Below are 72,089 nucleotides of genomic sequence, written 5' to 3' on the forward strand. Positions count from 1 at the left end.
CTGCCATTCCCAAGAAACTCCGTATGTCCGTTACGCTGGCTGGTGATTTCCAGTCAAGTACGGCCTTGACTTTCTCTGGGTCCACTGCGATACCGTCTTGGGTCAGTACGTGGCCTAGAAAGCCTACTTGTCTTAGCCAAAATTCGCACTTGCTGAACTTGGCATACAATTGGTGTTTTCTTAGCTCTCCTAGCACAATCCTGAGATGTTCTGCGTGCTCTTCTGGTGTCTTGGAGTATACCAGAATATCGTCGATGAATACCACGACGAACTTGTCCATAAACTTCATAAATACTTTGTTCATGAGGTGAACAAAATATGCTGGGGCGTTAGTTAATCCAAATGGCATCACTGTGAACTCGTACAGTCCATATCTGGAGGTGAAGGATGTTTTGGGGATATCTTCCGTTCGTACCTTCAATTGATGGTATCCTGACCTTAAGTCAATTTTTGAGAATACCTTGGCCTGAGCGAGCTGATCAAATAAATCATTTATTCTTGGCATCGGGTATTTGTTTTTGACTGTGACCATGTTAAGTGCTCGATAGTCAATACACAATCTTAGTGTTCCATCCTTCTTTTTGGCGAATAAAATTGGTGATCCCCAAGGTGAGGAGCTGGCTCGAATGTATCCTTTTTCCAGTAATTCCTTTATTTGCTTCTTCAACTCGACCAACTCGGATGGTGCCATTCTGTATGGTTTCTTGTATATGGGGGCGGTTCCTGGTGCTAGCTCAATGCGGAATTCTATTTCTCGGTCTGGTGGCATGCCTGGCAGCTCTTCAGGGAATACATCTGGAAATTCACACACTACTGGAACCTTGTTTAGCTCAGAAACGTCCACCTTATTTAATCTCGGTTGCCGGGGTCTTTTTCCTTCCTTGGCTGATACTCTTATTGTCTTCCCTTGGTGGTGTGTGAGAATCACGGTCCTGTTGAAACAGTCGATGAAACCTTTATTGGTGGTTAGCCAATCCATCCCTAGGATGACATCCAGTCCTTTATTTTCCAATACAATAAGATTTGCGTGAAACTCCAATCCTTCGAACTCAATGACCACATTCTGACAGTAATTCTGAGAAACTTGCTGAATCCCAGGGGACTTGATGATCATGGATTTCTCCAAAGGAAGCATCGAAAAATTATTTTGCAAAGCAAAACTTTTCGAAATGAAAGAGTGAGAAGCTCCAGAATCAAACAAAACCATTGCAGGTATTGTGTTGACAGGAAACGTACCGAGTACGATATCCGGAGCATTTTGTGCCTCCTCTTTGGTTACGTGGTTCAGATGACCCTTCCTGTGGTTATTGTTGGGATTGAAATTGTTTCGCTTGGGCGCTGAATTATTGCCGCCGTTGTTCGGCTTTGGGGTTGAACTCCTTGGCTTGGGGCACTGTTTGGCATAGTGCCCTTCTTCTCCACAAGCGTAACAAGTAACGCCGGGGCGATAGGTGAATTCCTTGTCCCTTGCATGAAAATTCTTGATTGGGCGTGAGACATTGGATGAGAATTTGTGTGTCCCACCCTTTTGAAAATCTGTCTTGCTTCGGTGATTGCGAGCGTGATTAGTCTGGTCCCTTTTTCGCTTGCGGATATCTTCCAGACTGTGTCTCTCATTTTCCAGAGTAATGGCTTTGTCCACCAGTGTTTTAAAATCAGGAAAAGTGTGCACGACCAGTTGGCATTTAAGCGCGGGCGCCAGACCGTCAAGGAATTTCTCCATCTTCTTGATTTCAGTCATACGCTCCTCATTGGCGTAGCGGGATAATAGGGTAAATTGACTGTTGTAATCTGACACTGTCATGTTCCTTTGTTTGAGGTCATCGAATTCTCTCTTCTTGATTTTCATAATACTCTTAGGAATATGTGCACCACGGAAACCTTCCTTGAAATCCTCCCAGGTTATGTCATTTTCGTTGGGATGCATGTGCAGAAAATTCTCCCACCACGATGCGGCTGCTCCTGTGAGATAGTGTGGAGCATATAGTACTTTCTCGAGATCTGAACACTTTGCAATAATTAATTTCCTCTCCATATCTCGAAGCCAGTCCTCGGCTTCAAGAGGCTTGTCAGTGTGAGAAAATGTTTGAGGACGTGTCTTCTGTAGCTCAGATAACTTGGAATGCTGCTGATACTGTCCATGATGATTCCCCATGTTGATGACTTGGTTCATCATCTCGCGATGTTGTTGCTGACTCTGCTCATAAAGGCGGCACATTTGTGAAAGTGCCGATTCACTGCCCTGTTGGCTTGACTGTCCCTGAGTGAACTCGTTGTTGGGTTGAGCATCATAAATTTCCTCTGGTGGAGTTGGCATGGAACGTGTCCAAGGACGAGACATTTTTCACTCTGGGGATATATTTTTTGTAAAACTCATAAGAAAAGCGGAAAGAGTCGCAAAACAAAACCATAAATGCATAAAGCTGGCAAATAGAATTAAATAACTCAGCTTACTTAAGAAAACAAATCGACGTGCGCACGAAGAAGGACTGCTCATTACATATCTTACACGCGGGCGGTAATTATACAATACATCACTCAGGATATGCGTACATAATCCTGACATGTTATTTAGGCTAGTGCACTTCTCCAGATCCTACATGATGCGCAAACAGGCTACTTCTCACAACCTATGTACATATCTTACAAAGCGGTACAATACACGGCAGCTAAGCGTACTCAGGCGGAGATGTTGACGACCTCCTTTGCCCTGCCGAGGGCGAGGCGTAGCGAGGTTGGGGACTCGACTTCCTCCTCGCTAATGGGCTCCATACGTGTAGTGTTGCGCAGAGCGGACGGAGCGGTTGCCAGGGGCGGAGCAACACGTACAGGAGTGGGCGCGAAGGTTGGTGCAGTGCGCGCTGGAGTGGGCGCAATGACTTGGTTGAATTCTTCGGTAGAAGGCAGGCGACGAGCAGGCGTAAAAGATGCTGATGACGAGACAAAAGTCAGTGGCGGTGCGATTGGTAGGAGCTCCCTCCTGTTGGCAGCACAGCCATGGACTGAGTCCATGCGGGTAGCTACGAAGTCGTCCACCAGGTTGTCGAAGGCTGCCTCCAAGGCCCGGAGATACTCAATGAGCATCTCAAAAGCCTCGTCTCGTTCTCCTCTGGGGCAGGAGTATGCGTAGTGACAGGTGTAAGGCACATGGCACGGAAGATAACGGTAACGACGAGTCTTCATCACGGGAAGGACATCCCTGAGACGAGCTATCGCCTCGCGGGCTGCCATCTGCATAGCATGCCTCTCCGTAGGCATTGCTCTTCCCACGAACCGGAAGCGGCGTAACTCACCACGCCCTCCCTTGAACTGCACCGCGGCCTGGTGCATGGTCAGACTGTCGTTGACTCGGTGCTGGCAGAGTGTGAAGACTGGGCGTACGGATGGCCCCATCGCGACCCGAACGATGAAAGAAAGAAGCTTGACGAACCCATCGGGCACGTTGGCGAAGGTCTGAGACTCGCAGCTGTTGTCGGCCATCTACAAAAGTAGGCAAAAATTCTGCATGGTCAGATCATAAATTTATGCTGACTGACAGAAAATGACTACAATTGCAAAAATATAAATTAGCTCTATCATGCTAATAACCAATTAGCGATCGCACCTAGTGGCTTCCTACAGTCAGCCTGGCTCTGGTACCAAGCTTGTCACGACCGGTTTTCCAATAAAAATATTTATTGAGAAACCAATCTTTTGAGTCCAGTATGAGAGAAATCCTCCTCACTGGTAGACAATTTCTTGATACAATAAGCCAGTAGCATAAAATATATTACAGGGTCGAACTGCGGTTGCTCAACCAAATTATTACAAGCACGCCAATAATTATACATAATGGCGGACATGACACAGTGGTGTGGAGACATACTACTGACTCGAGGATAGGGCGGTGGTGGAAAAACACAGCGGGGAGAGAAATACAAGACTCTAAGTCTATCATCTCATCGAGCGTCGAGGTGAGGCTCGATGAATTTATTTGGTAGCGGAAGCGGATATAAAACAGTGACCAAATCCAGGGTCGCACGAGACTGACTGGGACTCCTCTAAGTGTCGGACTCGCTATCGAACTCTTCATCCATGAAATCGCCTTCGTCAGCATCTGGCCAAATCAACAAGCCAGTGAGTACTTTGAAAGTACTCGCAAGACAGTTCGGACGTAAGATATAACAAATGCATGCATGGATGCGTCATGAATAAATTCACCAATGTACATTCAAATTATCATAACAAGGTAAGTAAAAGGGAAACGGCGGTAGTCCGCCTGAAATCCCAACAGAACATAAATAATTTCCGATCGGGTGTCTGAAGCGACGCCTCGAAAGGTGAAAAAATAAATATAAGAAAAAAGATGCCACAGTCGGGCGTCTTAGCGACACCACATAAAGGGCTTAAAAGGAATACCTCAGTCGGACGTCGGGGCGACGTCACAGAAAGGGCTTGAAAAGAAATGCCACAGTCGGACGTCGGGGCGACATCACAGAAAGGGCTTGAAAAGAAATGCCACAGTCGGACGTCGGGGCGACATCACAGAAAGGGCTTGAAAAGAAATGCCATAGTCGGACGTCGGGGCGACATCATAGAAAGGGCTTTTATGGACAGTTAAATAATAATCATAATAAACTTTTAATTCATAAGAATAAATGGGTTAGTCCATCCACAGGAATACCATCTAACCGGAATTAGCACTCATGCGAAACACCGGAGTCTCTGTCATGAACACCGTCATTGTTAGGACAAGATAATACGAAAATGGACATGGAATAGATGATTTGGAGGGATATATGACTCTGCAGAGTTTGTACAAAATTATTCCCACAGCCAACGGATTTCCGTAGTCACGAAGGACTAGTTCCGTTTACGGTATTTCGGAAGAAAACACAGCTAACCAGTACACACCCATCATACCTCTCGATGCTAGGAATCACCCTAGACATCGTCCAAGAAAAACTTTTGAGACGGGGAGATCACAATCTCGAATAGCATGGGATCAAATTTATATACGCGCGCTCTAAGGGGTGCCCCCCTCTCGGTCCCAACCGGAAACACCCATGCCCCCTGACCGGATGACTGGCTTTAATCCAGGGCCATGGAACCATCATCACGGCCTCTCCTTTTGGTGTGTACCAGAAAAGCGGTTTGCAACTTACTAAACCATATTCCTTGCGGAAAACATGTGGTAGTACAGGGAAAGGAAATGAAAGGAACTGGACTGATACGGTTTGACACTGAAGTCACATAGTCCGGCATGAGACTGGCATGCTACAACACTGCCATCTCACCCATCCTCATGCCAACACATGGCCATTCATACTCACATCCATCCACTTATGGATCATCGAACTCACTTACCTCATTATCGCATAAAATGACATTCATCGATATGCTTATCAACATGCCATGAAACTAACTAAATGCAAAACATGCCAAGACACTCATCATATCAAAAGTTCAAACATGCTTGCCTGGTTCAGAGTAGTCGGAGCCTAGCTCGGTGAAGTTCGCGGCTCCGTCACCTCCTTCGGTATCTACGGTATAAAGAAAATATATGCGCTATCGTAAATACCAAGGAGTGCACAGAAAGTATACCAAATATTTTCCAAATAAATCTGATAAAAAACTAGACAAAATTTTAAAGAGAACAGAAAAAGAATCAACCAAAAATACCTTTCTGTTTAAAAGTTATAAAGGTTTTTGTCCAGGGACTCATCTGTAATGAAACAGAAGTTTTCTAGGGGCTAGTTTATAAAAACAGAAAGCGCTTCGGTAGCGACTACGCCAGCCCAGAGGAAAGACGTATTTGCCCGAAGGCGCTTCCAGAAAACGGTTCGATAGAAAGGGCAGAGAGGCTGACGGTGGGGTCCCACTCGTCAGGTTCAAATGTTCAAACGGGGCGGCAGAGTTCGCCGGTGCCCGAGAGCCGCGGTGGTCGCCGGCGGCGATCCACGGCGAGGCAGAGAGATCGGAGGGTACCTCCGTGCTCAGGGCACCCTTCCGCGTCGGTTGATGGTGGTGGAGGCGGTCGGCGAGCACCACGTCGACGGCGAGCTTTGCTCCGGCGGACGGCGGCTCGGGTGGTCGAGGGGCTCGTCGGAGAGGGCTGCAAGGGTTAAATTGAAGAGGGGGTTATGCTCCTGGTAGCTAGAGAGGGTAACGAACGGGGTTTGGGCGCCGGAGATGGCCTCACCGGAGCGAATCGAGGTGGCGGCCGAGGCGGATCGGGGCGGCCGGAGTTGAGGGGGAAGACCTCCTCGGGGTCCCCTAGTGGCCTGGCGTGGCGTTGGTGAGGTGTGGGGATGCGGCGTGCACGAGGTGAGCTCGGGGGCCCTTTTTATAGGCAGCCCGAGGCGGTTGCCGTGAACGGGGTCTCCGGCGAGCGATTACGGCGGCGCAGTGCTCGGTCGGGGGTGATTAGGGAGTCGAGCGCCGTCGTGGGAGTCTACTGGGTCCGTTTTGGTGCTAATCGAGCTGGAGATTGGTGCTTAGGAGGGAGTTCGACAGAACGGGGCGGCGCGGGCCCGTCGGCGGCAGGGAGCGCGTCCTGTGCTTGCCGGTCGCGGTGGCGGTGCACGGGCGTGCGCTGGCGTGCATGAGGCCACGCGGAGAGCCAGGGAGCGATGGGCGGCGCGGAACGGCGTTGAGCCGCCGTTCTTGCCCCCTGACGGCTGTAACGGGGTCTCGGCCGCCGCAAGACACGCCGGCGCGGGCGGCCAGGGGCGCCACCGACGCCGGGAAGACGCCAAGCGCGCGTGCGGGGGGTGCTGGCCAGGGAGAAAGAGCCGCGTGCAACGCGCCAAGTGCACTGTGGCCGCGTGACTGAAACTCTGTCGAAGATCAACACTAAACTCTGAATGTTTCTGAATTTTGAACAGCAGCAGTGCTTGCAAGGTGTTCGACAGAATGAAATTGGCCTCTGGTGATTTTTCCTTGAGCTGATACTTGGTGGAGTGGCTTCTCATTGCTCAAATAGGTTGCCTGAATTTTGGTGGAATTTTTGGGGAGTGTAGATATGAATTTCATCAAATTTGGCAAATCTGGTCCAAACTTGCAGAGACTGAATTTTGAAAAATTTGAAAAGAGAAGGAGTGGATCAAGATGGTTCTGAGTTGTGGTTACAAAGGACTATCCAGGGGAGTTGGTGTGAGGTCAAAACTCAAATGAAAAAGAGTACTTGCTTTGAAAATCACTAAGGCTCCAAATAATTTTCAGAACTGATTTGAGAGGGGAAATAATTAGAATAAAATCCAAAACTTGTTTGGATTAGTTGGGACAGAGAACTTAGGTTGATCACAAGGTGTAGGGGAGGTTTTGGAGGGGTTTTATCACATGGGCAAGAATGCCAAGTCAAGGGTGGTTCCAAGATATGGAAATCCCAAATTTTCATAGAGCTTTATTTTAAAAGAAAAATAATTTAAACTCAAAAATTAAATTTGAGAGAACCAACAGAGAAGAAGTTTCAAAAGATCAAACACCAAGGTTTGAAAAAAAAATCCTTGCCAAGGCAAAGGAAGTTTTTAAGTGGAAGGTTTTTCTGAAAAAGAAAAAAAAATAGCCTCTCCTCAAAAACCACAAAGTTTTTGATAAAAACTAAATAAAAAATTTTAGAGTGTCACAGTAATTTAGTTAATTCTTTTTGAAGATGATTAATATATAAATTCCTCGCGTCCAGCAATTTATTTTAGAATTTTTGGGGTTCCAGATCTTGCGCTAGCTACAGATTACTACAGACTGTTCTGTTTTTGACAGATTCTGTTTTTCGTGTGTTGTTTGCTTATTTTGATGAATCTATGGCTAGTAAAATAGTTTATAATCCATTGAGAAGTTTGAATACATTAGGTTTAACACCAATATAAATAAAGAATGAGTTCATTACATTACCTTGAAGTGGTCTTTTGTTTTCTTTCGCTAACGGAGCTCACGAGTTTTCTATTTTGAGTTTTGTGTTGTGAAGTTTTCATGTTTTGGGTGAATTCTTTTGATGGATCATGGAACAAGGAGTGGCAAGAGCCTAAGCTTGGGTATGCCCGTGGCACCCCCAAGATAATCCAAGGACACCAAAAATTCAAAGCATGGGGGTGCCCCCGGAAGGCATCCCCTCTTTCGTCCACTTCCATCAGTAATTTACTTGGAGCTATATTTTTATTCACCAACATGATATGTGTTTTGCTTGGAGTGTCTTGTATTATTTGTGTATTTGTTTGTTAGTATGCCACAATCATCCTTGCTGTACACACCTTTTGAGAAATCCATACATGAATTAAAATTTGATAGAATACTGTATGTGCTTCAGTTATATCTTTTGAGCTAAGTAGTTTTGCTCTATGTGCTTCACTTATATCCTTTGAGCTAGATAATTTTGCTCTATGTACTTCACTGAGATCTTTTAGAGCACGGTGGTGGATATGTTTTAAAGAAACTATTGATCTCTCATGCTTCACTTAAATTAATTTGAGAGTCTCTTAATAGCATGGTAATTTGCCTAATAATAATATGCTTGGTATTCAAGATTTGTGAAACTCTCTTTTGAGTGTGTTGAATACTAAGAAAAGATTGAAGCATGATAATTGTTTTGAGTTATGGAGGTGATAATATTAAAGTCATGCTACTTGAGTAGTTGTGAATTTAAAGAATACTTGTGTTGAAGTTTGAGATTCCCGTAGCATGCACGTATGGTGAACCGTTATGTGATGAAGTCGGAGCATGATTTATTTATTGATTGTCTTCCTTATGTGTGGCGGTCGGGGACGAGCGATGGTCTTTTCCTACCAATCTATCCCCCTAGGAGCATGTGCGTAATACTTTTCCTTGATAACTTCTAAATTTTTGCAATAAGTATATGAGTTCTTTATGACTAATGTTGAGTCCATGGATTATACGCACTCTCACCCTTCCACCTTTGCTAGCCTCTCTAATACCGCACAACTTTCGCTGGTATCATACACCTACCATATACCTTCCTCAAAACATCCACCATACCTACCTATTATGGCATTTCCATAGCCATTCTGAGATATATTGCCATGCAACTTTCCACCATCTAGTTCATCATGACACACTTCATCATTGTCATATTGCATATCCCGGCACACCGCCGGATGCATTCACATAGAGTCATATTTTGTTCTAAGTATCGAGTTGTAATTGTTGAGTTATAAGAAAAATAAAAGTGTGATGATCATCATTATTAGAGCATTGTCCCAGTGAGGAAAGAATGATGGAGACTATGATTCCCCCATAAGTCGGGATGAGACTCCAGATGAAAAAAAAGAGGCCATAAAAAAAGAGAAAGGCCCAAACAAAAAAAATGATGAGAGAAAAGTAGAAAAGGGACGATGTTACTATCCTTTTACCACACTTGTGCTTCAAAGTAGCACCATGATCTTCATAGTAGAGAGTCTCTCATGTTATCACTTTCATATACTAGTGGGAATTTTTCATTATAGAACTTGGCTTGTATATTCCAATGATGTGCTTCCTCAAATTGCCCTAGGTCTTCATCAGCAAGCAAGCTGGATGCACACCCACTTAGTTTCTTTTTGAGCTTTCATATACTTATAGCTCTAGTGCATCTGTTGCGTGGCAATCCCTACTCACTCACATTGATATCTATTGATGGGCATCTCCATAGCCCGTTGATACGCCTAGTTGATGTGAGACTATCTTCTCCTTTTTGTCTTCTCCACAACCACCATTCTATTCCACCTATAGTGCTATATCCATGGCTCATGCTCATGTATTGCGTGAAGATTGAACAAGTTTTGAAAAAGTTAGAGTATGAAACAATTGCTTGGCTTGTCATCGGGGTTGTGCATGATTTAAATACTTTGTGTGGGGAAGATGGAGCATAGCCAGACTATATGATTTTGTAGGGATAACTTTCTTTGGCCATGTTATTTTGAGAAGACATAATTGCTTTGTTAGTTTGCTTGAAGTATTATTATTTTCTATGTCAATATAAACTTTTATCTTGAATCTTTCTAATCTGAATATTCATACCACAATTAAGAAGATTTTCATTGAAATTATGCCAAGTAGCACTCCGCATCAAAAATTCTCTTTTTATCATTTACCTACTCAAGGACGAGCAGGAATTAAGCTTGGGGATGCATGATATGTCTCCAACGTATCTATAATTTTTGATTGCTCCATGCTATATTATCTACTATTTTGGACTATATTGGGCTTTATTTTCCACTTTTATATTATTTTTGGGACTAACCTATTAACCTGAGGCCCAGCCCAGAATTGCTGTTTTTTTGCCTATTTCAGTGTTTCGGATAAACGGAGTCCAAACGGAATAAAATCTTCGGAAACGTGATTTTCTCACCGAACGTGATCCAGGAGACTTGGACCCTACTGCAAGGGATCAAAGAGGTGGTCACGAGGGTGGGGGGCGCCCCCCCTAGGGCGCGCCCCCCTGCCTCGTGGGCCCCTCGGTGCTCCAACGACGTACTCCTTCCTCCTATATATACACACATACCCCCAAACGATCAGAACAAGAGCCAAAAACCTAATTCCACCGCCGCAACTTTCTGTATCCACGAGATCCCATCTTGGGGCCTGTTCCGGAGCTCCCCCGGAAGAGGGCCGTCATCATGGAGGGCTTCTACATCATCCTAGCCCCTCTGATGAAGTGTGAGTAGTTTACCTCAGACCTTCGGGTCCATAGTTAGTAGCTAGATGGCTTCTTCTCTCTCTTTGAATCTCAATGCAAAGTTCTCCCCCTCTCTCGTGGAGATCTATTCGATGCAATCTTCTTTTTGTGGTGTGTTTGTTGAGACTGATGAATTGTGGGTTTATGATCAAGTCTATCTATGAATAATATTTGAATCTTCTCTGGATTCTTTTATGCATGATTGTTTATCTTTGCAAGTCTCTACGAATTATCCATTTGGTTTGGCCAACTAGGTTGGTAGTTCTTGCCATGGGAGAAGTGCTTAGCTTTGGGTTCGATCTTGCGGTGTCCTTACCCAGTGACAGAAGGGGCAGCAATGCACGTATTGTATCATTGCCATCGAGGATAACAAGATGGGGTTTATTTCATATTGCATGAATTTATCTCTCTACATCATGTCATCTTGTTTAAGGCGTTACTCTGTTTTTAACTTAATACTCTAGATGCATGCTGGATAGCGGTCGATGAGTGGAATAATAGTAGTAGATGCAGAATCGTTTCGATATACTTGTCACGGATGTGATGCCTATATACATGATCATGCCTAGATATTCTCATAATTATGCTCAATTCTATCAATTGCTCAACAGTAATTTGTTCACCCACCGTAGAATACTTATGCTCTTGAGAGAAGCCACTAGTGAAACCTATGGCCCCCGGGTCTATTCTCATCATATCAATCTCCATCACTTTTATATTGTTTTGCTATTTATTTTGCTTTTACTTTTTACTTTGCATCTTTATATCAAAAATACCAAAAAATATTCTATCTATCAGATCTCACTCTCGTAAGTGACCGTGAAGGGCTTGACAACCCCTAATCGCGTTGGTTGCAAGTAGCTATCGCTTTGTGTAGGTACGAGGGACTTGAGCGTGGGCTCCTACTGGATTGATACCTTGGTTCTCAAAAACTGAGGGAAATACTTACACTACTCTGCTGCATCATCCCTTCCTCTTCGGGGAAAACCAATGCAAGCTCAAGACGTAGCACCCCCTACCTCGTGGCCTCCTGTTACGTGCCTTGATGTAGGGTCCAAGTCTCCCGGGTCTTATCTGTTGAGAAAATCATGTTCCCGAAGGTTTCATTCCGTTTGGAGTCCGTTCGATATTCCTTTTCTTGGAAACCCTAAAACAGGCAAAAACATCAATTCTGGGCTGGACCTCCGGTTAATAGGTTAGTCTCAAAAATAATATAAAAGTGGATAATAAAGCCCAATAATGTCTAAAATAGTAGATAATATAGCATGGAGCAATCAAAAATTATAGATACGTTGGAGACGTATCACTCGCCGTACAACCCGGCACAGCGGCCAAAAGGTTACTTCAACCGGTTTACTAGACACCCCGGTTCGAAAGCGCCGATCTGAGGTCTCACCCACTTCTGACACTTCTTATCCCAAGGTAGGCTATTTCCGACAACCTCTTAATCCGTCCGATTCAAATTATCAGGTGACACCTCCTTCATCCTCTGGCGAGTCAACATCGACCCAACTTCCTCCTCTCAAAACTGTAGCTGGGTAAGTACTTCAACCCCTTCTTTTGATGTTTTCATACTTTATATGCTATGCTTAACTTTCACATCTTATTCTATTTTAGAGCCAAAGCCAGACCCAGCAAAAAGGCTTGGGTGAACAATCCGCCCGAAGACCAGGTGGTCATTGAACCGGAGCAAATGGTTGAACCGGAGCGAACGGTTGAACCGGAAGGTCCAAATCCTGAAGCTACCTTTAATGAACCACCCCCTCAAGATCACAATACTAATGAACAACCAGGAGTTGATACTGCTGTGCCCGATGATGAACCGGCAGATCCAATCCGGGCTGATGATAGATCTTCTAGTCCGGTGAGAGCTACTGACACCCCATCAACTCCAGAAAAGACCGCTGGAGACAAAGAAGGCGAAGTTATCATTACTAGTATTGGCCACACCTCCCCTGGCCATCCTGTAATTTTGGCCAAACATAGTGCCAAGGAAGAACGTGCTGCCATGGAAAAAGGCAAATGGAGCACCGACTTGTCAAGCTATGCCCATCTCAGCGCTCAAGAACTCCATTCTGGTTTTCTAAACCGCCTGCACTCAAACCGTGATTACGAAGCCGGTTTGGTGAACCTGATGAAGGAGCGCTATGAGGTATTTTTATCACTTCCCCTTTTCGTAAATCCAATTTGTAAATATCAACTCAAGTAGCCCCCAAGGGCCGGTTTATGATAACAATCATAAATCTGGACTTTGTAATATCTCAATCCTTGCATGCTAATCCTCCATATGTCAAATGATCTTTGGAAACAAACCGATACTTTATCATTGTATTCCTGTAGTTTTCATCGGTGCAGCCCCCAAGGGCCGGTTTATCTTTCCAAAGTAAACCGAGTCTTGAATCAATGCGTCAACTTTGAACAGATGTACATTAGCCCCCAAGTGTTAAGGATAATGCTTGCATTGTACTTGAGACTTGTGAAAAATATGTTGATGATAGAGAAAATAGGCATTAGCCCCCAAGTACAAAGTGCATAACTTGTTATACGCTTGGTACTTCATAACATGTTTTGATGATATATCTCACCTTTGTAGGCTGAGCTGAGTAAAAAGGATGCTCAAACCGTGGATCTTCAAGAGAATGTTAAATCTCAGCAAGCAGAGGCTTCCAAAGCCAAAGAAGAGCTGACCAATGCCTTAGCAGCTATGAAGAAACTGAAAGAAACCTTTAACAAAGAGCGTGCAGACTAGGAGACAGAAAAGGCCGGTTTAACAAAGAAGGCCGAGGACGCAGAGGCAGCCCTGAAGTTGGTGGTTGAAGAACTGGCCGGTTTGAAGCGGCAGATTAACGCCATGACTGCTGCTGTGTTTGGTAAGTACCCTCTCATGCAGTTTGTCTAATTTCATAATATCTTATCAATGACCGGTTTACTGATGTTTAACCATGACAGGGACCCGCATTGCTCATCTGGGCTCTGACATGCGGATGAAGCTGAAAGCGGCCTATACCTTGATAGAACAGCTGTTCTCTGGTTCCCAGCGAGCCATTTGTACTGCAGCTTATAACAAGCCTCCGCCATCGCTGATAAAGGAAACTATCGAAAAACTGGCCATGCTGCCTGCCTGGATCAACGAACTGAAGAGATCAGCCGCCAGGTCAGGTGCGCTGACCGCGCTAATCCGGGCCAAGGTATGGATTCCGGATCTTGAGCCGGCAGATATCATCAAAGGCTATCCTGGTGTGAAAGAAGACGGCTCAGACTTCAATAACGACGATCTCCGAAGGCTGACAAAGGAGATGCGGCCGATAGCAAGCAAACTGGCAGAGGATACAAATCTATCTCATTTTCAACCGGTTTATGATGTTGAGGGAAAAAGACAGGCCACACTGATTCATAATGTTGAATATCTTGTGCCGCCAATCCGTAAGCATACTTACGCTCCTGACATTGACCCCTCCAACCTTATTCATGAAGAGGCCGTTTTTCAAGCCTTAACCGAAATCGATTGGTCAATGGTTGATTTCCAGCATCTGGGGAGGGATGAAGAGAATGTGACCGCGCAAGATGACCCTCAATCGTCAAGCCGTCCTGATGAGGAATCCTAAACCGGTGGCTGGTTTATCAGCTGCAGTCTGCCACTCCCTTGAAAACACTTATTCAATTGGGGGTATTGAAAGCACCTTGTAATAGGATAGCATGAACACCTTATCTGCCGTGCCATCGAGCATGTTTGTTTTGCTTGATACTTGAAAATTTGTCCTGCCTTTGGGATCTATTTATGCATAGCCCATTATGATTTGTGTTCTTGTATGCAAGAATGTGAAAGTGCCCTAGTGGTTTACCTACCACTCCCTTGAAAACACTTATTCAATTGGGGGTATTGAAAGCACCTTGTAATAGGATAGCATGAACACCTTATCTGCTGTGCCATCGAGCATGTTTGTTTTGCTTGATACTTGAAAATTTGTCCTGCCTTTGGGATCTATTTATGCATAGCCCATTATGATTTGTGTTCTTGTATGCAAGAACGTGAAAGTGCCCTAGTGGTTTACCACTGGACGGGTCATGATGCCCAAAAAATATATACATAACTTGGATGGATAACCAAGATTTGTTTTAACCAGATAAAAATAGATGATACCTGTGACATACCTCGTTGGCTAACCAACTATTTGTAAGGGTGAAAAACACCAATCCGGACTATTGATGACTCCTTGCCCTCTTGCTGGTTCATATAAAAACCATACCGGGCTAAAATAGCCACTAATTTGTTCGTATAATGTTGGTGACATCTAGTCAAAACCAAATCGGAGCAACGTATTGCCGGTTTATGACTGGTCATGTATTGACAACTAAGCATTGAAAACCACGCCGGGCTGTAATAAACACTGGTTTATCAGAAAATATTCATAAACCCCTTATCAGAAGATTGTAAAACGGCAAAGGCAAAAGAAATATGCAAGGCTTTTCATGGGCTGCCAGGCCACTGAGTTAAACCATTTTGCAAAGCCTTTTAAGATGGACCTCAATCTTGAACCAATCATCGTTTTAACTTTGACAAGTTCAGGGTCTATGAGTTTGACTTGTCAAACGTTCGATGGGTGATACAAGGTTTACCTGGACGGAGTGACTTACTTAAAGAGGCAGGATAACCCAGGGTTTTAGGTGAATACACCTGGCTTCCAAGCCTGGCTTGATAGCCTACTACAAGGGTGCAAGCTCGTTTGTTCTTTGAGAAGCAAGGATCCCCCAAGTAATATTTGAGCAATGCTCAGTGGTGACCTATGTTTGAGTTGTGCTTTATGCAACAGACTCTCTTTGGCTCCACATAATTTCCTTGTGGCTTTTAATCCTATCAAAAGGTGTAGCTATGGTGTAAATATGACCAAGCCCCCTAGTGATTTCCCTTTTTGGTTTTAAATTGATCAAGAGGTGTAGCTATGGTTCGGATACGACCAAGCCCCCTAGTGATTTCCTTTATATCTGTGTGGCTTTATAAGCCGGGTTAATAGAACTCCACTTTGTAAGTAGAAGCCCCCATGGAACCACACATGATGTAAAAAAGAACAGAGACCCCGCTTTAACTGAGGCTCCGGTTTATTATATAATATATACATTGTCATAAGTATGTACATAAGAAGAGCCTATGGCTCAAGTATAGTAAGGCCGAAGAAGAGCTATATTCCATAGCTGCTGGGTCTCCTCCTCTGATTTGCGTGAGTCTTTGTGCTCTCGAACATCGATGAGGTAGTATGACCCGTTGTGCAGATTTTTGCTGACCACAAAAGGTCCTTCCCAAGGTGGGGATAACTTGTGCATATCAGTCTGATCCTGGATGAGCCGGAGCACCAGATCGCCTTCTTGAAAAGTTCTGGTCTTAACCCGGCGACTGTGATAACGTCGGAGATCTTGCTGATAAATCATCGAACGTGCTGCTGCTAAATCACGCTCCTCATCTAACAGGTCCAGTGAGTCCTGACGTGCTTTCTCATTCTCCGCTTCAATGTAAGCCGCCACCCGGGGTGAGTCATGATGGATGTCACTGGGAAGAACCGCCTCTACTCCATAAACCATGAAGAAAGGTTTGTAACCTGTCGATCCGTTTGGTGTGGTGTTGATACTCCATAACACAGAAGGTAACTCCTCTACCCAACAACCCGGCGTCCGCTTTAAAGGAACCATAAGCCGGGGTTTGATACCTCTCAAAATTTCTTGATTTGCCCTCTCTACTTGACCATTAGACTGGGGGTGAGCCACTGATGCTACATCAAGCCGGATGTGCTCACGTTGATAAAATTCCTCCATATCTCCTTTGGACAGATTAGTACCATTATCAGTTATAATGCTACGTGGAAAACCAAACCGGAATATCACCTTTTTAATGATTTGAACCACCGTGGCTGCATCACACTTACTGACTGGCTCCGCCTCTACCCACTTGGTGAACTTGTCAACCGCCACTAACAGGTGGGTCTTTTTGTCCTTGGATCTCTTAAAGGGTCCAACCATATCGAGCCCCCAAGTTGAAAACGGCCAAGTAATTGGAATCATTCTCAACTCCTGAGCCGGAACATGAGCGCGGCGTGCAAATTTCTGACACCTTTTGACTAAATCCCCAGCATCAGCATGAGCCGTCAACTAATAGAATCCGTGACGAAAAGCCTTAGCCACCAAGGATTTTGAACCGGCGTGGTGACCACAATCTCCTTCGTGGATTTCTCACAAAATCTCACAACCCTCTTGAGGAGACACACACCACTGAATTGCTCCCGTGACGCTGTAACGATGTAACTCCCCATTGATAATGGTCATTGACTTGGATCACCGGATTATCTGCCGGGCCAAGGTTCCATCTTCCGGTAACTCGCCCCGGTTCATGTAAGACAACTACGGGACTCTCCAATCCGGTATAACATGCAAAGCTGCCACCAATTGGGCCTCCGGGTCAGGAATAGCCAACTCCTCCTCTGTGGGTAGACTGACCGACGGATTATGCAGTATGTCGAGGAAGACATTAGGTGGCACCGGTTTACGCTGAGAGCCTAGATGACTTAAAGCGTCCGCCGTTTCATTCTTTCGCCGGTCTATATGGTCAACTTGATAGCCCTTGAAATGACCAGCCACTATGTCCACCTCTCGTTGATATGCAACTATGAGTGGGTCCTTAGAATCCCAAGTGCCAGATACCTGTTGAGCCACCAAGTCCGAGTCACCGAAGCACTTAACCCGACTTAAGTTCATCTCCTTAGCCATCCGAAGACCGTGGAGTAAGGCCTCGTACTCAGCTGCATTGTTAGTGCAAGGGAACATTAAGAGAAGAACATAAAAAAACTTGTCACCTCGTGGGGAAATTAATATGACTCCAGCCCCCGAGCCCTCCAATTGCCTGGACCCATCAAAGTGAATAGTCCAATAAGTATTGTGTGGTTTTTCCTCTGATGCCTGAACTCTGTCCAATCGTTGATGAAGTCCACGAGTGCTTGAGATTTAATCACTGTGCGAGGTGTATACTTGAGCCCATGAGGTCCAAGCTCAATAGCCCACTTGGCAATCCGGCTAGTCGCCTCTCTGTTTTGGATGATATCTCCCAAAGGGGCTGAACTAACCACTGTGATAGGATGACCCTGAAAATAGTGCTTGAGCTTCCGACTTCCCATAAAAACTCCATACACCAGCTTCTGCCAATGCGGATACCTCTGCTTTGATTCGATAAGCACCTCATTGATATAATAAACCGTCCGTTGAACCAGATACTCCTTTCCAGCCTCCTTGCGCTCCACAACAATAGCCACACTGACAGCTCGGGCATTAGTAGCCACATATAGCAGTAAAGGCTCTTTATCGACCGGAGCTGCAAGGACAGGCGGTTCAGCTAACTGTCTCTTCAAATATTCAAACGCTTTATCAGTCGCGTCACTCCAGACAAAATCATCCATTTTTCTTTAACATCTGGTATAAAGGGATAGCTTTCTCCCCAAGTCAACTGATAAACCGGCTCAAAGCTGCAATCCGGCCTGCTAAACATTGAACGTCGTTGATACACGCCGGTTTAGCCAGGGACGTGATAGCTGAATTTTTTTCTGGATTAGCCTCAATGACCCTGTTAGACACCAGAAAACCCAAGAGCTTGCCTGCCAGAACACCAAAAACACATTTGTCCGAATTAAGCATCATCTTATAGACTCGGAGGTTGTCAAAGGTTTCTCTCAAATCATCTATCAATGTTTCCTCCTTCCTGGACTTTATCACAATATCATCCACATATGCATGAACATTGCGCCCAATCTGCTTATGAAGACAATTCTGAATACAACGCTGATAAGTCGCCTGGGCACTCTTGAGCCCAAAGGGCATGGAGACATAGCAGAAGGCTCCAAAGGGAGTTATAAAAGCTGTCTTCTCCTGGTCCTTAACTGCCATTTTGATTTGATGATAACCGGAGTAAGCATCCAAAAAACACAGACGGTCATAACCCCCCGTAGCGTCAATAATCTGATCAATATGGGGGAGGGCAAAGGGATCAGCTAGACAAGCCTTGTTCAAGTCTGTGTAATCCACACACATACGCCAAGTGTCGTTTTTCTTAAGGACCAGCACCGGATTAGCCAGCCACTCCGGGTGAAAGACCTCCATAATAAACCCTGTGGCCAACAGCCGAGCTACCTCCTCACCAATAGCCTTACGCCTTTCTTCGTTGAAGCAGTGGAGAAACTGCCTGGCCGGCTTAAACTTAGGATCTATATTAAGTGTGTGCTCATCGAGTTCCCTCGGTACACCTGGCATGTCAGAAGGCTTCCATGCAAAGATGTCCCGGTTCTCACGGATGAACTCGATGAGCGCGCCTTCCTATTTGGGATCCAGGATAGCGCTGATGCTGAACTGCTTGGATGAATCGCCAGGAACAAAACCAACCATCTTAGTGTCCGTGGCCGATTTAAACTTTAACGTCGGATCATGCTCCGTAGTTGGCTTTTTCAAAGATGTCATGTCTGCCGGATCAACCTTGTATTTATAAAACTTCAGCTCTTCTGTGGCACAAACCGACTCAGCGTAAGCCGCATCACCTTCCTCACATTCCAAAGCAATCTTCCTGCTCCCATGTACTGTGATGGTCCCTGTCATGGAATTGTCACGGCAGATGTCCTTAGTGTCAGGACTTAGTCGCGAGGCCAGCGCATCTATGTGGTAGCTTGAGCGGGGTTGAGTGGGACGAGAGACGCGATGTTTTACCCAGGTTCGGCCCCTCACGGTGGAGGTAAAAGCCTACATCCTGCTTCATTGATATTGTTGATGATGATCACGGTCACAAGAGTGCTCTATCTCGAGAGCTATTGTCTAAACCTAACTTGTCCAACTTGTGGAACTTGTGAATCTTGTCCCCTTTTGGGGAGCCCTGCCCCCTCCTTATATATGTTGGAGGGGCGGGTTACATGTGGAGTCCTATTAGGATTAGGACTAGTCTATCTCTAATACAAACCGGATACAAGTCTAGGTATTAACTCCTTGTAAGATAAATGTTCCTCATGCCTTTCCTCTTAAACCGGCCCACCATTAACCTAAACCGGCCTGCTGGTCCTTGGGCCTTGTCATGCATCTGGAATACGCGCCGGGTCACCAATGAATCTTCAGGCTCATGAATCATCATACCAGTGAACCGCCAGACATGTAAACCGCCAATCCTCTGGCGGTTTACCAATGAAATGCCTAATTCGGCCGGGTTATACTTCCGGCCGGTTAACGCCGTGGGGTATATCCCCGACATTAGCCCCCAAGTTTAGCTTGGATTTATCCATGGTAAACTTATGCTGCAAAATAAACACAAGAACAAATTTGACAGGTTATGCTCCGGGTTAAGAATTTTTGTAAACCGGTACCTAATCACCCTTAAGTCCTTGTTATTTCCTCCTTCTAGGAAATCCGGGTCAACAGACCAGCTTCATAATCAATTTGCCGACATTGGTTTGTCACCGAGAAATATTGTGAAGAATAACTCCTTTGACTCAGCTCCCAAAGCGCCGGTTTAAGAAATACGGGTCTGGAAATACTTATCTGATATTCAGCCGGTTTGAAGATGTAAAACTTGCCGGTTTAATATTACCAAAATGGCCGGTTTATAAATATTGATGGCGCCAGGTCATAATTGTTGTCGACACCGGGTCATGTAATTGATCTTCCTGATTTGCTCAAAACTGATAAAATGAAGATGTTCCTCCTTTATGTGCATAATACCTGTAGCCCCCAAGTCTTAAGAAGAGAACATAGTGATAACTTAAGACTTGCTCCAATAAGTGTTTCAACCTTGAAGAAATCCAGTTTGTTCATCTCAATCATATAAACTGAATACTCCATATATGTAGCCCCCAAGTGCCGGGTTGTCATGCTTGCAGCAACCTAGGACTTGTAATTGCTTATAAAAACTTCAATCAGTGTAACCCCCAAGGACCGGGTCATTATGCAATAATGAGCAGGAACTTTGTAAATATAATAATGTAGATTTTAGCAGTGATGTGTAGCCCCCAAGGGCCGGCATAGTAAGATAATACCGAACCGGGACTTGATATATACTTCAATGAAAATAACATCTTATAATGTAGCATCCATCGTAGGGCTTGAACCCACGTCCACAAGGTTAAGAGCTTTGTGCTTTACCAACTGAGCAATGGATCCTTCAATATTATGGACGAAAACTTGTGTACCTTGAATTGTTGGCATGAGCAATTGGTAGCCCCCAAGGGCCGGTTCATTATAATATGATGAGTCGGGTCTTCAATAAGACTAGTAAAAATGACTTTGCATTAGCCCCCAAGTGTCATGGTGCATGCTTGCAGCGACATGAGACTTGCATGTAATCTCAATTTGAATAATGTAGCCCCCAAGTGCCGGGTCGTAAGCCTGCAGCGACTCGGGACTATTCCTTCCATTGTAGAATATATCCTTTGATAAAATAATAGCCATTGCGCTAAAGCAACTTTGAAAACCTCAATAATACTGGTTATTAATAACCATAATAAAATCCAGCCATGTTGGCTATTCAAGATAATATAATCCGGTATGAAAACCTTATTCATTCAATATCATAATGATTATTCAGCCAAATTTGGCTATTTGAATAATATAACCCAATGATTTATAAGCGCATGATTCAAATGATGTGATCCAAATATATACTGGCAACTTACAGTCCAAAGCCAGGCCGGGTTAACAAACACCGGATAATTTCTCATCATATACTGGCGACTTTATCGTCTTAAAACCAAGCCGGTTTAATAAACACCGGATAATTTATCATCATACTGGCAACTTTATAGTTGAAACCCAAGTCGGTTTAGTAAACGCCGGTGATTTATAATCATGCTTTATTCAACCTGTTTCTGCATACAACAAGTTTAAAGTGTCTGGGCGGTTTACCGTCGGACGGGTCATAATACCCAACATATAACCCAGGTTTATAACCAAGGCTGCACTTAAGAATAATCAAATATGAAATATATCATACCTGTGACATTGAATCACATCGTTGGTTTACCAACTTTTTGTAATAGGGGTAATAACCCAGATTTTGAGCACTGACAACTCCTTCCATATTGTGTCGGTTTATGATAAAACCATACCAGGTTGTGATAAACACCGGTTTAACCACATATAATACTGGCGACTCGTAGTCAAACCAGACCGTGCTGATAGTCTCCGGATTATAACTTGATCGTGTACTGATAACTTGTAGTTGAAAGCTGAGCCGGGTTGATAATCACCGGTTTACTCCATAATAGGATGGTAACAGGAAATCAAACCGGGTAGATAGCCTCTGGATTAAGATTTGACCGTGTTCTGTCAATTTATAATTTGACAATCGAACCGGTTTAAGAATTGTCGGTTTAAAAACGCAACAAAAGAAATATTTATCAAAACAAAATTTCAAGCAAAGGCAATGATAAAACCATCTGCAAAAAGAGGCTATTGAGCCGATCAAATGGCGTTACCATGGTCGGACACGACCAAGCCCCTGATAGGCGTAGCTATGGTTCAAGTCAGCCAGGTCCCCAAATGAAACAATGGCATTATGCCAATCAAAAGGCGTGGCAATGGTTCGGGTTCGACCAAGCCCCCAAGTGATTCTGTGGCCTTAGGCCGATCAAGAGGCATGACTATGGTTCAGACATGACCACAAGTCCCCAAGTGATGCATTGGCATTACGCCGACCAAGAGGTGTAGTGATGGTTCGGGTTCGACCAAAGCCCCCAAGTGATGCTGTGGCACTAGGCCGATCAAGAGGCGTGAATATGGTTCAGACGTGACCACAAGTCCCCAAGTGATGCTGTGGCTTTACGCCTAGCAAAAGGTGTTGCTATGGTTCGGACACGACCAAGCCCCCAAGTGATACTGTGGCATTGCGCCGATCTAGAGGTGTAGCTATGGTTCGGATACGACCAAGCCCCCAAGTGATCAATAATATGATAGGCCAATAAGGCGGGATACCCATGTTTGAACCACACATCATGGCAGTAAGTCCTCTTCGGCAACTTTTAACTTTTTGCAAGAGATAAATTCTTCTTGAACCGGGATTTTGAACTGGATATTGAGAGCTTCAATGCTTTGTGGGAGACATCTTTCCCTTGAACCGGATAAACCAGAATCTTCATTTTCAACCGGAAAATTTTCTGACGGCCTTTAAACTCGAACTTGCGAGAAGTTAATTCCTTTTTGAACCGGACATTGTTAAACCGGATTTGAGCGCTTCAGAGCTTTGTGGGAGAACAAATTTCCCTTGAACCGGACTGTAAACCAGATATTTGAGAGCTTCAGTCAGACTGACTTCCCTTGAGCCGGATTTTAAACCGGAATCCTTTCTTATGACCCGGATCTTCTTCATTGAGCCGGAATTTTGTAACTGTCACATACTTTCTAAACCGGAAATTTTCTGATGGCCTTTAAATTTTCATCAATATAACAGTAGCCTCCAGGACTGGGTTATCTTTCCCTCCATCGTCCTGGGGTTCTTAAACCGGCCGAAACTGGCAAGATTTGCTGAGTCATGTTATCGTAGCCCCCGAGTCTCAAAGGTGACTCGAGGAGTTGGCTTGACACTCTCCATATTTGACCGTGATATAAACTGGCATAACTTGTATATCATTGGCGCTGATAGCATGGTGTGAATTCACAGAAGGTTGAGGTGACTGCAGCGGGTTATAAATGATCAGGTATGAGCCATGTCAGCAACTCGGCCAATGGTTCCTTCCAACTGGCGATTTGAAGTTAACCAAACTGTAGTGGCGGCGACTTGTGCGCCTACCCATTGAACCATCCAGTGGAGACGGCGGCTGATAATATATGATAATTTACCTCCAATTTGTTGGAAGAAAACCGGGCTTCCCAAGTAGTGACTTGCTTATAGTCAATAAGCAGTTCATCCAGACAAGTGCGGCCCGGTATGTTGATGTAGACCAGGCCGCGAGAGACGGACGACAAAGACGACCGCAACATCAGAGGCGGCTCAGACAGGTAAGTCGGCCGCGACATTGTACACCGGTGCGGACGGGAGAATCAGCCGCGGCGTTGTAAACCGGCGCGCACGCGTGAACCGGCCGCAAGAGTGGACGGGTGAGTCGTTCATGGAGTTGTAAGCTGGTGCAGACGCGTGAGTCAATCACAGGCGCAGTCCCGGCTAATTGATGTAGACTGGGCTGTACGGGCGGCAGCTTGTACGCGTCCATTCACCATGTAATGTGGCACGGACGACCACCGGGCAGGACGTTGCCAGCGCGTACTCCGTACCCATGGTATAAACGATGTTTTATAATGAATAATTGTCCTGCATATCATAATATCCGGTCCAAAGTAATTGTTCCCTTGATAAAAACAATATATACCTAGAAAATAGATTTAGATGGATATCACCTGATGTTTTTTGTTCGGACAACGGATGATCTGTTCGTCGCGACAGAGGCGGTTTAGGCTGGCCGGCGACTCAATATGGCCCCGGCGGTTCAAGCAGAAACCCTCCGGGTTATTCTCCAGGTCTTTAAATGCCCGGCACGGGTGGTGCAGATGTATATGTTGCCTCCGACGCCGGTGCACGAGGACCGGATCATACCTTGGCCATGAGTCCGTTGACCTGTGTATAGCATAGCATACCGTGAAAAAAGCTTTGGATGATACTTAATTATACCAGTAAAAGTTTAGAAAAATAGCACCTCATTTGTTCGTATGGAAGATGATCCGTATATAAATTTGGGAGTGAAGCGCGGCAAAAGAGGCAGGCAAGCCGGCAGGCGTAGCGGTGAAACGCTGTGGTGAGGTCAGCGGAAACGCGGCCAGCCCGTGACTTTGGCGACTTGGAGCAGAGGACGGCTTCAGGTCGTAGCTACTCCTCCTTTTTTTCGCAAAGGCTGTCGCATGTCCTCATTAGTTCTGACATTTATCTGGAGGTACATGGCTGACGATCCTTTGATATCACATCCTTGTGAGACTTTGGGCCCTGTGCTAATTCATTTGATGAATAGTACTAGTACTAGACCTCCCGTACTAGTAATAGTCCTTTCCTTATTCTCCTTTTCTTTCGGCCTTTGACTTCTGCAGATTACCACTGCATGTGCGTGCACCATCAAACGGGGCTAGCGGGCACATGCCTCGAACATGTTTTTGTCTGGGTGCCTTGGGCGTCTGCTGCTGTAGTTTATTTTTTGTCGTAGGCGATAGCAATAATCACAGATTCGTTGCCGCCGCTCATTACTTTTAGCTGTCGCTGTCTATACCCAGCCACTTGGTCATCGCTGATATAATTGCTAGTATTATCCAGATCGAAGCCTCCTGATCGCTATCAAATCAATCGGTTTAGACCGATCGCTCGCGACAAAACGCCCGTCCCTTTTTTTATCAATCCGGTATGCATCGTCCAGCTTGAATACTCAATATGGGCGTGGGACCGAATCCAACTCCAATACAGCTCAGTGTTACTGCTTCTGCTTAGCGGTAGCTGAAAAATCTTGTTTTACCTCGGCGAAACTTGCAGCCAGGCGGTTTAGACGGATCTTGCTCCCTTCTGTCGTATTACCAGCCCTGGTTATCCCGTATGATTGCCTCAAGCCGGCTCTTCTTCATCCGGCCAAAAGCGAACTCCTCGAACCCTAGATAAAATCCCTTCAAGAACTCAACACCACCGTGTGCAGGCCCCACGGTGGGCGCCAACTGTCGCGGAATTGTCACGACAGATGTCCTTAGTGTCCGGACTTAGTCGCGAGGCCAGCGCATCTATGTGGTAGCTTGAGAGGGCTTGAGTGGGATGAGAGATACGATGTTTTACCCAGGTTTGGCCCCTCACGGTGGTGGTAAAAGCCTACATCCTGCTTCATTGATATTGATGATGATGATCACGGTTACAAGAGTGCTCTATCTCGAGAGCTATTGTCTAAACCTAACTTGTCCAACTTGTGGAACTTGTGAATCTTGTCCCCTTTTGGGGAGCCCTGCCCCTCCTTAAGATCAGGACTAGTCTATCTCTAATACAAACCGGATACAAGTCCAGGTATTAACTCCTTGCAAGATAAATGTTCCTCATGCCTTTCCTCTTAAACCGGCCCACCATTAACCTAAACTGGCCTGCTGGTCCTTGGGCCTTGTCATGCATCTGGAATACGCGCCGGGTCACCAATGAATCTTCAGGCTCGTGAATCGTCATACCAGTGAACCGCCAGACATGTAAACCGCCAATCCTCTGGCGGTTTACCAATGAAACGCCTAATCCGTCCGGGTTATACTTCCGGCCGGTTTACGCCGTGGGGTATATCCCCGACAGTCCCCTTATGACCTGGCATCTTAAGCTGCAAATAAACATAACACGGCCTCGCCATGAACTTGGCATAAGCCGGTAGTCCAAACAGGGCGTGATACGGACTCTTGATTTTCACCACCTCAAAAGTCAATGTTTCTGACCTTGAGTCATGATCATCTCCAAAAGCCACCTCTAGAGCTATTTTGCCCACTGGATACGCAGACTTACTAGGCACCACACCATGAAAAACAGTGTTTGATGGTTTAAGATTCTTATCTGTCAACCCCATACGGCGGAAGGTATCATAGTAAAGGATATTGATACTGCTTCTCCCATCCATAAGCACCTTGGTGAACTTATACCCCCCAACTTGAGGTGCCACCACTACGGCCAGATGACCCGGATTATCCCGGTAGAGGTGGGCCTGGGTTCCCGACGGCCCCCGACTGTTACTTTGAGGCGGAGCGACAGGGCAGGTTGAGACCACCTAGGAGAGAGGTGGGCCTGGCCCTGGTCGGCGTTCGTAGATACTTAACACATTTAACGAGATCTTGGTATTTGATCTGAGTCTGGCTACTGGCCTATACGCACTAACCATCTACGCGGGGACAGTTATGGGCACTCGACGTCGTGGTATCAGCCGAAGCCTTCGTGACATCAGCAACGGAGCAGCGCGCGCTGGATTGGACTAGAACGCCTACTAGGCTAGGTCTGCTTTCGGCCGCCCACGCAATGTGCAGGTGTGCTAAGGGCGATGGGCCCAGACCCCTGGGCGCTTAGGTTTAGACCGGCGTGCTGACCTCTCTATTGGTCTAGGTGGGGCTGCGACGTGTTGATCTTTCGAGGCCGGGCATGACCCAGGAAAGTGTGTCTGGCCAAATGGGATCGAGCGTGTTGGGTTATGTGGTGCACCCCTGCAGGGAAGTTAATCTATTCAAATAGCCGTGATCTTCGGTAACAGGACGACTTTGAGTTGTACCTTGACCTTATGACAACTAGAACTGGATACTTAATAAAACACACCCTTCCAAGTGCCAGATACAACCGGTGATTGCTCTCTCACAGGGCGACGAGGGGAGGATCATCGGTTAGGATTATGTTATGTGATGATACTTGGAGGACTTCAGTCTACTCTGTTCTACATGCTGCAAGACGAAGTCTGCTAGAAGCGTAGTCTTCGAAAGGACTAGCTATCCCCCTCTTATTCCGGCATTCTGCAGTTCAGTCCACATATGATAGCCTTATTCCAGTTGATACCAATGCATACATATGTAGTGTAGCTCCTTGCTTGCGAGTACTTTGGATGAGTACTCACGGTTGCTTTCTCCCTCTTTTCCCCCTATCCCTTCTACCTAGTTGTCGCAACCAGATGTTGGAGCCCAGGAGCCATACGCCACCTTTGATGATGACTCCTACTACACCAGAGGTGCCTACTACTATGTGCTGCCCGCTGACGACGACCAGGAATAGTTTAGGAGGATCCCAGGCAGGAGGCCTGCGCCTCTTCTGATCTGTATCCCAGTTTGTGCTTGCCTTCTTAAGGCAAACTTGTTTAACTTATGTCTGTACTCAGATATTGTTGCTTCCGCTGACTCGTCTATGATCGAGCTCTTGTATTCGAGCCCTCGAGGCCCCTGGCTTGTAATATGATGCTTGTATGACTTATTTTATTTGTAGAGTTGTGTTGTGATATCTTCCCGTGAGTCCCTGATCTTGATCGTACACGTTTGCATGTATGATTAGTGTACGGTTGAATCGGGGGCGTCACAAGTTGGTATCAGAGCCGACTGCCTGTAGGAATCCCCCTTCCACACTCCTTGGCCGAAGTTGAGTCTAGACATTACAAAACTTTTACTAACATGGCTGTGTGCCTTACGGGCCCACATCGCCATCTGGGTGGTATTAGGCTCTTTTACTCCTCGATCCTTACTCTGGGACACTAAACTCTCTCCTACTCGGGTTAAACGATTTTACTAACTCTAACACTAGGATCCCGTGACCACGTTCACCCCAAAGTTGGATAAGCCCTAGTTATTCCTTAGAGTTGTATTTGAACATTTTCCACATTGTCATTTGACTCCTGTGAAAACATCTTTGTTTTCAGATGGAACCCATGAGGCAGGTCGTGCGCCACACGACGGCCATTGGTGCCTCGGGATCACCTGCTGTGTTGGTTGAGATGATGACCTATCTGGGTTATCGCTGGCACCCTGAGTACACCGTCTATGAGGAGTACCAGGACTTCAACCAGGAGCAGTACCGTGCCATCGTCCACCTCTACTCTCGAGAGTATGACTCCACTACCGTGCTGCACACTACTCATGGTGTTGGAGTGACCATCGACATGGCGGTCCATGATGCTGCTTATGCTGCTCTGACACGTCTTCGCGGAGAGTATCAAGAGTTGGACACCTCCCCCTTCAGGCACATTGCTATCGCATCTGATGTTGGTGCGGAGGGATACTACACTGCTGCCTACTCCACCATCACCCGAGAGCCCTTCTACCATCAGAACCTGGTTCTGCATGCTGATGGGCTCGATAGAGCTAACCGAGCTCTTCGCCACGAGTTGTACACCACCGGTCAGCACCTGTACCGTGCTCTGACGCTATTGCACGCCTCTTCCGATCTGGTGATCTGTCGCGTTCTGCGGTCTACCCTGCCAGGACCGTGATGCCCCAGGGCGTCGGCTGGCCAGATGTGGGAGGCTACTCTCCTGCACTTGGTCCTCTCCTGCCACCTGCGCATCGGGTTCCGCACCAGAGTATCCGCGGACCCCAGGCTGCTCGCGTGGAGGTCTTCCCTTCGCGTCACTACCAGCTGTCAGGCTACACCTACCTCCACAGTTCCTCATGGGACTGATGAAGGCTTGCTTATTAGTGTTAGATGCATTCGTCGCGAGCCTGCGTGCCGCCTATGATGTATTAGTCTATGTACTGAACTCTGTGTACCGAACTCTATGCATGATCTGTTTTGTAAGATATGCCGTCTACTATGTAGTATCTATCGTGCTCCTTTCATTGTGCATTTTCATCATGAATGATTCTTGTCCTTGCAAAATTTCTCGATGCTGAACTACCCCTGTTATATATTAGCAGGATGGTTAGACCAGCTGGTCGTGGACGTGGTGGCAACCTCCCACCACCGCCTGAGTACATGGCTGGTATGATCCAACAGCTTGAGATGAATCGCCAGTTCATGGAGAATATGATGGCTCAGTTTCCTCGCCCCAATATGAACCAGCAGCCAACCCCAGTAACTCTGCAGGATTTCATGCGCCTAAACCCAACTGTGTACCTCAGCTCAACTCAGCCTCTGGATGCTGACGACTGGCTCCGTGACATCACCTATGAGATGGAGTCTGCTGGTGTAGCCCCTACCAGCTATGTCACCTTTGCTTCCTTCTTCCTGAAGGGACCCGCAACTCAATGGTGGGACAGCCACAGGCGTACTCTGCCAGTTGGAACAATCATCACCTGGCCAGACTTCCAAGCTGCCTTCCGTGCTCGCTTCATTCCTTAGGGAGTCATGGACCGTAAGAAGCGTGAGTTTCGCAACCTCACCCAAGGCAACAAGACTGTTGAAGCTTATTAGCGGGAGTTTCTTGACTTGTCCCGCTATGCTGAAGAGGACATTGCGACTGATGCACGCAGACAGGAGAAGTTCCATGATGGCCTTCAAGCTGACATCAAGCTCACACTTCTAGTGCATGACTTTGCTGATTTCGCCACTCTGGTGAACAAGGCCATCAATGTCGAAACTGGTCTGCAGGAATACCAGAGCTCTCACAGGCGCAACTGTGACACGGGCTCATCTTTGGGCCCGTCCTCACAGAAGCGCAAGATATGGATTCCTAATAGCTTGTACCAGCCGGATGCACCTAACCCAAGGCAGACCTATGCTGCACCTCGTCTGCCTGCTCCTCCGACTAGGCAGCCAAGACTCCCAACTCCACCACCACAAGCTCCTGTTCCCACTCCCAATAATGGGTTGTGCTTCAGGTGTGGACAACCAGGGCACCATGCTAGGGAATGCAACCAGAACCAGAATCAACTGGCCCTTCCAACAACTGGTCATGGAAGCAACCAGCCCCGCAGCAACAATGCCAAGTCTTATGGTCGTGTTCATGCCAACCACGTTGATCTGAGCGAAGCTCAAGACCAGCCTGCTACTGTGATGGGTACCCTCCTCGTAAATTCAGTACCAGCATCCATTTTATTTGATACAGGTGCATCGCATTCATTCATGTGAGAAGGTTTTGCATGCTTGCACGACATTAAATGTGAGGACATGTATGCTTCACTATTAGTACACACCCCTGCGGGCCAATGTCGAACCTCCATGATTTGCAACGACGTCCCTGTAGAAATCGAAGGACTGGAATTCCTTGTCTATCCCATCGTACTGAAGTCCTGTAGCATTGATCTCATTCTGGGAATGAATTGGTTAAAAGCGCATACTGCTTCTATAGTTTGCGCCACTAAGACCATCCATCCGCTACACCCTTCAGACGAAATAGTTACTTATCAAGCTCATCTGGTGCAAAACGCCGAGGCACGGCTTTATGCCTTGAATGCATTGAACGCTGCACCACTTGAGGGCATTGAAAACATTCCCGTCGTTCATGAATTCCAAGATGTCTTCCCAGAAGAACTTCCAGGGATTCCCCCTGCTAGAGCTGTCGAATTCATCATCGACTTAAAACCCGGCACCACCCCTATAGCTAAACGACCCTACAAGATGCCACCGCACGAGCTCATTAAACTTAAGGAGGAAATCGACAAATCTCTCGTCAAAGGTTTCATTCGCCCAAGTTGCTCTCCTTGGGGAGCACCTTCTCTCTTTGTTAAGAAGAAGGATGGGACAAACCGATTAGTCCAAGACTACCGTCCTATAAACCAAGCTACCATTCAGAATAAATACCCTCTTCCTTGGATCAATGATCTTTATGATCAACTGGCTGGCTCATCAGTGTTCTCCAAACTCGACTTGAGGTTGGGTTACCACCAGATCCGTGTTCGTGAAGAGGACATCCCAAAAACCGCCTTCGTGACTCGGTATGGATCATACGAGTACACCGTCATGTCATTCGGCTTAACGAATGCTCCCGCCACCTTCTCTCGTCTGATGAACTATATATTCATGGATTACCTCGACAAGTTTGTCGTGGTTTATCTGGACGATATCCTTGTATTTTCCAAGAATGAAGAAGAACATGCTGCACATCTTTGTCTTGTGCCAGAAAAGCTTCGAGAGCACCAACTGTATGCTAAGTATTCCAAGTGTGAATTCTGGCTCCCCGAAGTAACCTATCTTGGGCATGTCATCTCCAAGGATGGTATTGTCGTCAACCCTGAACGAGTTCAGGCTATTCTCGATTGGACTCCTCCGAAGAATGTCAAACAAGTCCGAAGTTTTCTTGGTCTCGCCAGTTATTGCCGTCGATTCGTCGAGAACTTCTCCAAGATTGCCAGGCCTCTGACTAATTTGTTGCATAAGGGTGTCAAGTTCGCTTGGACAGACAAGTGTCAGGAAAGTTTCCAGGCGCTCAAAGACAAGTTGACTTCTGCCCCCGTCCTTGCTCCACCTGATACTAAGAAGGACTCCGTCATTTACTGCGACGCTTCCTGTCAAGGATTAGGTTGTGTCCTAATGCAAGAGCGCAGAGTGATTGCTTATGCCTCTCGTCAACTGCGCCCTCACGAAGAAAACTACCCAGTTCACGACCTCGAGCTTGCTGCTGTCATTCATGCACTGAAGCAGTGGCGACACTACCTTCTTGGTAATCGTTGCGAGATCTTCACCGATCACCAAAGTCTGAAGTATCTGTTTACTCAGCCAGATCTGAACCTCCGTCAGCAAAGATGGATGGAGACTATTGCAGACTTTGACGTAGGTATATCTTATACCCCCGGCAAGGCTAATGTAATGGCTGATGCCTTGAGCCGCAAGTCTTACTGCAACCACCTCCAGGTTCACCAAGTTTAGCCCTCGCTTGTCGAAGAATTTAGAAAGCTGAACCTCCATATTGTTCCTCCTAGAGCACTCGCTCCCCCTCCCCGGGAGTTCCGCAAGATGAATCTTCTTGTTGTTACTAAGGGTTCTCTAAATACCCTGGCTGTCGTACCAGATCTCGTAGCTGGTATAAAGACTATTCAAGGTTATGACTCTGAAGTCCATAAGATTAAACGCCATCTAGCAGAAGGAAAGCCCTCATTCTTCACTATCGCCGACGATGGCGCCTTGTATTTCAAAGGCCGCCTAGTGGTACCATGTTCGAAGAAAAACCTGGATAAGACTAAAAGGGTTATGCAAGAAGCCCATGATACGCCTTTGTCCATCCATCCTGGTAGTACAAAGATGTACCAGGATATTCGTCAAAGATTCTGGTGGTCTGATATGAAGCAGGACATTGCTCGTTATGTTGCTGAGTGTGACGTTTGTCGCCGAATCAAAGCAGAGCATCAAAGGCCTGCTGGAACTCTGCAACCTATCTCTATTCCTGAATGGAAATGGGACCATGTTGAAATGGACTTCGTCATTGGATTTCCCAAATCGCAGAAAGGTAATGATGCTATTCTTGTTGTCATTGACCGGCTTTCCAAAGTTGCCCATTTTCTGGCGGTCAAAGAGATAATCACTGCTAGTCAGCTTGCTACTCTCTACATGGCCAGAATTGTTTCACTTCACGGTATCCCACTGGTTATCAGTTCAGACCGTGGCAGCTTATTCACTTCAAGGTTTTGGGCGAGTTTCTAAGAAGCTATGGGAACTCATCTGTCGTTCAGTACTGCGTTTCATCCTCAGTCGCAAGGACAGGTTGAACATGTCAACCAAGTTCTCGAAGACATGCTTCGAGCTTGTGTAATATCATTCGGCAAGAAATGGGAGGAATCTCTTCCATATGCCGAGTTCTCTTATAATAATAGCTATCAAGCTAGTCTGAAGATGTCCCCCTTCGAAGTGCTATATGGACGAAAGTGTCGAACCCCTCTGAACTGGTCAGAAACGGGGGAACGTCCACTCTTTGGTCCGGATATTATCCAACAGGCCGAAGAACAAGTTTGCATTATTCACGGAAATCTCAAGACTGCTCAGTCACGTCACAAAAGTCAGTATGACCGTCATCACCAAGACATGGTCTATCAACCTGGCGAAAAGGCTTATCTTCGAGTTACACCAATGAAGGGTGCACACCGCTTCGGGATCAAAGGAAAGCTAGCTCCACGCTATATTGGTCCTTTCACTATTCTCGAAAGGCGTGGAAAGGTGGCATATCAACTGGAGCTTCCGCCGAACCTTTCTCAGGTTCACGATGTGTTCCACGTGTCACAACTCCGACACTGCTTCAAGGACCCAATCCGAGCAGTGGATCATGAAGTGATTGAATTGCAATAGGACCTCTCCTATAAAGAGCATCCGGTCCGCATTCTCGACCAAGCTGAACGCCGCACACGTCAGAAGGCGATCAAGTTCTTCAAGGTCCAGTGGTCGAATCACTTTGAAGACGAAGCCACCTGGGAACGCGAGGATCGTCTTCGTGATGAATACCCCGCACTGTTTCCTTCTACCTCCTAAATCTCGGGACGAGATTTCTTGTAGTGGAGGGGAATTGTAACGCCCGGATAATTAAGCTACAGTGAATCTCCGCTAATGATGCCACGTCACCTCGGTTACTGTTGCTGTCCTCGCAATAATTCGAAAACCGTTCAAAATTCAAATTCAAATTTATGACAAGAATAAAAGTTTTCAAAAATTAAAAAAAAATGTTCGGTGGTTGCCGAATATTACAAGGGTAATTATGGGGCAACAAACACCTTTTTATAAAATGGCTAAATGGTTTAAAATGATTTAAACAGAAAAGAAAGAAATAATAAAAGAAAACAGAAAACAAACAAATAAAAAAAGGAGAGAGGAAGACCCCTCGGGCCAGCAGACCCAGCAGGCCAGCCCATTCGCACTCCAGGCCCAGCAGGCCGGCCCACTACCCCCTCCTTATCCACTCCCCCCTGTAAACCTAACCTACCCACGATCCCCACTCCCCCCACCCACACCCCCGATCCCCTCCTGGATCGGGATCGCGCCCGACCGCGCCCGGTTCCGGCCGACCCCGCCCCGCCGCTCGACATAAACGCCGCCTCCCCTGATCGTCGTTGCCTCCTCGCCCCTCCGCCCCCTCATCACGACACCCTCCCCTGCCTCTGCGCCGAACCCCGTGAACGCGGCCAGCGTCGTACCGTCGCCGCCTCGAGCCCCTACTGCTTCGTCGGAGCCGCCCACCATCGCCGTCGTCGCGTCCTCGCCTTCCTCCACGAGCACGCTGCCCCCGAACCCCTGCAACCCCTTGTGAGCCCCCTCCTTCTCCTCTGCCCGCAGCCCGCTGCCGCCCCTGCATGCGCCTGCCGCCGCGCTGCTGCAGTCCGGCCGCAGCCTCCGCTCGCAGACCCTGCCGCCCACCACTGCCAGCGCCGCCCTATCCCCTACTGCGGCCACGGCCATGGCCCGCGCGCCCATGCCCTCCCACTGCTGCAGCTACCGTGGCCTCGCCCCTCACGCCAGCCCGTCCACGCGGCCCCACTCCGGCGGTGCCTCCTGCTGCCGCCGCGGCCACGCCGGCACCGTCCCTTGCCCGCAGCCGCTGCTCCACTCGAAGCAGCGCCTCTGCCGAGCCCACCCACCATTCCAGCCATCGCCGGAGATGGCCACGCCGGCTTGCCCCGCTCGGGTGCCCAGTCGGGTCCCGGCGCCCTCCCGCGCCCGTGTGCCCGCAAGGCCCTGGACCACTTACACGCGGGCCCCAGCGCCCAGAATGTTTGTAAAAAAATGGAATTAAAAAATTAATTAAAAAAATTAAATTAAAACTAAATAAAAATAAAAATATTAATTAATTAATTAATTAATTAATTAATTAATCCTAATTAGATTAACCTAATTAACTAGTTTCACCTAATTAACTTTGACTAATTAACATTACTAATCTGATTAACTAAACTAATTAACCTGGTTATTTAGATAACAGACAATGACATGTGGGTCCCACTGGACCCACCTGTCTGTTTGACTGGTCAACCGACCAGTTGACCTGCTGACATCACTCTGATGTCATGCTTGCGTCATCATTCACTGTTCTGGTTAATGTTGGGTTTAAATAAATAATTAAAATCAGAAAATGATTTAAATCTTTAGAAAATCATATCTTTTAATCCGTAATTCGGATGATAATACTTTATACATGAAAGTTGCTCAGAACGACGAGACGAACTTGAATACGCAGCCCGTTTATCCGCCACACATCCCTAGCATAGCGAACACGCAACTTTCCCCCTCCGGTTCGTTTGTCCGAAAATGCGAAACACCGGGGATACTTTCCGGATGTTATCCCCCTTCACCGGTATCACCTAATACCGCGTTAGGGCACCCCTAGCACCGTTACTTGTCTTGTCATGCATCGTTATGCATCTGTTTGAATTATATTCATTGTTTCTTCCCCCCTCTTCTTCCGCTAGACACCGAGACCGACGCCGCTGCTACCCAGTACGACTACGGAGTTGACGACCCCTCTCTCTTGCCAGAGCAACCAGGCAAGCCCCCCCTTTGATCACCAGATATCGCCTACTCTTCTCTATAATGCTTGCATTAGAGTAGTGTAGCATGTTACTGCTTTCCGTTAATCCTATTCTGATGCATAGCCTGTCCTTGCTACTACTGTTGTTACCTTACCTGCTATCCTAATGCTTAGTATAGGATGCTAGTGTTCCATCAGTGGCCCTACACTCTTGTCCGTCTGCCATGCTATACTACTGGGCCGTGATCACTTTGGGAAGTGATCATGGGCATATACTATACACCTTATACTATTACATTACTTGTGATGCTGTTCGGAGATGGGGGCTGAAGGGGCAGGTGGCTCCATCCCGGTAGAGGTGGGCCTGGGTTCCCGACGGCCCCCGACTATTACTTTGAGGTGGAGCGACAAGGCTGGTTGAGACCACCTAGGAGAGAGGTGGGCCTGGCCCTGGTCGGCGTTCGCAGATACCTAACACGTTTAACAAGATCTTGGTATTTGATCTGAGCCTGGCTACTGGCCTATACGCACTAACCATCTACGCGGGGACAGTTATGGGCACTCGACGTCGTCGTATCAGCCGAAGCCTTCGTGACGTCAGCAACGGAGCGGTGCATACTGGATTGGACTAGAACGCCTACTAGGCTAGGTCTGCTTCCGGCTGCCCATGGAACGTGCAGGTGTGCTAAGGGCGATGGGCCCAGACCCCTGGGCGCTTAGGTTTAGACCGGCGTGCTGACCTCTCTGTTGGTCTAGGTGGGGCTGCGACGTGTTGATCTTACGAGGCCGGGCATGACCCAGGAAAGTGTGTCTGGCCAAATGGGATCGAGCGTGTTGGGTTATGTGGTGCACCCCTGCAGGGAAGTTAATCTATTCGAATAGTCGTGATCTTTGGTAACAGGACGACTTGGAGTTGTACCTTGACCTTATGACAACTAGAACCGGATACTTAATAAAACACACCCTTCCAAGTGCCAGATACAACCAGTGATCTCTCTCTCACAGGGCGACGAGGGGAGGATCATCGGTTAGGATTATGTTATGTGATGATACTTGGAGGACTTCAGTCTACTCTCTTCTACATGCTGCAAGACGGAGGCTGCCAGAAGCGTAGTCTTCGAAAGGACTAGCTATCCCCCTCTTATTCCGGCATTCTGCAGTTCAGTCCACATATGATAGCCTTATTCCAGTTGATACCAATGCATACATATGTAGTGTAGCTCCCTGCTTGCGAGTACTTTGGATGAGTACTCACGGTTGCTTTCTCCCTCTTTTCCCCATATCCCTTCTACCTGGTTGTCGCAACTAGATGTTGGAGCCCAGGAGCCAGACGCCACCTTCGACGACGACTCCTACTACACCGGAGGTGCCTACTACTACGTGCTGCCCGCTGACGACGACCAGGAATAGTTTAGGAGGATCCCAGGCAGGAGGCGTGCGCCTCTTCCGATCTGTATCCCAGTTTGTGCTAGCCTTCTTAAGGTAAACTTGTTTAACTTATGTCTGTACTCAGATATTGTTGCTTCCGCTGACTCGTCTATGATCGAGCTCTAGTATTCGAGCCCTCGAGGCCCCTGGCTTGTAATATGATGCTTGTATGACTTATTTTATTTGTAGGGTTGTGTTGTGATATCTTCTCGTGAGTCCCTGATCTTGATCGTACACGTTTGCATGTATGATTAGTGTACGGTTGAATCGGGGGCGTCACACTCTTGCCGCACAGTGCCCGCAAGGGGATCAACCCTCTACCAAGCTGTAAGTAAACAAAAAGTACATAATAGTAAAAATATCCTACATTACTTCTGAAGACAATAACTGAAACATATATCTTGTAGTTCGGATCGTAGCCCTTCTCGACAGAGTTCGTCTTTGGGGGATCTTCTTCCGAAGATGATGGAGAGCGAAACACCTCCCCATGCCACCCCGCCTCATGAGGTGGGCGACCCTAAAGTGTCGTCGCAGAGGGTTTCTCCTGATCTGCCAAGGCCAGAGGGTAATCCTTCGGCCACCCAAAGTCCTCAGTATTCAGCTCCTAAAGAGATCAATAGAAAGAGTCCGGAACCATCCGGTGTGCGATCGGACGCACTGAAGGATCTTTTGGAGCAAGTGGCCATCTCAGAAGCACATCGTACGCTAATGGGTACAGTGATTGAGAGGATTTCATCCGCCGAAAGCGGGTTGCATGAAGCTTTTATGAGTCTGCTGAAAGGCTTTGAGGTACGTGAAATAGTGTATGTTTTTGACAGTACCGCACACGTGAGGTGTGCCCTATGCAGATAGTTGCCCCTGATACTCTGGTTGCCGTCGAGAATAGCCGCAAACAGAGGATGATAGTCCCAGGTAATAATCAGGCCGCCTTCATGTGTAGGTGGCTGAAGGTCCGGTGGCTAGCCGGACTATTGAGTTTGCTGAGCTAAAGTGGCAACTTGATGCAGCAGATGCCGACATCATGCTTGTCAACAAGCGGCTCGACGAGGCACATGGTATGTGATTTCTTTGGTGATCGACACATAGTAAGAGGAGCATGATGCTAGTATCTTTAATATGTTGTGACTGCAGATGGAGCTGCCGCCGTGGAGACCCTTCGGGCAGAAATTGCCCGAGCCAAGGAACAAGCCAGGAATAGTGATGCGGCCTCTCTAAAGGCAGTCGAAGAGCTGAGGGACGAACAGGCTACGCATTGCCAAAGCAAGGAAAAAATAGCCAAGATGGCCATCGAGTTGAAAGATGCTGCTGACTGTTACCAGCTTCTTGAAAAAGAAAGCCGAGTGAAGGCGACGGACCTGGAGAAGGCCATGGTAGCAGCCAAGGAAGCCCGCTCTAAAATCAGAGCAGCGAAGGAAGAGCTGCGTCAAGCTGGAGATACCACGACTGGGAAGCCCTTTTTGGTGCGGACGAAGTTCAGAGATTCGAAGTATGCCCCTCTTGAACAACTATGGAGTTCTGCAGACGCATACGTGGATTTGGCGGCCAATACTGCTGATGCGGCCGAGTACTTCAAGGATCAAAAAGATCATGAAGTGGAAAGGCTATTTTGGTCACAGTTCCATGTTCCAGTGCGTCCGCTGCTGTTGAATGAGCGAATGGCCGAGTGGGCCGAGCTCCATAGGTTTTCCGGGCTTGCCATGAGGTCTGTTGTGGATCATCTGTGGCCGGAAGGGCCAAGGCCGAATAGTTATTTTAGTTTAATGCAACAGTTCCTTGGTGTTGTGCCGCACATCGACGCTATGAAGAGGTCGGCGTGCATAGAGGGTGCGCGTATGGCACTTGCCCGTGTCAAGACATACTGGGCAGAGATGGAGGCCACCGCTATTGCAACCCAGAGTTCGGCCGTAGGCCGAGTATCTGCCGAGCACTACTTTGAAGAAGTCCTTGAAGGCGCTCGTTCAATAGAGGCTCACTGCTCGAAGAATATTATGTTCTAGTGACATGTATTCCCATTGTAAAAACAATGTTTTATTGTATTATAAAGGCTGTGTTTATACTTTTTGCCTAAAAGTATTATGATGCCTCCTGTGCGGCCGTTTATGTATATATGTATATAACCTAAAAGTTTGCAGTCGTCGGCTTCAGCCCCATGCATATAATGCGGGGGCGTTTGCAAAAAATGCGTATTCACACTTGATCCAACGTCTTGGTCCATTAAGGAGGTGGTGGCGCAGTGAACGAGGCAATCAGACTATATTGCTTTAACACTTTCACTTAACCATAGGAGTTTGACGGTGGGACTACTATATAGCCCCTGGTACCTCCGCGCTCGTCCGAATACGGTGTGCGTACGTACATGACCGAGAAACGGCCCTTCGTTAATGACAGTCAGTTTTCGGCTTTCTCTACTGAGGTGCTCATCCAGATGAACCAGGGGACAATCGCAGTTGTTCTCCCGGTGCCGCCTTAGCCGATAGAGCGGAACGTAAGGTAGCAAAACACGGGAGACGGGAAAACCCAACATTTGACCAAAGACATGATTCGGAGCTGATGCATATAAGGCCAAACTCGCGACGCCGAACACTCCCTAAGGTATTCAGTCTTTATAGCATATTCCGGGCTGAACAATGCCCTTAATAATAAACCCCGAGTATCTAGGTACGTGCAATATTCTGACGTGGCAAAATGCCAATGACGCCAGCATCCTTCTCGGTTGTATTGAGTATCCGGAGGATGTGAACAACAAGAGACAATAAAAAAAGTTTACGCAGGGTCTTAATCTGAAAAGAAACCTTTGAGCGGGTCCCTACTGCATGTCTGCGCTTGTGTCTCCATTGTGCCATGTCCTGGACGAGTGTAGCACGATTGTCATCTATAAAAGAGAAGAACTTAGGTGAAAGTTGTCGTGCCAAAAAAATTGGTTATTCTTGATAAACCATTAAAATTCAAGATAAGTCAAGTTGAGCCGAGATAGCCCTGATTACACGCGGGAAGCCCCTGGTACCGTCTATGAGGTTTTAACCATCAAACCAATCTCAGGTATATGTAGTGATGCGCCGGACTCGTCTAACCATGTCCGCGGTCTTGACGACCTGCCATTTATTCTGGTTGGTGAGGCCGTCTAGTGCTCGGCTGTTAAAGCCGCCGCACGTTCTTCCACGCGTAGAGAACGCTCAAGATTTCCACTAACTGTGATGGTGCCACGTGGACCAGGCATCTTAAGCTTAAGAAGCGTAATGTGGTACCGCATTAAAACGAGTGAAAGCTGTTCTTCCGAGTAGTGCTTGATAGCCGCTTCGAAATGGAGCAATGTCGAAGTCTAACTTCTCACTTCGGTAGTTGTCGGATGAACCAAATACAACCTCTATTATTAGAGAGCCCGTGGAGCGGGCCACTGGGCCTGGTATTACTCCCTTGAAGGTATTATTACTGTGGCTGATTTTTGTCGGGTGTATCCCCATTTTGCAGATTGTGTCCTGATATATCAGATTTAGGCCACTTCCGCCGTCCATAAGGACTCGTGTGAGATGGTATCCGTTTATTATTGGGTCTAACACCAAGGCAACCAATCCTTCGTGTCGGATGCTTGTCGGGTGATCCCTGCGATCAAAAGTGACCGGGCAGGCCAACCAGAGGTTGAACTTAGGGGTGATGGGCTCTACGCGCGTATGTCTCGGCGTGCATGTTTGCTTCTCCTCTTCGTCACGTGGATCATGTTTACTGTTTTAACCTCTGGTGGGAATTTTTTCTGTCCTCTAGTGCTTTGTTAGCGAGGTTCGTCCTTGTCTTCGCTTGGTGTCTCCCTCCCCTTGTGTTCGGTGTTTAGCTTACGGGCCTGCTTGAAGACCCAGCATTCTCTGTGGGTGTGATTTGCAGGTTTATCGGGGGTGCCATGAATCTGACATAGTTTGTCTAGAATCTTGTTTAGGCTGGACGGTCTATCTCTGCTGCCTTTGAAAGGCTTTTTCCGCTGACCTGGTCAAGAGCCCCTGAATCCGGCGTTTACCGCCATATTATCTGGGCTGTTTTCTTTATTTCGACGCTTGCTTTTACTGCGTCGTTGTTTTCCATTGCCATCCCTGACTTCGGATGTGCTTGGGTCGCTGGTGCTACTGCGAGCTAACCAGCTATCTTCGCCCGCGCAAAAGCGGGTCATGAGGCTTGTCAGGGCTGCCATTGTTCATGGTTTTTCTTGGCTGAGGTGTCTGCTGTGCCATTCGTCTCGGACACTGTGCTTGAAAGCCGCTAAAGCTTTGGCGTCTAGGCAGACGATGATTTGGTTCTTCTTAGTGAGAAACATATTCCGAAGCTTTCAGGCTGACTCTCCGGGCTGTTGAATTATATGACTTAAATTGTCTGCATCCGGAGGTCGGACATAGGTCCCTTGAAAGTTGGCCCGAAAATCATCCTCGAGCTCCTCCCAACTTCCAATTGAGTTTTTGGGGAGGCTTTTCAGCCAGTGCCGAGCTTGTCCTTTATGCTTGAGGGGTAAGTACTTGATGGCGTGGAGATCGTCTCCGCGAGCCATATGGATATGGAGGATAAAGTCCTCAATCCAGACCCCAGGGTCTGTGGTCCCATTGTACGCCTCTATGTTCACTTGTTTGAATCCTTCTGGAAATTCGTGGTCCAACACCTCATCGGTAAGACATAGTGGGTGTGCGGCACCCCTGTATTTTGGATGTATCATGGCGTTCGGACGATTGTAGTATTCGGTTTTGATTTTGCACCGGGCGCGCTTCCTAGATCCATAGATGGATCTGGTCATATTGGATTTTTGGCGCAAGTCCTCACGTAGATCGTGTGTTGACTTATGTGTGGCCTTGTTAGCCGCTCTATCGCGGCCACAAGGTGGTTGATCCGACCGGTTGTCCGTTTTATTTTTCGGCTGTGTGGGCTCTACGTCCTCATTATCGAATTCAGTTAATAGTTTGCGCTTTGGATAGCTCTTTGTGTGGTAACTTCCACCATACTATTCTTCGTTGTCGAGCACTTTGTTCCACCTTCTGTTGAGCGTATTTTGTGCGGCCTTAAGCCTTTGCTTCTGCTTCTTCAGACTCCTCGCTGTGGCAATAAGCCTTCTGCGGAGGTTCTCTTGTTCCAAGTGCCTTTCCGGGATGATGTGTGCATCTTCGTCCAGACTGTTTTCCTCCCCAGAGGGGGGTTGATGAGGTTTATCCTCGGCGTCGCCGTGTTCGGACATCGGATCCGTACTATGTTCGCCGTTTGCAGTTTCATCATGCTCTGCCACTGGGTCAATGTGGTCGTCATTTCCTCTGGAGTCGACTAGGGTGTTATTTTCTCTTGCGCTGTTATCGCTGTTTTTGCCGAGGCAGGATTTTGAGCGGCGCCTATGCCGATGCTTTGCTTGCTCCTCGAGGGAGCTATTCTTCACTGCATCCTGCCATTCTTCATCATTGTTTTCTTTGGGTGTATCCACCATGTATATGTCATGTGGTGAAGTGCCTGTCCAGCGCCCTGTGGGCACTGGTTCCTGTTCCTCTCCTGCATCGTCGTCCATGCCGTCGATGTCTTCGGAGTCGAAATCGAGCATGTCGGTTATATCGTCGACAGAGGCTACTAAGTGGGTGGTGGGTGGGCAGCGAATTTCTTCGTCGTCCGCATCCCATTCTAGCCGGACATAGTTCGGCCAAGGATCTCCTGACAAGGAGATAGACCTTAATGAATTTAGCATATCGCCGAAAGGTGAGTGCTGAAAGATATTCGCAAAGGTGAACTCCATGATCGGCGCCCAATCGGATTGGATAGGCACGGACGCAGGCGGCTCAGAGTCCATGGCCGGAGATGAATCCAGTGGTTCGGCAACATGGCTCTCGTAAGGGGTGAAGTAAGTATCCGGCTCCATCGCCACTGAGAGTGTGGCCTCCATGGCGGGGTCTATCCCCCCGTCCTCGGATGGCGCAATTTTCTCCGGATTGAGGGCCAGAGTAGTTGTAGGTGTGATCTCCCGAACACTGTCCGACGGCCGAGTTACGTCATGCTCGTCGTGATTGTGCGGCACACCTGACGTGGGCTCGAATCCGTCGAAGATCAAGTCTACACGGATGTCGGCAGTGTAGTTTAAGTTTCCGAGCCTGACCTGATGGCCAGGGGCGTAGCTCTCAATCTACTCCAGATGGCCAAGCAAGTTGGCCCGCAGTGCGAAGCCGCTGAGTACAAAGGTCTGTCCGGGGAGGAAAACCTCACCCTGGACTGCATCATTACCGATGATAGAAGGAGCCATCAAGCCTTATGGTGACGGCACAGTGGAACTCTCAATGAAAGCACCAATGTCGGTGTCAAAACCGGCGGATCTCGGGTAGGGGGTCCCGAACTATGCGTCTAAGGCGGATGGTAACAGGAGGCGGGGGACACGATGTTTACCCAGGTTCGGGCCCTCTTGATGCAGGTAATACCCTACTTCCTGCTTGATTGATCTTGATGATATGAGTATTACAAGAGTTGATCTACCACGAGATCGTAGAGGCTAAACCCTAGAAGCTAGCCTATGGTCTGATTGTTGTTGTCCTATGGACTAAACTCTCCGGTTTATACAGACACCGGAGGAGGCTAGGGTTACACAGAGTCGGTTACAAGGGAGGAGATCTACATATCCGTATTGCCAAGCTTGCCTTCCACGCCAAGGAGAGTCCCATCCGGACACGGGACGAAGTCTTCAATCTTGTATCTTCATAGTCAAATAGTCCAGCCAAAGGATATAGTCCGGCTGTCCGGAGACTCCCTAATCCAAGACTCCCTCAACCTCTATGGTGGTAATTTCCCTCAATAGACGCCATACTCTCCTAGGTTTTGAAACCAAGGCTATGATCACCAAAGCTTTGGAAATCAAGGCAAAATGGAGACCAAAGCTCTGATACCACTTGTAGGATTGAAAGTATGTCTAGAGGGGGGGGGTAATTAGACTACTTGACCAAATAAAAATCTAGCCTTTTCCCAATTTTTAGTCTTGGAAGATTTTAGCAACTTAGCACAAGTCAAGCAATCAACCTACACATGCAATTCTAAGAGTATAGCAACATAATGTAAATCATTGCATATGAAGGTAAAGGGGTGGAGTTTGGAGGGAGCAAACACAATGTTGAAATGAAGATTTTTCCCGTGGTTCCGATATGTGGTGCTATCGTACATCCATGTTGATGGAGACTTCAACCCACGAAGGGTAACGGTTGCGCGAGTCCACAGAGGGCTCCATCCACGAAGGGTCCATGAAGAAGCAACCTTGTCTATCCCACCATGGCCATCGCCCACGAAGGACTTGCCTCACTAGGGTAGATCTTCAGGAAGTAGGCGATCTCCTTGCCCGTACAAACTCCTTGGTTCAACTCCACAATCTTGACAGAGGCTCCCAAGTGACACCCAACCAATCTAGGAGACACCACTCTCCAAAAGGTAATAGATGGTGTGTTGATGATGAACGCCTTGCTCTTGTGCTTCAAATGATAGTCTCCCCAACACTCAATTCTCTCTCATAGATTTGGATTTGGTGGAAAGATGATTTGAGTGGAAAGCAACTTGGAGAAGGCTAGAGATCAAGATTCTTGTGGTTGCATTGGAATATCTTGGTCTCAACACATTAGTAGGTGGTTCTATCTCAGAAAATGAGTAGTGGGAGTGCAGGCACGTTCTGATGGCTCTCCCCACGAATGGAGGAAGGGCGGAGGGGTATATATAGCCTCCACACAAAATCTAACCGTTACACAAAATTTACCAAACTTGGTGGGACCGAATAGTGAAACTCGGTCACACCGGTTTAGTTCAAAATGTGAATGTTAGGCTTTTCGGTGGGATCGACATGTCAACTAGATGGAACCAATTTCATTAGGGTTAGGGCATAACGTAATCTTGGTGAGACCGATCACATGAACTCGGTGAGACCGATTTCTGTAATAGGCACATAGAGGGTTGGTCAGGCAAACTCGGTGGGACCGATCGCTCATTTCGGTGAGACCAAAACGTTAGAAAAGGAAACAGAGAGTTTGCATTGCGAACTCAGTGGGACCGATCGCTCATCTCGGTTAGAACGAAATGTTACAAAGGGAAACAGAGAGTTTGCAATCCCATATCGGTGAGACCGAGATCCCTATCGGTGAGACCAAACTGATTAGGGTTTCTGGCAGTGGCTATGTCAAATGAACTCGGTGGCGCCAGATAGATCAAATTGGTGGGGCCGAGTTTGACTTTTGGTTTGGGACATATGTGGAGAAAGTGGTTGAGGGCTTTTGGAGCATATCACTAAGCATTTTGAGCAAGCAAGCCATTAAGCAACACCACGTCACCTTTTATTAGTATTGGCTTTTCTTATGGACTCAATGTGATCTTGGATCACCAAAATGAAAATCTAGAGTCTTGAGCTTGAACCAATATGTGTCCTTAGTATTGAGCTGGGGGAGTGTAGGATCGAAAGTATGTCTAGAGGAGGGTGATTAGACTACTTGACCAAATAAAAATCTAGCCTTTTCCCAATTTTAAGTCCTAGCAGACTTTAGCAACTTAGCACTAGTCAAGCAATCAACCTACACATGCAATTCAAATAGTATAGCAGCGGAATGTAAATCATTGCATATGAAGGTAAAGGGGAGCAGTTTGGAGGGAGCAAACGCAATGTAGATACAAAGATTTTTGGCGTGGTTCCAATAGGTGGTGCTATCATACATCCACGTTGATGGAGACTTCAACCCACGAAGGGTAATGGTTGCGCGAGTCCACGGAGGGCTCCACCCACGAAGGGTCCATGAAGAGGCAACCTTGTCTATCCCACCATGGCCATCGCCCACGAAGGACTTGCCTCACTTGGGTAGTTCTTCACGAAGTAGGAGATCTCATTGCCCTTACAAACTTCTTTGTTCAACTCCACAATCTTGACGGAGCCTCCCAAGTGACACCTAACCAATCTAGGAGACACCACTCTCAAAAAGGTAATAGATGGTGTGTTGACGATGAACTCCTTGCTCTTGTGCTTCAAATGATAGTCACCCCAACACTCAACTCTCTCTCATAGATCTGGATATGGTGGAAAGATAATTTGAGTGGAAAGCAACTTGGGGAAGGCTAGAGATCAAGAATCTTGTGGTTGGATTGGAATGTCCTGGTCCCAATTCTCTCTCAGAAAATGAGTAGTGGAAGTGTAGGCACGTTCTGTTAGCTCTCTCCATGAATGGAGGATGGGTGAAGGGGTATATATATAGCCTCCACACAAAATCTAACCTTTACACACAATTTACCAAACTCGGTGGGACCGGATAGTGAAACTCGGTCAGACCGATTCAGTTCAAAATGTGAACGTTAGGCTTTTTGGTAGGACCGACATGATTAACTCGGTGGGACCAATGTGCTAGGCTTAGGGCATAACTTGATCTCGGTGAGAGTGATAACATGAACTCAGTGGGACTAACTTCAGTAATAGGAAAACAGAGAGTTGGCAAGGCAAACTCAGTGGGACCGATCGCTCATTTCAGTGAGACTGAAACGTTATGAAAAGGAAACACAGAGTTTGCATTGTGAACACGGTGGGACCGATCGCTCATTTCGGTTAGACCGAAACGTTACGAAGGGAAACACAGAATTTGCAATCCCATCTTGGTGAGACCAAGATCCCTATCGGTGAGACCGAACTGATTAGGGTTTCTGGTTATGGCTATGTCAAATGAACTCAGTGGCGCTAGATAGATCAAATCAGTGGGGCCGAGTTTGACTTTAGGTTTAGGACATGTGTGGAAATGAGAAAGTGGCTGAGGGCTTTTGGAGCATATCACTAAGCATTTTGAGCAAGCAAGCCATTAAGGAACACCTCATCCCCTTTTAATAGTATTGGCTTTTCCTATGGATTAATGTGATCTTGGATCACTAAAATGAAAATGTAGAGTCTTGAGATTTTGCCAATATGTGTCCTTATCATTTTGAGGGGTCCACATCTCTAGTCCATGCCATGCCAATCATTGAACTTTCTGAAATGATCATCTTGAAAGAGTATTTGTTCAATGAGCTATATGTTGTTAAGAATTACCAAAACCACCCAAGGATTAGTTGCACTTTCAATCTCCCCTTTTTGGTAATTGATGACAACATATAGATCAAAGCTTCGACAAATGATAATAAGAATGAAATACATCGTCTATTTGAGAAGTATGTGATAAGCAAGAGCTCCCCCTAAATTTGTGCATTATTTAAAATTTGCTTTTGAAAGCAAATGCACAATCGATTAGGATCATGGGTTAATCTTCCATGTCACATACATCTTGGTGGAGCGCTCAAAATGATAGAATATGAAATATACACTCATCACCAAGACAAAGTGTGAGTGATCATACATGAGAGATAGATAATGTCATTATCCAAGCACAAACATTAAAGAATGACCATAAAACTATCTCTCACACACATAAACAGAGTATCAACCAAACAAGCAAACAATTAAGTAGCAAGAGATAGCAAAAAGAAGCAAACCTCTCTCTCTCTCTCTCAGCCTATGATATATACACTTTCTCCCCTTTTGGAAACAAGTTACCAAAAAGCTTGAAAATGCATAGTGCTATGCGTCTCTCTATGCTTGATCTTCGGGAGCGCTGGAGTGCGAAGGTGGTGTGGATAGGAGAACTGCAACAAATGCATCTAAATAGGTTGTAAGAGCTGGTGGAGTTGCAACTGGAGGGGCAACTGAAGATATGGCTTCATGAGCTGAAGTTGTAGCTCTAGTGTCTGGCACTGGCACTGCCGCAGACCTCTGTTTTCTGGGCACCCTTTGAGAAGCATCAGTGGTGGTCTTGTCACTCCTATCCTTAAGCTCTTCTTGAATCTTCTCCACTGAACTCTGAATCTCAGTGACATTGACATCCATGTCATGAAGCTTTGTCTCAAAAATCCTTTCAAGACTCTCTTGATTCCGAGTTGGGTTGGCCAACCTTTCTCAATCCTCAAAGTAGCTTGAATATGATAGCTAAGTTGATCTTGTTTAGATTTGAGAAAAACATGGGATGCCTCTTCAACACTTGGCTTCTTGGCTGCTTTCTCTACTTTTGCTTTTGCTCTCTTCTCCTGAGCCTCTACTGAAGTAGGATCTGTAGCATCCATGACAACTGTGTTGTCCTCAAAATCAGGCCTCAAGGGAAGGTGCTCTTTATCCAGGAGATACATGCCTTTGCCCATCTTGGAGTTGATGAGCATCAGAATGTGTGGAGCATACACACATGATCTCTTTTGGTCTGCTACAGTTCTCTTGATGGTTTCAACTATCAAGCTCATCACCTTGAATTTCTATGGCACATAAAACAATTGAAGCAAGTTGATGGAGTGGCCTCTGATCATCCTATGATCTCCTGATTTGGGCAACAAGGTGTGCCTCAAAATGGTGTTTATGGTGGCCAGTCCAGACAACAGATAGTACATTGAGCCTAGCTTGTGTGTTCACAAGGCCTTGTCAGGTATCTCCTTGTACATGTTGGCCATGGAGTTGTGATCTTTCTTGCACTTTGCATAGACATTAGTGTCATCCTCATGCTCTTCAAGGGCATTGATAAGCTTGGCCCACTCAGCAACAATTGACTGGTACCTTGTACCCTCAGACATCCAAACAATTTTCCCATCTGGGTAGAAGTGAGCTGTTGAATAGAACTGCATGATAAGCTCATCATTCCACTTGGTCAATTTCTGACCCACAGGTGTCAACTCCATTGAGTTTGAAGCTCTCACGTACTCCAGGGAAGTGGTCTTCATTTTCATCAATGTATTCCCAGTCTATCCACTTCATGTCACACACGGTAGGCTTCTTATCCAACATAATTGTCTCATAGAAGTCCTGTTGTTCCTTAGTGTGAAATCTATAGTCCACAACAGTTCTTCTCCTTGCAGCATCGGGTCTAATTGTCTCCACAATCTGAGACCTGCATCCTCTCTCTCATTGATGTTTTTAGCCACTGGATGATTATCATCATGATCAGGGATCTTTGGCTTCAACATTCTGAGTACTTGGGCTTCCTCTTCTTCTTCCAATTCAGGAACCGGAGCCTTGTTTTTCTCAGCAGCTGGTATATTCCTGGTGGATCTCCTTGGTGCAGTCTTAGGGGCTTGAGCAGTAGCTTTGGGGGCAGTCTTGGGCTTTGATGGAGCATCCCCAGACTTGATGGCATCCCCCATCAACTTCTGAGATTTGGGTGCTGGTGCAACATCCTATTCTTCATCTTCTTCCTCACCTGAAGAGTGCTTCTCAAATTCAGCCATGGATCAACAAGATTGCACCATCTCCATCTCTTATTTTCCTTCCTTCTCTTACCCTCACCAACAGCCTCTTCTTCAGTTGATTTGGAGGCTTCAAGAGTTGAGGCTCTGTCCTTAGACATGGGCACTCTCTAGGTAGGAGCTTTCTTGTGCAAACTAGGCTTGGTTGAAGCTACAGTGCCAAATTCTTTCTTGACAACTTTCTTCTTTGAGCTGACCTCCTCCTCAACAGCAACATAATCTTCATCCTCCGAATCTGAGTTTCTCTTTCTCCTTGTCCTGGTTGCTGCTTTGGGCAAGTTTCTTGGGGTGCTTCTGCTACCCTCATCATAGCTGCCAGAGGAACTAGTGCCCTCACTCATGTTAACTTGCTCCTCATACTTGTTCTGGCTGTCACTCTAATCTGACATAGCTGACACTGCAAACTAAAAGCAGACCGTGTGAATAGATGTAGTTGAGATAGAGTGGATGGGCATCACAAAGTCCATGGATTTTGCAAAACAATTGAGTCAAAAACTTAGTTTAAGTTTTCTACAGAAAGCATTTCGGAACTACTAATTTGTTAAACTCGGTGACACCGAAGCAATATTAGAGTCCAAATTAGTGGAATATGTCAGACCGAGACACAGTTCCGTGACTCCGAGATTGCTAGGGTTTCACTAAGAATCAAACTTGGTCACACTGATTTGTAAGTTTTGGTCAGACTGAAAATTACAAGTGCAATGGCCTAAGCCAAATCAGTGAGACTGATTTCTACAACTCGGTCGGTCCGAGATGAGTTAGGCGGAAACCTAACCCTAAATTTTCGAATCAAAACTAATCTAAAGGAAGTTTTTGCTGGATAGAGTAATCTCATACGCGGTAAGAATCATGGCATTGACCTAAGTGCAGGAATCAAAGGTTAAGATTGCACATAGGGGTCGAGTTCATACCCTAACTCGGTGGTGAACTCGCTACGGCGACAAGGGCGGTGAATATTTTCGTTGATGGCGGAGGAGACCAGCGGTAGGAGGTCGCTAGTGATGAAGAGACGATCCGAAGACCTGAGTCGGTAGAGCAGGATACGTGCGAGCGAAGGATTTTGGAGGAATTTCCAAAATTTGACCCGTGGGTATATATATATCTTGACCCTATCGGTGTGACTGAGTGGAACGACTTGGTGGCACTGAAATGCAGAATCGCAAGCAGTTACTGCAACTCGGTGTGACCGAACTGTTCAAATTGGTTGCACCGAGATTGAAAACCTAGATCAACTCAATGAACTCGGTATGACCGAAAGGGATGAATCAGTTAGAGCAAAATACACAGAGAGGTTTTAGAAGTTTAAGTCTATGACGAATCGGTGGCTCCGAGTGCTCCTCACCCAGAGGGTTCGAATCTGACTTGATCAAACTTTGTCATGTAGAATAGAGTTTGAGAAGAGAAAAGCATAGATAGCTAGAGGAAGTTCTTAGGCATTCTTGTCCATCCATTTGGCAAAAGAAAAAGACCAAACAATCAAAGCAACAAACGGATGTCCTCGAATGAGAAAAATATGCACTCAACATGCTCACACAATAAGATGGCAAATGAAATATTTGTCAAAGCATGCACAAACACTCTAGCATCTATCAAGCAATTGGCGATGACTAGGTCATCTATATATGAGTATATTGACTGAGGAGTCAAATGAGAACATTTGATCGTAGGTCATACTCATCGCTTAAGCACAAGTGGGGTTACCACTTTGACATAAAGCATTGTTGTGTTCACACCATTAGAGTTGCTTTAGCTCAATTTTTGAGTAAGTCTCTCCCTAGATGTGATATCCCCCCTAAGAGGGATGAACTAACCTTGGGTTTTGTCGATGATGACTTCATGTACATGTTGAAGATGTGGATGCTCAATGTTGATGTAGATCATTTGGAGCAATGCATTGGAGTGAGTTGCACTTACAATACCTACATGGGTTAGTCCCACAAGTAACAAACAAGGATATCCATAGACATAGAGTGAAGTACATACAAGATGATGTCCATGAAAGCATTAGGTTACCTTGTCCCTTGTCTTACCAACAAGAGGGTTTGTGACTCCTTGAACTAGTGCAAGGTGTGGAAGTTGTTTGCACTTGTCCTTGCCAAAATAAGTATGAGTGAAGTATGACGGCGGAGTCACCCTCAAGAACTCTCTAGTTCTTATTCTTCGGGATCCACATCCACTTGATGGGAATCCTTGGAGTTGTAATCGGACTTGATGAAGTAGAACTTGATGTAGTCTTGGGAACCCACTTGACCAAGGCCTTAGGAGCTTCTTCAAATGCATCAATCTCCTCTTGAAGCTTGTCCTTGCCTTTTTGCTTGTGGTCTTATGGTGGAAGATCATATTGAGCTTGTGTCCCCTTGAAGGAAGTAGGATCATACTTCTCTTGTTGAGGAACAAACTTCGTCTTGGGGTATTGATCTTCTTCCCACTCAACTCCATTGGCATTGAACTTTCGTTCAAAACCAACACTTTGATTCTTCCGGGGCCTTCCTTGCTTGCATACTATTTCCTCAAATTGCTTACTTCCGGCAATGCTCTTGTAAACACATTTCTCTATAATTCCCTTAAATAAGCTAATTTCTTTCTCAAGTTTAACTTGGCTAAGAGAATTATTAGTGGAATCAAGAGAACTACTAGAAGAAACAATATTGGATTTAGCATGATTGCTATTACTACTATAAGAAGAATCTTTCTTACTCTTGTTGCTAGGTTTTACTTGTGGCATGTAAGTAGATAAGAGTAAACGCTTGACAATGTAAAAAGAACTTTTCTTACGAAGATCATCATTGATTGCTTTTAAGAACCCATGCTCTTGCTCAAGATTGAGCTTTTCAAAGTGTAGCATCTCATGAGTCTTTAAAAGCTCTTGATGATCTTCTAAGCTAGTTTCATGAGCTAACTTATGAGTGTTTAGGTCTTTAGTTAGACGCTCAATCTCCTTCTTATCATCATCATCATTCATTTTATCTTGATTAGCATGATTAATAGCAAGTTCATCATAGTTTTCATCACTAGAGTTGTATACAAGTAAGTCATCATCACCTAGCAAATCATCTTCATCACTATTGAAATCAAGATACTCGGGGTGTGATACCTTTGGGACTTTAGCCATGAAGCATCTTCCAATTACTTCATTTGGTGAATCAAATATGTCATAGGAGTTGGTTGACACAAGTGCTAGACCGGCAACACCTTCATCTTGAGTATATTCAGAGTCAGAGTGATAACTTCTCTCGGAGTGGTTGTCGGAGTCGGAACCGGATACCCACTCACCAACATGAGCTTGATGTCTTTGTTTTGTATAGCTCCTTGGTGACTTGTCCTTCCTTTCTGAATCCTTGCTTTTGCGGGAGGTTCTTCGTTGATAACAATCATCTCTACTCCTTCTCTCCCTTGGAGGTGATTCTTCTCTTTTACTTCTCCTTTTAGGTGAGTGTTAGTGTACAAAAGTAGGGGCCCTTTTTGTACCCCTCTACTTGTGCACGGGCAGTCAGAGCCGCGCACACGGCCACACTAAGTAGGGCAGAGGAAGGCACGAGACGGGCAAAGCAACGCCAAGACCAGAGACACAAAGAGCAAGAGGGCGAGGTGGACTCCCCTGGCAAGACCCTTGCCAGGGCGGCCTCCGCAGCCCCGGAAAGAGCCTTGCCGAGGCAACTTGCCCAACGCCAGCAGGGCACGCCACCCTTGAGCCCAAGTGTTCCAACACCGTCAACCACATTGGAACCAAGGCTCGGGAGGCACCTCCATGGTGGCATACAGATCTTTGTCAAGATCATAAACACACAAGATCAGATGAGGACCAGAAGACGATGATCCTCGGCAAGATCCTTGCTGAGGAAATCTACGAGACCCCCAGCAAGATCCTTGCCGGGGACGACCTCGATGCCATGGCAAGACCCTTGCTGGGGCCTCGGCGAGACCCTTGGCGAGGACACCTGCAGGGCCGCAGCCAGGCCCGCGTCTGCCAAGACTCCACCACCGTTCCCATACAACTGCCAGCCCAACCGGCTGGGAAGACACCTGCATGGCGACGTGTGGCCTCGAGGCCAACTCAACAAGCACCTACGTGATGGCACGCAGATCTTCATGAAGACCCTACCACCACAACATCTCAGTAGTCTGCCAGCCTACGTGGCGCTGCATGTCTCGTTTGCCTGGATGCGTGTCAGAGCGAGACAGAGTGGCAACGGACGGGACGGGCCTCGTTGTCGTCCCCAATAAAGCAACAGGACACCTAAGAAGCGCATTTACTGCGCCTTGTCCCGTAATGATAGGCGATAAGCTTGTAAACTGCATACCTTTCCACCTCATGTGTGCCACTGTGGCGACCCCTTTTGATTATAAAAGGAGGCCCGAGGCGTACTGGAGAAGGATTCGGATCTTTTGGACTACACGCACACCGTAGCTAGTTCGAGAGCTCAAGAACACTCAAATATACACCAAAGCAGGACTAGGGTATTACACATCCTCGTGGCCCGAATCTGAGTAAACGACCTTTGTGCTGGCTCGTGGACCCGCTCTTTGCACAACCCCGCGCCCGCCAACCGTAGAAGGGATCCCCGTGATTCCATAGGTGTCGTTTCCACCGACATCTTTGGCGCACCAGGCAGGGGGTGCAGTTGTGAAAAATCTGGTCTAGCAGTTAGTTTATCAGTTCTTCATCGCCATGGCTCCCAAGAAGAAGACGATCACGGCAATCGGTTCATCGGGAGCCGAACTGCTTGTACCAGTGCGGGCGAGTGGAGGGGCGGTCGCGGACGAAAGCCGAGGCGCGGCCCGCGAACACCCACATCGCTCTGGCAGTCAAAGCCTGGCGAGCAGCGTCGTTTGTGCGCGAGATGACAAGCCGCATGCCGCCAAATCCAAAAACGGAGCCAGGCCCCCCGCAGGCGGTGCGGGGCCCTCCAAGGGCGATGTCATGCTACCCATGGGCGGCGTAGTGACTTCCAAGACGCATACGCCGGCGCCCACGACGCGCTCTTCCTAGGTTGTACGCGACGAGCAGCGTCACCATGCTGGTGACCCCGGGCACCGCCGTGGGAAGAGTCCTATGCCTCATTCGCGGGACGTAGAAGGCCAACATGCATGCCGAGGCGCTGGCAAAAAAGGCGCGCAGCCGCAAAGCCGTGATAGAGCTCCTTCTAACGTGGTTAGATGTTGGAGCGCGTCATGGTCCACGCAGCTTTCGCCGCCACCCACGCCAGCAGAAGCTTTGGCGCGCACGAAGTTGCTCCTCGACTTTCCTCCTGCTGTGGAAAAGCTCGACGAGTGGAGAGCCACCATCTGGAGCCTCGTCGGTGTTGCCAACAAAGATGAGCCGCGACCAGCGGGGCCCTCAGGCCGACGCTCCGTCGAGCCACCGCATGCCAGTGGTGGAAGGACCGGAGGTGCTGCTGCCATGGTGCATGCTACCTCTTGAGCACTGCATTAGTTTTCCCCGAAGAGGAAGGGATGATGCAGCAAAGTAGCATAAGTATTTCCCTTAGTTTTTGAGAACCAAGGTATCAATCCAGTAGGAGGCTATGCATGAGTCCCTCGTACCTGCACAAAACAAATAAATCCTCGCAACCAACGCAAATAGGGGTTGTCAATCCCTATAAGGCCACTTACGAGAGTGAGATCTGATAGATATGATAAAGATAATATTTTTGGTAGTTTTATGATAAATATGCAAAGTAAAATAAAGGCAAAGTAAATAGAAAAGGAAATAACTAAGTAGTAGGAGATTAATATGATAAAGATAGACCCGGGGGCCATAGGTTTCACTAGTGGCATCTCTTGAGAGCATAAGTATTCTATGGTGGGTGAACAAATTACTGTTGAGCAATTGACAGAATTGAGCATAGTTATGAGAATATCTAGGTATGATCATGTATATAGGCATCACGTCCAAGACAAGTAGACCGACTCCTGCCTACATCTACTACTATTACTCCACTCATCGACCGCTACCAACATGCATCTAGAGTATTAAGTTAAAAACAGAGTAATGCCTTAAGCAAGATGACATGATGTAGAATGATAGACTCATGCAATATGAAGAAAACCCCATCTTGTTATCCTCGATGGAAACAATACAATACGTGCCTTGCTGCCCCTACTGTCACTGGGAAAGGACACCGCAAGATTGAACCCAAAGCTAAGCACTTCTCCCATTGCAAGAAAGATCAATCTAGTAGGCCAAACCAAACTGATAATTCGAAGAGACTTGCAAAGATAGCCAATCATACATCAAAGAATTCAGAGAAGATTCAAATATTATTCATAGATAGACTTGATCATAAACCCAGAATTCATCGATCTCAACAAACACACCATAAAAAGAAGATTACATCGAATAGATCTCCACAAGAGAGGGGGAGAACATTGTATTGAGATCCAAAAAGAGAGAAGAAGCCATTTAGCTAATAACTATGGACCCGTAGGTCTAAGGTAAACTACTCACACTTCATCGGAGGGGCTATGGTATTGATGTAGAAGCCCTCCATGATCGATGCCCCCTCTGGCGGAGCTCCGAAACATGCCCCAAGATGGGATCTCGTGGATACAGAAAGTTACGACAGTGGAATTAGGGTTTTGGCTCCGTTTCTGATCGTTTGGGGGTACGTAGGTATATATAGGAGGAAGGAGTACGTCGGTGGAGCAACAAGGGGCCCACGAGGGTGGGGGCGCGCCTGGGGAGGAGGGGGGGGGGGTAGGCGCGCCCCCTTCCTCGTGGCCTCCTCTTTTCTTTCTTGACATAGGGTCCAAGTCTCCCGGGGCTTGTTCGTTGAGAAAATCACGTTCCCGAAGGTTTCATTCCGTCTGGACTCCGTTTGATATTCCTTTTCTTCGAAACCCTAAAATAGGCCAAAAAACAGCAATTCTGGGCTGGGCCTCCGGTTAATAGGTTAGTCCCAAAAATAATATAAAAGTGGATAATAAAGCCCAATAATGTCCAAAACAGTAGATAATATAGCATGGAGCAATCAAAAATTATAGATATGTTGGAGACGTATCAAGCATCCCCAAGCTTAATGCCCACTCATCCTCGAGTAGGTAAATGATAAAAATAGAATTTTTGATGCGGAGTGCTACTTGGCATAATTTTAATGTAATTCTTCTCATTTGTGGTATGAATATTCAGATCCCAAAGATTCAAGACAGAAGTTCATATTGACATACAAATAATAATACTTCAAGCATACTAACTAAGCAATTATGTCTTCTAAAAATAACATGGCCAAGTAAATTTCATCCCTACAAAATCATATGGTTTAGTCATGTTTCATTTTCGTCACACAAGAATGCTCTCATCATGCACAACCCCGATGACAAGCCAAGCAATTGTTTCATACTTTAGTAATCTCAAACCAATAAACTTTCACGCAATATATGAGCGCGAGCCATGGACATAGCACTATGGGTGGAATAGAATATAATGAGGGGGGTTATGTGGAGAAGACAAAAAGGAGAAAGTCTCACATCAACGAGGCTAATCAATGGGCTATGGAGATTCCCACCGATTGATGTTAATGCAAGGAGTGGGGATTGCCATGGAACGGATGCACTAGAGCTATAAATGTATGAAAGCTCAACAAAAGAAACTAGTGGGTGTGCATCCAACTTGCTTGCTCACTTTTTGGATCTCCTGGGAGGATCCCTCCAAGAACTCATCACCACCGTGCGCAGGCCCCACGATGGGCGCCAACTGTCGTGGAATTGTCACGACTGATGTCCTTAGTGTCAGGACTTATTCGCGAGGCCAACGCATCTATGTGGTAGCTTGAGAGGGGTTGAGCGGGACGAGAGACGCGATGTTTTACCCAGGTCGGGCCCCTCACGGTGGAGGTAAAAGCCTACATCCTGCTTCATTGATATTGATGATGATGATCACGGTTACAAGAGTGCTCTATCTCGAGAGCTATTGTCTAAACCTAACTTGTCCAACTTGTGGAACTTGTCCCCCTCCCCCCCTTGGGGTGCCCTGCCCCTCCTTATATATGTTGAAGGGGCGGTTTACATGACTAGTCCTATTAGGATTAGGATTACTCTATTACAAGTGGAGGGCTAGTCTTGCTTCTAATACAAACCAGATACAAGTCCGGGTCTTAACTCTTTGTAAGGAAAAATATCCTTCACGCCTTTCCCCTTAAACCGGCCCACCATAACATGAACCGGCCTTCCATAAACCGCCTTCTGGGCCACCGAGTCTTGTCGTTCCTCTGACCCGCTCGCCGGGTCACCCATAAGTTACCCGGTTCGGGCGGGTCATTTGTGAGTCGTCCAGTCCGGCCGGTTTATACTTCCGGCCGGGTTACGCCGCGGGGTATATCCCCGACATTAGCCCCCAAATTTAGCTTGGATTTATCCATGGTAAACTTATGCTGCAAAATAAACACAAGAACAAATTTGACAGGTTGTGCTCTGGGTTAAGAATTCTTGTAAACCGGCACCTAATCATCCTTAAGTCCTTGTCACCTCCTCCTTCTAGAAAATCCGGGTCAATAGACCAGCTTCATAATCAACTTGCTTGCATAAGAAATATTGTAAATCAAGAATCCATTTGAGTCGGCCTTCAATGCTCTGATTTGACAAAAATATTGGTCTTTGAAATATTCAACTGATATCCAGCCGGCTTGAAGATGTAGAACTTGCCGGTTTATGATTACCACCATTGCCGGGTTATAAAAACTATTGACTCCAGGTCATGACTTTTATAGACTCTGGGTCATGATTGTTGCTAACGCTAGGCCAAAAAATGAGAATTTTTTGAAGATTTCTCTCCCTCATATCCATATTACCTATAGCCCCCAAGTATTGAGCAGAATAGAGTGATGACTTAAGACTTGCTTCAATATAAATATTAACACTTCGAAGAAATCCATGTTGTCCATCTCAATCGCTAATCAGAACTGAGTATTCCACATATGTAGCCCCCAAGTGCCGGGTTGTCATGCTTGCAGCAACTTGGGACTTGTAATTGCCTGATGCTCAAAAAACTTCAACCAGTGTAGCCCCCAAGGGCTATGTCATTATGCAATAATGAGCAGGGACTTTATAAATATAATCATGCTTCAATGAAAATAACATCATATCATGTAACTCCACCATAGGGATTGAACCCACGTCCAAAAGGTTGAGAGCTTTGTGCTTTACCAACTGAGCAGTGGATCCTTCAATAATAGATGAAAATTTTTGTACCTTGAATTGTTGATAGGAACAATTGGTAGCCCCCAAGGGCCGGCTCATTATGATGTGATGAGTCGGGTCTTCAATAAGGTGAGCAAATAATGACTTTACATTAGCCCCCAAGTGTCATGGTGCATGCTTGCAGCGACATGAGACTTGTATATTTGATGTAATCTCAACTTGAATAATGTAGCCCCCAAGTGCCGGGTCGTAAGCCTGCAGCGACTCGGGACTATTCCTTCAATTGTAGAATAAATTATATATATTTATAAGATAATAGCCATTGCACTTAAAGCGACTTTGAAAACCTCAGTCATAATACTGGTTATTGATAACCATAAGAAATCCAGCCATGTTTGGCTATTTGAAGATTTGAATAATATAATCCGGTTTGAAAACCTCAATCATTCAATATCATCATGAAAAGCCAGCCAATTTTGGCTATGAAAGATATGAATACCTTACCAATTGATAAGTAAATCCGAAGTTTAAATACTCGGCGGCTCTTGGCCGATGGCGACTTAATGCGCATTCATTGTAAGCCGGAATTTTTATAACCCGACGGCTGATAGCCTTTGAGAAAATCCAAAATGGATAACCCTTTTGAAGCATCAATTTTGATGATGAGCTTGAATTTATATGTTATAATTCTGCAAATCCTGCACAAAGTGTAAATAACATATGCCCCGGCGACTTAACGTCTAAAGCTAGGGTGGGTAGCCACCCGAATGCATCCTTATCCTGCACACAAGTAGATCACAATAATCCTTGGCGGTTTACTACAGGGCGGGTCATAATGCCCATATAGATTGCCAGGGTTTATAACCAAAGCTGTAATTGAAGATAATCAAATATGATATAGATGATACGTGTGACATTGAATCACCTCGTTGGTTTAACCAATTCTTGTAGTGAGGGTGGTAACCCCAATCTTGAGTACTAAGAACTCCTTCCTTAATTTGCCAGATTATGATAATAAACCGTACCGGTATATAATAAACACCGGATTTTCCTTATACCAATGGCGACTTGTTAGTCAAAACCAGACCGAGTCAATAAGCGCTGGATTATAACTGATCATATATTGACAACTTTGTAGTTGAAAGCCAAGCCGGGTCAAGGACGCCGGTTTATCAGAAGATATTATGAACCTCAACAAAGGCGAAAAAACTTGGCAAATAGAACTCAAAAAGAACATGTGAGGCTTTTTACGAGCTGGCAGGCTCCAAATCGAGGCTTTTTATGGGCTGCCAGGCCACTGAATTAACCATTTCACAAAGCCTTTTAAGATGGACCTCAATCTTTAACCAATCACATTTTAACTTTGACAAGTTCAGGGTCTATGAGATTGACTGTCAAACATTCGCCGGTCGTACCAGGTTTACCTAGGCGGAGTGACTTACTTAAAGAAGGCAGGTTAATCTGGGGTTTTAGGTGCGTACACCTGGCTTCCAAGCCTGGCTTGATAGCCTATTACAAGGGTGAAAACTCTTAGTTCGTTGCGAAGCAAAGAGCCCCCAAGTAACTTCCCTGGTGGCCTTACGCTGATCAAGAGGTGTAGCTATGGTTCGAATACGACCAAGCCCCCAAGTGATTTCCTTGGTGGCCTTACGCCGATCAAGAGGTGTGACTATGGTTCGAACATAGCCCCCAAGTGATATTATGAGTTGTGCTCAAGGGATACCCATGTTTGAGCTATGCTGTGCAACAGACTCTCTTTGGCCCCTTATAATAATATTGGTTTGATAGCCGGATTACCGAAGTAACCAGAGTTGTGCTCTTATGACAATATTGGCTTGATAGCCGGATCAATATGTAATCAGAACTCCTATTTATAAACAGAAGCCCCCATGCGATCAATAATATGATAAGCCACTAAGGCAGGATAACCCATGTTTGAACCGTGCGTCATGGCAACAGGTCCTCTTCGGCAACCTTTAACTTTTTGCAAGAGATAAATTCTTCTTGAACCGGGATTTTGAACCGGATATTGAGAGCGTCAAAGCCTTGTAGGAGACATATTTCCCTTGAACCGGATTGTAAACCGGAATCTTCATTTTCAGCCGGAAATTTTCGGACGGCTTTTTAAATTCGAACTTACGAGAAGTTAATTCTTTTTTGAACCGGAAATTCTTAATCCGGATTTGAAAGCTTCAGAGCTTTGTGGGAGAACAGATTTCCCTTGAACCGGATTTTAAACCGGCATTCTTCATTTTGAACCGGAATTTTTCAGACGGCCTTTAAATTTTCTTCAATATGGTAGTAGCCTCCGGGACCAGGTTATCTTCCCCTCCAACGTCCTGGGGTTCTTGACTTCACTGAAAACTGGCAGCATTTGTTGAGTCATATCATTGTAGCCCCCGAGTCTCAAGGTGACTCAAGGAGTTGGCTTGAGATTCTCCGTATTTGACCATGATATAAACCGGCATAAGTTGTATATCGTTGGTGTTGATAGCACAATGTGAATGCATAGAAGGTTGAGGTGACTGCGGCGGTTATAAAGGATCCCGTATGGGCCATATCAACAACTCGGCCAATGGTTCCTTCCAACTGGCGATTTGAAGTTAACCAAACTGTAGTGGCGCCGACTTGTGCGCCTGCCCATTGAGCCACCCAGTGCAGACGACGGTTGATAGTGTATGATAATTTGCCTCCATTTTGTTAAAAGAAAACCGGGCTACCCAAGCTGTGACTTGCTCATACTCAATAAACAGCTCATGCAGACAGGTGCGGCCCGGTATGTTGATGTAGACCAGGCCGCGAGAGATGGACGACCGCAACATCACAGGCAGCTCGGACAAATGAGTCGGTCGTGGCATTGTAAGCCAGTGCGGACGGGGAAGATCGGCACCGGTGTCGTAAATCGGCACGGACGGGCGAGTTAATCGCATGTGTGGTCCCGTAAAGCTGATGTAAACCGGGCCACAAGGACGGCGACTTGCTCACGTTCATTCACCGGGTTGTATGACACGGACGAAACGCCAGTGCAGAATGTTGCTAGTGCGTGCTCCGTACCCATGGTATAGACCACATTTATAATGAATAATTGTCCTGCATATCAAAATATATAGTCCAAAGTAATTGTTCTTTTGACAAAGAACAATATGTGTCAAAAATAGACTTAGATAGATGTCACCTGATATGTTAGGCCGGGATTTATCCACCGCGGTGAAGCATGTAACCATCCAGCAGCATGGCACGGACCAGCCCTAGTGCAATAATCTTGGCGCGCGCCCCTTTGCGACACCTTTGTTACAAATAATGATCCTGCCCAAAAATAGCAAAGACCAGAGTAATTGTTTTTGGAAAAAACATTATTTGTGCTGATAAAATATGTAGGAAGGATAGCACCTCGTAGTATTGTCCAGCGCCGGTAGGCCGGCTTGTTGCGGGTACCCCGGGTTGCATCCATGGTCACAACAGTGGCAGCAGGGCAGAGACGTGGAGCAGTGTAAAATTGGGTACAACTGCTGCACTCATATACAGTAGCACTCCGGTGGAATATGCCTTCTTCGGCAACTTGTGATCTAACAATCCACGAGGCACATAGTACGCTGCGCTCCCATCAGTCTTCATGACTTGGTTGATCTGACTCCGAATCACAGGCTATGAGCGGTGGTTTGACCCTTTGTTAATTGTTCTTCACCTATGGAACGACCTCCCTCACCAGCGACTCGGCAGGCTGCGGCTATGCAGCAGAGGCGGCAGCGAGGCCCGTAGGTAGAAACAACGGGTTCCAATGGCGATTTGGGAACACACAGGCAGGAGCAGTGAGGTGGATTACGATAGCGGCGAGACACTCGGTCGCGAAGGCTGTAGCAGTGGCTGAAATAGACAACAACTCGCCGCGGGGCCGCTTCAGGAACGATACGAAACCGGCGGGCTGGAAAATTGACTTTAACCCGAGGACAGCTCGTAGCTGCTGCAGAATTGACCCGGCGAAGCGGGCTGGCAACCCAGAGCAGTAGAAGAGGTTGTCCATTGGAACTGCAGCCATAGGCGAGCGGCGGGGTAAGGCCAGCCACACAGGCAGGCGACTCAAGACTGCGGCAACATGCGGCAGGAGTGGAGGCGAGGCCGGTGGGGTAGTCCTTTGTCCAAACATGCATGCTCATGTGAAGCGGTCTCCACCAATAATATCTCCTCAAAATCTAAGCTTTAACATTGGCAGTACTCAAGTACTAGATGGATCACTTGATGCGAATAGCAGCCACGTAGCATTGCCTTTAAGCAACAGTAGCATAATTTGTTTATTTAGAAGTAGTCCTCCTCCGTGCAACAGTAGCAGCAGCGTTTAGCAGCTCAATGTATGAAACCGCCTCGGGTTTGACCCTTGTCTCTGCAGGCGTGTTTTTACTAATATAACCCGGCGTACGGTAGTATTGATCTCCAGCTCGGATTCGACAGATTGCGTTGCCCCGGTGTCGGGGATATACCCCGCCATATGACCCGGCTGGAGTTGTAAACTGGCTGGGATTTGGTAAACCGGAGGAGAGCTAAGACAGAGAGTCAAGACAGATGGCTAAGACAGACGGTAAACCGGCTGGTGTTAAACCGGCAGACAATGTCAAACCGGCAGACAATGTTAAACCGGCAGACATTAAGAAGCCCAAGAAGGGAAGTCAAAATAGTTTAAGTTAAAGTCCGAGTTGGACTCCACATGTAACCCGCCCCTTCAACATATATAAGGAGGGGCATGGCTCCTCAAAGGGGGACAAGCAAGAAACAATCTAAGGGCTAGACACAACTAGAGAGAGCCGGTTTATGGCGATTCCCTCGTGATGATAATGAGATCTAGCCTCAAACAGCATGTAGGGTTGTTACCGGATGATGTTTCCCGGGGCCCGAAGCTGTCTAAACCCTTGTCTTGTGTTGCGTCTCTCGATTCCGCTCAACCCCTCTCAAGCTACCACATAGATGCGTTGGCCTCGTGACTAAGTCCTCACACTAAGGACATCTGACGTGTTAATTCAATGACAGTTGGCGCCCATCGTGGGGCCCGCGCACGGTGGTATTGAGTTCTTGAAGGGATTCCTCCAGGGATTGAGAAGCTTGCAATTGTTTAGAAGAAGAATCATTGCGGAAGGATTACAATCAGATTTGATACTTATCCGGGATTCAAGAGAGATTAAGGTCATGACCTGTTCGTAGCCACAAGTCGCCGAGTCAACAGAGCCATCGCAAATCGCTGAGGACGCAGTCACGAGCGTGTTATCATGGTTTCCACATGAATACTATGGTCAAATCAATTTTGACCCAGGAAAGGACTCGGACGCAGCCAGAACCTGGATCTGAGCTGACTCGACGCACTGTATCTCGCCTGATCGGTTTACTGCCTTGCGGTGGGAACGTGTTGAACCGCCCCGCATTGGTGCTGGATGTGGACGTTGGCCCAGATCTCCACCTCCTGTGCTGTGGCCCGTCGCGATCGAGCCACCCCGGCCTCCGTCGCCTCAGTTTTCCTGCTGCCGTTCCACCACGGCCTCGCCGTTTTCCTTAAGCCATCTCAAAACTGCCATCGTCAGGTTAGGTCCAGAAAGGAAAAAGAATAAGAGGAAAGAACACTACTTGGAGGAAGACACGGATTTGAGTCAGCAGAGCCGTCTACAACCCGGAAAAGCGAACGTGGGCACGGCCTCCGCCGGTGCGCCGCCGCGGCCGCAGCCACGGTGACGGCCTCGCATCCAGCCACCTGTCTCCGACGCCTAGCCGGTCCACCCCAACAATCGCGGCCTCGCTCCGCCTCTGCCGCGGCCGAGTCGCCGCTGCGATTTGCGCCTGTGCGTCACAGCCGCCCCACTAACCGGCCACAAACCAGCTTCACTCTCGAGTCGCCGTCACAGTCCTCGCTTCTGCTGAGGCTGAGCCCCTGTCCGATCCGAACCGGTTTCCAAAACCGCTGCGGTCTTGCCTCATTTCGCCCGCACGGCCTCCGAGCCGCCCTCGTCTTCATCACCAGTAAACCGCCACGGGTTCAGCCGCCGCTCTATGCTGTGGCTTCACCCCTGTCGTCCCAACCGGCCATGACCCGCGGCCGCACCTTTAGGCCACAACCTTGCCTTCACCGCGGCCGGTTCCACACCTTGCGCCGTCTCACGCCGCCACCACAGCGTCTTGCCCGGCCTCCTTCGAGCGCCAGTTCTCCTTCGTTGAGCCGCTGCCGACCGCTTCTACTCGGTCGCTGAACCAACGCCTCCGCTGTCGTTTGCTGCCAAACCGTCCAGTCCCGCGCCTAAACTACCGCTATACTCCAGCCTGGCTGAGTCACCGTTGCCGGTTCACCTCTGCTCGAGCCGCTGCCGGGTCGCCACGGACTTGCCCTACTGCCTGTGGGCCGGTTCGCCACCACCAAATCACCTCCAGCTGCCGCTTTGCTTCGCCTCACTCTCACCTGAGGGATGCCACACTACGGGCTGCCGCAGTTGCTGTCGTGCTAAGTCGTCGTCGTCAGGCTGCTTGTTGAGCCGTTCGCTGGTGAACCGCCCCGACCACAGTCACTGCCTATAAGTCACTGCTTTGCTTAACGCCGCCACCTCCGAGTTGCCGTTCCCGTCGTCGCAAACTGGCCACACCTCCATGTCCGCGGCCTCAGTGTACAATTGACCCAAGGATTCTTCGGAGAGAACACTCTACGATTATTAATTATGTGCGTTCTGACAGTACACCTGGAGACAAGGAAGGATTATACTCAAGATGTTGTGGATTGGCAACGGCAGCAAGTTGATTCAAGGATACTTGCGTCTGAATACCTTGAAGCAAATAAAGATCTTTTGCACAGCTTAATTCCTGGGTACGAGGATACAAAAGTAAGTCGACCGAGCTGGCCAGGACCCGGACTACACCGCCGCTCTTCTGCGCCACTTCCACCTCGCCATTGCCGTGGCCTTGTCTGTGACAGCAAGTCGTTTACACAAGCCGCTGCCGCCGCGGCTGACATCGCAGTCTTATCTCAAACCGTCGCCTCACAGTTGTGGAACCGCCACCGGGTCAAGCCCCTGTTACAGGCACTCCCACGTTGAACCGGCCAAGGCCTTGTTGCCATGTCTCGCCGAGGACATCTTGACTCGGCCTGTGTTGCCGCTGAGCCGCCTCGGCCGCCCCTGTAAGACCCCGCCGGGTTGCCTCCGGTTGTGTCCGACTACGAGCCGCCCCGCTCTGGGGCCGCGCCGGTTGATGGCGTCGCGCCTGCGCTACTCCCGCCGGGTTGGCTTCCGGTTCACCGCGTCCGGCCGGTTTTTAACTCAAGCTACAGAAGTTATTACGCACTACATCAAAATATCAAACCAGATCAGTATTAAGTGCTAGTACGTACTAAGTATTAGTGGCCATTTTACTGCTCATGTGAAGGATGATATTTCACAATCGATAAATAGTTGGTACGTGCAGACAAAAAAGCATGCTACTGCTGCTGGTGGCACGACCAATTAAATTTCCAGGTGCTATCTTTTCTATCTGTTTCTTTTTTGTACATGTCGTTTTTTTAGAACAATTACTCTGGCCTATATCTTTTTATACAGGTCAAGTGCTCACTATAAAAGTGATGCCCTACCATGGACGGTGCGCGCTAGCTGTTCTACACCGGCATTTGTGCATATCACACTGATGAACCGGAACGCAAACCGCCGCCCCCGCAGTGCGGACTACATCAACAATGTCGCGGCCGACTCTCTTGTCCGTACTGACATATAACCCTGCGGTGGATATTAACTGGCCTGACACATCAGGTGACATCCATCTAAATTTATTAGCGCATATTGTTTTTGTGAAAGTGCACTTTGATCTGTATATTTTTGTATACAGGATAATTATTCACTACAAATGTGATTTATACCATGGTATGGAGCACGGGTTGATAATGTTCCGCCCGGTGATAAACCAGGACATATTACCCGTTTAATGGACGCGCACAAGTCGCTGCCCTTGCGGCCCAGTCTACATCAACTTGTCGGGATCGCTTTTTCTCGTTGTTCAATGGATGTGCACAAAGCCGCCGCCTCTGTGGACCCGGTCTACATCAACATACCGGGCCGCACGAGCTGTTTATAGAGTATGAGCAAGTCACAGCTTGGGTAGCCCGGTTTTTTCTTTCAAGCAAAATGGCGGCAACTTATCATATACTATTGACTGTTGTCTGCACTGGGTGGCCCAATGGGCAGGCGCACAAGTCACCGCCACTACAATTTGGTTAACTTCAAATAGCCAGTTGGAAGGAACTATTGGCTGAGTTGCTAACATGGCTCATACGGGATCATTTATAACCCGCCGCAATCACCTCAATCTTCTGTGGATTTACATTGCGTTATTAACACCGATGATATATACCTTCTGCTATGGTCAAGTACGGAGAATCTCAAGACAACTCCTTGAGTCATCTTAAAGACTCGGGGGCTACGATGATATGACTCAGCAAGTCTTGCCAGTTTCAGCAAATTCAAGTGCCCCAGAATGTTGAAGAGAAACCCGATCCCGGAGGCTACGGTTATGTTGGTGCAAATTTAAAGGCTGTTAGAAAATTTCCGGCTTAAAAAGAAGGATTCCGGTTTGAAATCCGGTTCAAGGGAAATTTATCTCCCAAGCTTTGAAGCTCTCAAATCCGGTTTAAGAATTTCCGGTTCAAAAAGAAATTAACTTCTTGCAAGTTCGAGTTTAAAGGCCGTCAGAAAATTTCCGGCTGAAAATGAGGATTTCGGTTTAAAATCCGATTCAAGGGAAAGATGTCTCCCATAAAGCTTTGAAGCTCTCAATATCCGGATTAAAATCCCAGTTCAAGAAGAATTTATCTCTTGCAAAAAGTTAAAAGTTGCCGAAGAGGACCTGTTGCCATGATGTACGGTTCAAACATGGGTATCCCGCCTTATTGGCTTATCATATTATTGATTACATGGGGGCTTCAGCTGACAAAGCGGAAGTTTTGTCCATTAATCCGGCTATCACGCCACAACAAAGCTCGGGAGCTTCACACCCAAGGGGCCAAAGAGAGTATTGTTGCTATGCACAGCTCAAACATAGGCACCCATTGAGCATAGCTCACAAAGTTACTTGGGGGCTCTTTGTGTAAAGTAACAAAGATCTTGAAAGGACCCTTGTAATTGGGTATCGACCCACGGCTTGGAAGCCTGGTGTATTCACCTAAAACCCCGGGTAAACCTGCCTTCATCAAGTAAGACACTCCTATCCACGTAATCCTGGCATGACCCGCCGAACGTTTGACAGTTACTGTCATTGAGACCCTGAACTTGTCAAAGTTAAAACGATGATTGGTTAGTTGGAGGCCCATCTTAAAAGGCTTTGTCAAATGGTTTAACTCAGCGGCCTGGCAGCCCATGAAAAGCCTCGAATTTGGGCCTGCAGCCCTTGAAAAGCCTCGACTACACGGTTTTATTTGCCTTTGTCAAGATTTTTCTATTTTGATAAATTTTATGTTGAACCAGTGTCTATTGACCCGGCATGACTATTAGTCATCAAATTAACCCGGTGTTTGTTAACCCGGCTCGACTTTCAACTACAAGTTGTCAGTACATAATCACTTATAATCCGGTGTTTATTGACTCGGCCTGGCTTTGGACTATAAGTCGCCAGTATATATTTGGATTGCGCCATTAGAATTATGCGCTTATAAATCATTGGGTATATTATTCAAATAGCCAACATGGCTGGATTCTTATTATGGTTATTAATAACCAGTATTATGATTAAGGTTTTCAAAGTCGCTTTAGCGCAAATGGCTATCATATTATCAATAGATATGATTTATTCTACAATTGAAGGAATAGTCCCGAGTTGCTGCAGGCTTACGACCCAGCACTTGGGGGCTACATTATTTCAGTTGAAATTACATTAAATACACAAGTCTCATGTCGCTGCAAGCATGCACCATGACACTTGGGGGCTAATGCAAAATCATTTTTTTGCTCACCTTATTGAAGACCCGACTCATCACATGGTAATGAGCCGGCCCTTGGGGGCTACAAATTGCCTCTGTCAACAATTTAAGGTACAAAGCTTTTTATCCATTACATTGAAGGGTCCACTGCTCAGTTGGTAAAGCACAAGGCTCTTAACCTTGTGGACGTGAATTCAAGCCCCATGATGGGGGTTACATCATATGATGTTATTTTCATTGAAGAATATATCAAAGTCCCAGCTCAATATTATCTTACTGAGCCGACCCTTGGGGGCTACATGTTGATGATCAAAGTTTACAAGATTATATTTACGAAGTCCCTGCTCATTATTGCATAATGACCGGCCCTTGGGGGCTACACTGGTTGAAGTTTTTATGAGAATAAGGCAATTTCAAGTCCCAGGTTGCTGCAAGCATGACAACCCGACACTTGGGGGCTATATATGTAGAATACTCAATTCTGACTAGTGATTGATGAGTAACTTAGATTTCTTCAAGATTGTGATATTCATATTGAAGCAAGTCTTAAGCTGTTGCTATGCTACCTTCTTAAGACTTGGGGGCTACAAGTGATAGGCATACAAGAGGTATATTTTCAAGCTTCATGTTAACTACAATTATGACCTGGTGCCATCAATATTTGTAAACCGGCAAGTTCAAGTCTTAAACCGGCATAGTTCTACATTCTCAAACCGGCAAGTTCTATATTCTTAAACCCGCTGAAGATCAAATGAGTATTTCAAAGGCCAATATTTTTGTTAAGCATTGGGAGCTGAAGTCAAAGGAGTTATTCTTCATAATATTTCTCTATGACAAACCGATGTCAGCAAATTGATTATGAAGCTGGTCTATTGACTCAGATTTTATAGAAGGAAGTGACAAGGACTTAAGGATAATCAAGATCAGTTTAACATGGATAAATCCAAATTAAACTGGGGGCTAATGTCGGGGATATACCCCGTGGTATGACCCGGCTGGAGTTGTAAACCGGCTGGGATTTGGTAAACCGACGGAGAGTTAAGACAGAGAGTCAAGACAGATGGCTAAGACAAACGGTAAACCGGCTGGTGTTAAACCGGTAGACAATGTTAAACCGGCAAACAATGTTAAACCCGCAGACAATGTTAAACCGGCAGGCGTTAAGAAGCCCAGGAAGGGAAGTCAAAATAGTTTAAGTTAAAGTCCGAGTTGGACTCCACATGTAACCCGCCCCTTCAACATATATAAGGAGGGGCAGGGCTCCTCAAAGTGGGACATGCAAGAAACAATCTAAGGGCTAGACACAACTAGAGGAGAGCTGGTTTACGGCGACTCCCTCGTGATGATAATGAGATCTACCCTCAAACAGCATGTAGGGTTGTTACCGGATGATGTTTCCCGGGGCCCGAAGCTGTCTAAACCCTTGTCTTGTGTTGTGTCTCTCAATTCCGCTCAACCCCTCTCAAGCTACCACATAGATGTGTTGGCCTCGCGACTAAGTCCTCACACTAAGGACATCTGACGTGTTAATTCAATGACACCCGGCGATGCGCAGATAAAATGCCAAACCCTCGTATCCTTCAAATCTCATCGACTATAAATCTGGATTAACGAATATGACTCTGACGTAGACCCTTACAAGTAGATTCCATTGTTAGTTGCAGACCACACTTTCCATTGTCCAACGTGATCATTGCTAGGGCGATTTGACTTGGCTTGGCAACTTGCAGAACCTTGACTCATCTAGATCGAATCTGAATATGTTGTTTTGACTGCTTGCCAACGACGTAGATCCTTCTGAAACCGACTTTCATCCGGTAAATTATGATATTCTCGATCTCCTGGGAGGATCTCTCCAAGAACTCATCACCACCGTGCGCAGGCCCCACGATGGGCGCCAACTGTCATGGAATTGTCACGACATATGTCCTTAGTGTCAGGACTTATTCGCGAGGCCAACACATCTATGTGGTAGCTTGAGAGGGGTTGAGCGGGACGAGAGACGCGATGTTTTACCTAGGTTCGGCCCCTCACGGTGGAGGTAAAAGCCTACACCCTGCTTCATTGATATTGATGATGATGATCATGGTTACAAGAGTGCTCTATCTCGAGAGCTATTGTCTAAACCTAACTTGTCCAACTTGTGGAACTTGTCCCCCTCCCCCCACGGGGTGCCCTGCCCCTCCTTATATATGTTGAAGGGGCAGTTTACATGACTAGTCCTATTAGGATTAGGATTACTCTATTACAAGTGGAGTCCTAGTCTTGCTTCTAATACAAACCAGATACAAGTCCGGGTCTTAACTCTTTGTAAGGCAAAATATCCTTCACGCCTTTTCCTCTTAAACCGGCCCACCATAACATGAACCGGCCTTCCATAAACCGCCTTCTAGGCCACCGAGTCTTGTCGTTCCTCTGACCCGCTCGCCGGGTCACCCATAAGTCACCAGGTTCGGGCAGGTCATTTGTGAGTTGTCCAGTCCGGCCGGTTTATACTTCCGGTCGGGTTACGCCGCGGGGTATATCCCCGACAAAGACCTAGGGCACTTGAGGAGGCCCATTGTCGGAATATACAAGCCAAGTTCTATAATGAAGAATTCCCACTAGTATATGGAAGTCACAAAACAAAAGACTCTCTATCATGAAGATTATGGTGCTACTTTGAAGCACAAGTGTGGCAAAGGATAGTAGCATTGTCCCTTCTCTCTTTTTCTCTCATTTTTTTGGGCCTTCTCTTTTTTATGGCCTTTCTCTTTTTTTTATTCCTCACTTGGGACAATGCTCTAGAAAATGATGATCATCACACTTCTATTTATTTACAACTCAATGATTACAACTCGATACTAGAACAAAAGATGACTCTATATGAACGCCTCCGGAGGTGTACCGGGATATGCAATGGACCAAGAGTGGCATGTATGAAAGAATTATGAATGGCGGCTTTGCCAAAAAATACTATGTCAACTACATGATCATGCTAAGCAATATGACAATAATGAATGTGTCATGATGAACGGAATGATGGAAAGTTCCATGGCAATATATCTCGGAATGGCTATGGAAATGCCATAATAGGTAGGTATGGTGGCTGTTTTGATGGAGATATAATTAAGGAGGTTTATGTGTGAAAGAGCGTATCATATCAAGGGGTTTGGATGCACCAGCAAAGTTTGCGCCAACTCTCAATGTGAGAAAGGGCAATGCACGATACCGAAGAGGCTAGCAAGGATGGAAGGGTGAGAGTGCGTATAATCCATGGACTCAACATTAGTAATAAATAACTCACATACTTATTGCAAAAATCTACAAGTCATCAAAAACCTCGGTACTACGCGCATGCTCCTAGGGGGATAGATTGGTAGGAAAAGACCATCGCTCGTCCCCGACCGCCACTCATAAGGAAGACAATCAAATAACACCTCATGTTTCAAATTTGTTGCATAACATTTACCATACGTGCGTGCTACGAGACTTCCAAACTTCAACACAAGTATTTCTCAATTTCACAACTACTCAACTAGCACGACTTTGATATTATTACTTCCATATCTCAAAACAATCATCAAGCATCAAACTTCTCTTAGTATTCAAAACACTCTTAAGAAAATTTTACTAACTTTGAATACCTAGCATATTAGGATTTTAAGAAAATTACCATGCTATTAAGACTCTCAAAATAATCTAAGTGAAGCATGAGATATCCATAGTTTCTATATAACAAATCCACCACCGTGCTCTAAAAGATATAAGTGAAGTACTAGAGCAAAAATTATATTACTCAAAAGATATAAGCGAAGCACATAGAGTATTCTAACAAATTCCAAATCATGTATGGCTCTCTCAAAAGGTTTGTACATCAAGGATGATTGTG

The sequence above is a fragment of the Triticum aestivum genome, chromosome 2A, assembly GCF_018294505.1.
Source record: "Triticum aestivum cultivar Chinese Spring chromosome 2A, IWGSC CS RefSeq v2.1, whole genome shotgun sequence".
NCBI lineage: Eukaryota > Viridiplantae > Streptophyta > Magnoliopsida > Poales > Poaceae > Triticum > Triticum aestivum.